This window comes from Denticeps clupeoides, chromosome 5, assembly GCF_900700375.1.
Source record: "Denticeps clupeoides chromosome 5, fDenClu1.1, whole genome shotgun sequence".
Taxonomy (NCBI): Eukaryota; Metazoa; Chordata; class Actinopteri; order Clupeiformes; family Denticipitidae; genus Denticeps; species Denticeps clupeoides.
The window spans coordinates 16,913,221-16,985,309 of NC_041711.1; the positions used below are offsets into that span (position 1 = coordinate 16,913,221).

General features: G+C 43.5%; 1 protein-coding gene across 1 annotated transcript; it reads right to left on the bottom strand.

Annotated features, from left to right (window-relative positions):
- Positions 1–9,948: 9,948 nt before the first annotated feature.
- Positions 9,949–54,668, bottom strand: LOC114790843 (contactin-associated protein-like 5). The gene is made up of 24 exons (XM_028981239.1): positions 54,317–54,668; positions 42,164–42,274; positions 41,219–41,412; positions 39,251–39,398; positions 36,130–36,333; positions 35,660–35,844; positions 35,061–35,204; positions 33,014–33,278; positions 30,066–30,209; positions 29,197–29,368; positions 26,037–26,143; positions 24,957–25,076; positions 23,972–24,172; positions 23,452–23,608; positions 23,194–23,321; positions 22,754–22,924; positions 21,726–21,944; positions 21,159–21,398; positions 18,724–18,948; positions 18,256–18,389; positions 17,183–17,270; positions 16,591–16,794; positions 14,678–14,752; positions 9,949–14,147 (listed from the first exon to the last, which is right to left on the bottom strand). Exons 1-24 carry the CDS (start codon positions 54,399–54,401, stop codon positions 13,930–13,932), a joined length of 3,939 nt encoding a protein of 1,312 aa, XP_028837072.1. The 5' UTR covers positions 54,402–54,668; the 3' UTR covers positions 9,949–13,929.
- Between the last annotated feature and the right edge of the window lie 17,421 nt (positions 54,669–72,089).

The following is a 72,089-nucleotide window of genomic DNA, read 5'->3' on the forward strand; positions in this document are numbered from 1 at the left end:
GCTTTACTGAATGTATGAAAACAACAGAAGCTTGCATAGTAATGAACTGGCCATGCCATGACAGTATTTTCAGTTGGAAAACACACTAACAGCATTACAAAACGTAATTCCCAAAATAGAATTAGACAAGCTTGATACATTATACTAGTGTATGAATGCTGTTATAAAGCATTCAGAAATTCATTATAAATTCTTAATGATGATGTCATGAACTCAGCCTTCAAATAAAGTGTCATCCATGGTCTTCCGCTTTTCATCTTCAGGATACTAGATAGAAGAAAACACTTGCTTCACATTTCTTGTGCATTCCTTTCGAAGGGATAATTTCATGGCTTGTTGGCAGGAAAATGCCGCTTTCTGTCACATGAGGCTGAAGTGTCTCTCCCCCCCCGCCTGCTTAAATTGGAGTTCTGAAGAGAGGAGGTGTCTCCAGCATCTCATATTGTTACTGATCACATAAACGAATTGCGGCCCGTTTTTTTAACTGCACACCGAGGCGTAAAAACATAGAGACAGATGTTTCTCCCTCATATCACTGACATCAGGTTATTGTCTTATTTTTATCAGCTTGGCTTACTTAGGCATTCTGGAAGGATGCAAAAGTCACCATATGCTCAGTTTTTTTTTTAAATGTGCTTGAACTGATGCCATTTAAGGAAAAACTTTTCTCACCCTTTCTGAAAAAGTCTGCAAGCCCTCAATTAAATAAGAATCGAATTAAACCTTATTAAACTAGAAGAAGCCTTGGAAATTTCATACCTCTGTCAAGGACAGAAGACGTTCTGTTCTGTGATATGTAAATGTGTGACAGGAACCAGTATATATGTATGGATATATTTAAAACCTTATTAGAGCTAGTTTGAGATGGGAAAAAAACAACATTTTTGTCTATATTGTCTATAACTTTTGCCAGAGAATGAAACACAAGCTGAAATGTTAAGTGTGGGTCTACATTGCTGACAAACACCTTTTCATTCCATATACATTTTGTTGCACAGTGTTTGACACATTTAATGAGCACTAGTTTCAAAATGGCACTAAGCATGGGACTTGTATTATTATAAATAATAATAATAACAATAATACTAATAATAATAACATAAAGAAAGAAAAGGGATAATATCCATTTTCAATTCCATTTTAAACTCTGTTGATGATGCTCTCTGCTGTCTTCACTATCCATTTGTGGGGCAGTGGTGGCCTAGCTGTTAAGGAAGGTTAATCAGAAGGTTGCCGGTTCGAATCCCAATCTGCCAAGGTGCCACTGAGGTGCCACTGAGCAAAGAGGACACATTTCACTGTGTGCACTGTGTGCTGTGCTGCTGTGTCAATCACTTTACTTCACTTCAATCCCTTGACAAACACTTCACTTTATCTTTAAAGTATGCTGATGTCATCATAATGCTGTACATCAGCAGAATCTGGACATCTCATGCATTCCACTGGACTGTTGTGTGTATTAATAGCATAATAGTATAATGTACTAGTGGAAGAACATTAATCACCTGAGCCAGATAGCCAGTAAAATCTCAGGATCAGCCAGTAAATATCTGAAGCATAATGGGCTGTAAAAGAAAATGTGGCCACATTTTCCTGCTGTCAGAGCTCAACATGTAGCTCAACAGTCCTTTATTTGTCTGCTGTGATGAGGGTTCTCTAGAAGTAGTGAGTCAGGGCATCTTTTTTTACCACTGAGGTGGAGAAGATAAGAAAAAAAGGTGTGTGTGTGTGTGTGTGTGTGTGTGTGTGTGTGTGTGATTATCCATCCAGCATAGCCATGACCAGATGGCCTGTTCACCACTTAACTGTACCAAGATAACAGAGAGACCTTTCTTCTGACCATTCTGTTCCACCTTTTCTGTTAACATGGCTGTCTGATGTCAAACAATTAATTTAGTGAATCTTTTAAAATGCAAACTAAAAAATGTACAAGCCTGCCTCACACCACCAAGATAGTGAGTTCAAATCCCAACTCAGGCATTGTATGCAGAGTTTGCATGCTCTCCCTGTGTTGCCATGGGTTTTCCCCATGTTCTCCAGTTGCAGACCAAAGGCATGATTGTCTCTAGGTTGAATAAGTGTTAATGGAAGTGAGTTAGTAAGTGGTTGAGTGAGTTAGTAGTAACAGGTGACATTTCTGTGATCCCTAATCCCCATGCCCATGCATCATGTGAATGTTTTTTTGAAGAAATGGAGTTTGATTATGGTTGATGTTACTGTTTGTATATGAAAGCTAACTCAACTCTAGGTCGATCTGATAAACAGCGCCACAGGTCATTTTAATTATTAAATCATAATGTCTTACCGGAAACATGGAATCACGTCATTCCTCCACTGTTCCCTGCAGTGTTACAGTCCCATCTCTGTGGGAATTCCACAACAATCATCTCAACTCCTGCTGTTTATTCTGTGGATAAAGCCTTCAGTTTAAGGTTTCCCAGTGTGACTATGATTTCATTTTACGTTGAATCACACTTCGCATGTTCACCTCACATTCTCCATAAATACCGGTACAATTACAGAACTACTGTAAAGGCAACAGCTTTTTTCTCTTCCTCCAGTCTCCTCTTTTATATTTTGCATTCAAGTGAGCCAGGAGTCAGCAACAGGAATTACAACAGTAGTTTTGGTGTTGCAGCCATTACAATATGTGGCAGGATGTATGACACAATAGTATTCAATCTCTAACAGTGGGTCCCAGGATGACCAGGCACACCTGACTATGGTTCCCGGAGCACTTATTGCAGGCCACACCGCCTGGACCTCACATTCACATTTTTGTCCAGAGCATCTGGTTCATAGACGAGTGTGTTACCCACTAGGCTACTATAACCCTACATCTTTCTTATTTAAGTGTACCTGCATTAGAGCTCTGGGTTCTGGTATTGCGCCCGTATCGCTGTGTGAAGGGAGACACTGTGTGCGTATGATTTGTTTTCATAGTTGGGGTCCTAGTGAACCAGAACTGATTACTTAATTTATGGTAACACGAATGTAATTCGCTCTGAATAAGAGCGTCTGCCAAATGCCATAAGTGTAAAATGTAAAGTAAATGTAATTGGAAGGTTGGGTTAAATGCAGAGGACACATTTTATTGTGTGCACCGTGTGCTTTCACAAACGTAACATATTTCACTCTGTGTCATTACAAAATTAAAGGTTTCGTGTATTATTATTTGTATATGTGTTATCCAGTGTTTTTATTTTTATGATTTCAAGACATTTTATAATGTCTTGGGTCAGAACTGAGTGTTTACCATGTTCAATAACAAACAATAATACAATAAGATGCCACCATATTCCATACATTAATGTTCTGAAATTCTGGCACTTATAGCTGTCATGCAACTGTCGAGTTTTAAGAGTACATCTAAAATAATTCAAGGTATTCTGATTATTAAATTGGGTAATAAAAAGCAAAAAATATTTTGCAAAGATAACGATTCATGCGGAGCAGTGCTATGTAGAACCATGCTGTGACTCTGACAGGGCTGCAGACCTCAATTACATCTTGATTCTTTTAGCCCAAACCATTAAACATGTCACGACTGTACTGAGCCCTTTGCCTCCAACATTCAAGAACTATATTCAAGCACTCAAAGCACTTTCTAGTGGGAAAAAAAAGCTATAATGAGGACCTGAAGAACCGCACGTCAACTTTTAATTCTAGCGGCAGCGGCCTACAGCAGGTAATTTCATTAATAACTCACCAGAGGTGCAGGCAGGGCTGGGGATCGGCGCACTCCATCGCTCAGGACTGCAAACAGGAAAGTGCCGGCCCGCTGATGTATGATCTCCCAATCATCTCCATCATCTGCCCCCCGCTGTCACTCACTCCCCCCCAAAACTCCACGCTGCCTCCCAGCCTCAATGAAAAGCTACAAATGGCTCTACGGGACCATTTTTCATAAATGTGCTCTTCTAGCATTTCTTTTTTATATTTTAAGCTGTATGTGGGACATATATAAATCACCGTGGCACCCTATGATGCCAAACAAGGAACAAGGATTTTTTTTTTTCATGTCTACGGCTGTACATGTGACAGAATAGAGTGAACACGGTAAATATGTAGGCTTGAGAATCAATCTGGAACGACTTGCCCTTGCGAGCTGAAGACGGTTCAGCACTGGGAGGTAAAACAACACTTCCTGATTGCGCTTTGTCATCTTTATCTGTTGCTCTGCTCATTCGCCCTCCCCTCCCTCCAATCACGTCCCCTTTTCCGCATAATGAGCAGACCTGCCCATTCTATGCCGTGCTTGTGTGCTGGCAGCCCGAATGACATCTTAATGTCGCTCTCATGTGCTAATCAGTCTGTGCAATTAGCATGGGACTGTACGCGGAAGAACACGGAAAGGGTTTGGCGAATATGATTCCGCGAACTGTACACTAATGGATTTCTCTGATGCCAGCTACCCTGTAACAGTATAACTTTACAGCACACACGTCATTCCCACCCACCCACCCCGCCCTTTAGTTATTCATTGTACATTACCATAGCAAACCTTTACATTTTTAATTGCTCTTGGTCTTGCTCTAGCTCTTAGGTGCACCGTGTGCCACCCAGTGGAGCTATAGGAAGACCTGAGGTGATATTTTATAGATTGGCCACATTATGAATGCATGTATGAATATTCATCCTAATAAAAGAATGCTTGGCTTGAGAACACACCAAACATTCTGTTTTCCATGGTGCTTTTATCAGAACAGGGTGCTTTTCCCTAAAATTGACAAAACCACACATAAATACATACATCATACATCCACAACAATATGACAATAAGTCAAAATCAGCCCTGACCCAAGGCCTGGACTACACCAGACCTGTAAATGAACCTTAGTCACCCATGACCTTATGCACCTTATAGGGTGGTAGTAGCCTAGTGGGTAACACACTCGCCTATGAACCAGAAGACCCAGGTTCAAATCCCACTTACTACCATTGTGTCCCTGAGCAAGACACTTAACCCTAAGTTGCTCCAGGGGGGGACTGTCCCTGTAATTACTGATTGTAAGTTGCTCTGGATAAAGGTGTCTGATAAATGCCATAAATGTAAATGTAAATGCTCTGGTTCTTTTTCCTTGGATCACATTGGTTAGGTTCCAACCACTACAGACTGGAAACAAGAACTGCAGATGCTATGATCCAGACATTTAGTCTTCACAATTCAGCCCTTGTTGCTCAATTTCCTATGTTTTCTATAATAATTTCCCATTATTTCTGCTTCCAACACATCATCTTCAAGGTCAAAATGTTCACCTGCTGCCTAGTCTTTCCCGCACGCTGCCAGATGCCACCGTAATGAGACATAATCAGTTATTCAGTCATGTCAGTGTTTGGTGATTTATGATCAGTGTTATGATAATGGTTATGATCAGCAATTTATGGTTCAGCATAATGTATATAGCTGGTCGATGTAGACAAAGCAAGCAATAATGAAAGATTATGGAAAATATTTGAAATCCGTGAAGATGAGTGCTCATATCACAGTTCGTTTTTTTTTTTTTATTTGTTTTATAAAGGTCTATATTTCAAAAGACTGTAAGCTTTATGTAATCTGTCGTGAGGGCTTGAAAAAGTAATAGAGCGAGAAAGGGATCTGTCACGACTACGGACTTACGGGGGAAGGAAGCGCAGAGGTTTGACATACTGGGAAGGGGGTTTTATTATACAACAAATAAACAAACTCAAAGAAATACAAATAAACAATGGCGCGATGGCCAAAAACAGTTTAACATAAATCAAGAACTGAAACAAACCCATAGGCGTGTGGCGATTGCCAGAACTCAAAACACATAAAACTAAACAAGGTCAAGTTCGTGCATAGAGTTCACGAAAATGCCAGCGACCCCGAACGGGCGGAAACTTCCAGCATTTATGGGGCGTCAGGATTGGGTTCCGGTGTGGAGCCCAGCTGCAGGCAATCCTGACAGAGCCCCCCCTCCAAGGGCTACGTCCTCGGAGCCCCAACAGTACCATCAGTGGAGGCGGCGGGGCGGGCGGCGGCAACCACAGGGCTCCTGCCCTGCTGTATCCTCCCCTTGGAGGACCCGGTCCCTCGGGCTGGCTCCCCGGCGTGGTCAGGCGTGGCGGCCCCGGTCCCTCGGGCTGGCTCCCCGGCGTGGTCAGGCGTGGCGGCCCCGGTCCCTCGGGCTGGCTCCCCGGCGTGGTCAGGCGTGGCGGCCCCGGTCCCTCGGGCTGGCTCCCCGGCGTGGTCAGGCGTGGCGGCCCCGGTCCCTCGGGCTGGCTCCCCGGCGTGGTCAGGCGTGGCGGCCCCGGTCCCTCGGGCTGGCTCTCCGGCGTGGTCCCGCTTGGCGGCCCCGGACCCTCGGCCTGGCTCCCCGGCGTGGTCCCGCTTGGCGGCCCCGGACCCTCGGCCTGGCTCCCCGGCGTGGTCCCGCTTGGCGGCCCCGGACCCTCGGCCTGGCTCCCCGGCGTGGTCCCGCATGGCGGCCCCGGACCCTCGGCCTGGCTCCCCGGCGTGGTCCCGCATGGCGGCCCCGGACCCTCGGCCTGGCTCCCCGGCGTGGTCCCGCATGGCGGCCCCGGACTCCCGTACCTGCACACAATAATCAGGGCCGATCCATCTGGGTACGTGTGGGCCCTGTCTCCACATGTCCCCTCTGACACGTCTTGTGTCACCCCCTGCACCGCGCAGGGAGATTGTCCCAGAGCCTCCGGCGACTGTTCCAGGCACCCCAGGCTGGTGCCTTCTGGGACTATGCAGCCCCTCTCGCTGCACGGCCCTGGTGCCAAGGGGGGGGCATTGCCAGACCATCCGGCTAGCCCCTTCTGCGTCCGTTGGGACAAGCAGGCCCTCTTCCTGTCTGTCCCAGCTGGGTCCTCATGCCTACCCGGGGGCTCTATGGCGCTCCACCCCTCTGGAGGCAGACGCAGGCCCATGCCTGGCCCGCCCTCCTCACTGGCTACCGGAGGACCCAGCTCCATCGCTTCCCCACCTCCCCTCCCCTCAGGAGGAGTCCCCAACCCGAACTGCACCCCCCCAAAAAATTCTTTGGGGGAGCACCCCCCCCGGCTGGACTTAGGGGTACCTTGGGGCTCGTCCACCTCGCCTTGGACCGGTGCAGTCAGGTTGGGAACTCCCTCCCTGGGGTTCGGCTCTGCTGCTGGGTCACCATCTGGTGGACACAAAGAGGGGAAGTGGGGGCGACATACGGACACATATGCCACGCACACACACACACAGACAGAGACAGACAGAAGAGAGGGTCGTCTAGTTCCCTCTCTGAGCACTCCGGGACCTCCTCAGGGGGCACAGCCAGGATCTCGGGAGGCGCGACTTTCTCGTCGCCCGCCAGTGCTTGGTCTTCTTGCCCCGGATCCTGACTGGCGCTGGATGTGGTGGAGGGGCAGAGTTCGATCCCTGGCTCAGGCTCTGGCCGATCAAACTCCGCCCTCAGTCTCTGCTGGAAGTCCCGAAAACTGCTGTCTGTCTCTCCCTGCTGCCAGAGGGCTGCGCTCCAGCCCCATGCTGACCCAAGCAGACACGATAGGATGGTGGTGGTCTTATCAGTGTCTGCTGCCCCACTGAAGGGTCCCGGGACAATTGGGCTGTCCCACACGGGGCTGGGCACGTCGCTGGAGATGGTGGTAGGTGTGTGGTGTGGAGGGGGGTGGACGTCTTCTCCAGCAGGTGTGGGCGCTGGTGCTGCGCTGCCATTTCGCTGGGGAACGTCCGGGCAGAGGGAAGGCGGGTCGGCGACTGGAGCAGGAATGGAGGATTCCCTGCGAGGCAGTCCCGGCAGCGCAGTTGCTGGCTGGCGACCTCCCGTCGCCCTCTTCCACCAGCTTTCCTCACACTGCTGGGAGGGACGTGGGTTTCCACGGACCTCGTGACGATCCTGGATGGGCGCGATGGGCGGAGCCATCCCGGCACCGACTGCCCAAACGGCGTCATCCTGGTCGTCGTCCGTGTCCACCTCGTACCCCCGGAAGTCACATGGGTCATCACGGACGCCGCGATGATCTCGGACGCGCACGCTGGGCGGAGCCATCCCGGCAACGACCGCCCACCGAAAATCCACGTCATCATCGCTTTCGTCATCCGTGTCCTCCCACCGGTGACTCCGAGGGTCGTCCACCCTGCGGACATCCTGGACCCATGGCGCGATAAGCTCCCATGGGCAGTACTCTGGCCATTCGGGCTGGAGGCTGCCCACCTCCTCGCTGGAGGAACGCCGCCGTTGTTGTTGCCGCTTCTCACCCCCCTGGAAGTGACGTGGGTCCCCACGGACCTTGCGACGATCGCAGACTGGCGCGATGGGCGGAGCCCAACTCTCGTCTCCCGTGCTCTCGTCGTCGTCCGTGTCGTCCCAGTCCACGGGGAGCCTTGCCAGCAGAGCGCAGAGTTCTTGGCTCGACATGCCGAAGATCGTGGGGGTCGCATCTACTGCGCTCGCTGCCCACGTCACTTCCTCGCTGCTGCCGACGCCAACGTCCTCGCTCCGCCCACTCACCCGCCGACGTTGTCGCTTCCGGGTTTCGCGGAGTTTCCCGGTGGTGACGTCATCACGCGGCGCCGCGTACCACGGCTTCTCGGGGAGAAAACGCTCCACCAGAACGGGCGGCGCGTCTCTCCCCTGGCGTCCGCGTTCGCCGCGCCGGGCTGCGTCCTTCGCGGCGTTTCTTCTCCTCTGCTTTTTACCTCTGCGCTTTTGGGGGGGTCGCTGGCATTCTGTCACGACTACGGACTTACGGGGGAAGGAAGCGCAGAGGTTTGACATACTGGGAAGGGGGTTTTATTATACAACAAATAAACAAACTCAAAGAAATACAAATAAACAATGGCGCGATGGCCAAAAACAGTTTAACATAAATCAAGAACTGAAACAAACCCGTAGGCGTGTGGCGATTGCCAGAACTCAAAACACATAAAACTAAACAAGGTCAAGTTCGTGCATAGAGTTCACGAAAATGACAGCACCCGAACGGGCGGAAACTTCCGGCATTTATGGGGCGTCAGGATTGGGTTCCGGTGTGGAGCCCAGCTGCAGGCAATCCTGACAGGATCAGAGAGAAATTATTTTGAGGTGGACTGCAGCTCTCATGCCCTCCCGCTGTGTGTCATCGGTTCTTGTGCAGAGCTTGCACTTTCGACTGCTCATACCCCCGCACCATCAAAGCGCAACACCTCTGTAATTCTCCACCCACCCACAACACCGCCCAGCAGATGAGAGAGACGGACTTTCTTTTTCTTCGTCCTCTTTTTTTTCTTCTTCTCGGCTTACTTATTTATTTGTCTGTTTGTTTTATTTAGACTGTGTGCAAATCAATGGCCAAAATCCATGCAGGGAACGCGGCTGCACCTGAGGATGCTGCCTTCTTCCCGTTTCCTGTCCTGTTGTGTATCCCTTTTTAATTTGGCAGCAAGTTTGTGATGCTGTGCAGCGGAAGCAGCCATTAGCTCAGCTAAAATCACTGCATGTCAGTGAACGTGGATCAAACGGCACAATTTAATGAGCCCGCAGTCCCAGTTCCGCCAGGGACACGGCCACCTGTGTGAATAAACTGTTGAAGTAAATACTCATTGTTTGAAGCTTAGTCCATGTTTGCATGACAGGTTCTCACTAATACAGAATGCTGTTGAGACGATGCACACTGAGCTTCCTGCTGTGGGCTGCTTGAGTTCATTTAAAAATCCACTATTTTTCCACCCTAATGATTACAGTGGCATGAAAGCAACAAATAGGTTTCTAAAGATACCCTACACCCCAATGGGCAGCTCTCCACTCAGTGGCCATGTTCTATCCCTGCTGGGCAAACCGTGTTATTGAGAGTTCAGGACGTTTCCTCCTCAAGGGCTCACATTACTGTATCAACTTGGTCACATCCTTTAATTAACTATTCATAAATGGTCATTTATTAGAAGGGTCTCTGTGTGATGTGTACGAGGACAAATGAGAGGCCACACAGGCACAGTACACACTGTAAAAATGTCATCTCTCTTTATTAAATATACATATATTTACAGTACAACTGTACAATTCTAGCCATATAAAAACAAACCCAAAATAAAAGATGTTTTTTTTTTTTAAATAACTGTTTAAATTGAATAAAGTCTGTGAGGTTCGATATCACATTAAAAGAGATAATGCACTTTGAAAAATACATCCAGATAAAGAATCAGTCTTCTTTTCATCTCAGGTTCAAACACCATAAGCTAGCCGGACATGATTGCCAAGAACCTAAAGCCAGACAGATTGTGGTATCATATATATATATATTTCCCTATTAATAAAGGAGCACTTGCTGTATGCAATTTACACTGGATGCTTGGTCATTTTGCTCATTGCTGTATGCTGCTGTGTGCACTGATTTACCTTTATTTTTCTTGGCAAATGCAATTTGCACCCGGGTATCGGTAACAACTGTAACATAAATATCATATTTGTATATATGATATGATTAATGCGTACACCCTGTGTGCTATTGTACTTTGATTTAGGTTCAAATGTATCGTAGTTGCACACCCACGTGGGTAGAAATGCATGCTTTTTTATACACAGCAATACATGTCATTTGCATCCTGGTCTATGAAGAGTTCTGTCAAAATGAATGTATACTTTATTTTCCAATGCTACTTTTGAATAATAAATGCATTCAAATAAAAGAACACAATTTTGCTAACTTCTTGTCAGACATATGACATGGATACAAAATACATCCTATCCAGAAAGAATGAGATGGACAGTGAAGGGGTTTTATCGCCGATTCAGATGACGCATCTTTCACAGTCGCAAATACAAGGCAACACATTTATGGTGTCTTTTTTTTTCTTTTTCACGTGTGTCTGGATGAAAATATTTTAAAACACACAGTACCATGTGACAGGTATTTCACAGCAGCACATCATCTGAATCAGCCCTTTGGCATTAATAATAAAGAAAACATGATTAATAATCTTATGTAACTTTGTGTTCATTGTTTCTCATTGGCTCTTGCGGAATTTCTGACATTGTGCATTTTATACCGCACACCTACACGTGTTTTTGTTTTCCGTTTTCTTTCTTTATTTAATGAGTGTGACCTAGTGCTACGTGTACCCGGGTGGAAACAGACATTTTTTATTTTTCTCTGCAGATTGGCAGAGCAGAGCACCGCACAGTACAGCAACAGAGACGGGGAGATGTGGAGACACACATCATGTTCTGGTCAAACTGAGACACCAGTGATACAACAACACTAAGCCACTAACAAGACAAGACCCTGCCTCAAATCAATCATGTCTACCCTAGAGTCCCTTACTTCATGAATATTTAATGTAGCACTTTAAATTGCCCTTACTTCATAGCATCACTAGAACGTTATATTAAAAAGAAAAATCATGATGCCCATTTCTTTTGTTATTTGCTCAAAACGTGACATCATCTATTTTATACCCGCCAGCTCTTTTTTTTTTTTTTTTTTGATTACGCAGGAAATTATCCCTGGTACCTTTAACGCTAACATCTGATAAGAAAATATTATTAGTGGGGAGCCCAGATTCATCAAAAAACGTGCTCTGCCTTGGAAATGAAGGAGGGAAATATCTCAGTTCCGGCGCTATGAGTGACGCTTATCCAGACGTGAGATGGATTCCTGGCTAAATTGGATTCAGCCCCGCGCCTCTGGCGACGAGGCTTCAGCTCCCCGCATTGCTCTGACATCACCACATGGCATTTACATAGATCATAAGCAGATTACCATCACACAGCAGCTGGTGTCTGCCATGATGGGCTGGAGACTGACAGTAACGGCTGGCGCGGTGAACTGGGCAAAGGTGCCACACTGCGCTTCAGACCTCCTCAACGGCCGCCGTTACAGAGGCTCAGACAGGCTGACAAGTCCGGGGTGATTCATCTGAGGTGCCATCACCCATGTACCCACCACAGCACCCGGCACGGGGAGGAGCTGTTTGATTCTGAAGGCAGAATGAGGCACTAACTTCTGATAATATGAAACCTTTAACTAAAAAAAAAGTTCAAACTACTATGTGCATTGCACACTACTGCAGATACCCCATTATCATACTATAATGTACTAAAATAAGAAATACTTCACCGAATCAAAATGACTTAGTGATATGATTGCACTTAGTGTAACTTTATGCTAATCAGCCTTTTAATGCTGGAAGTGCAGCACAGCAGTACTGGATAATTACACAGCAAGCGACGGTATATAACACAATTAGTGGATGTGAGCTGGCCTGACACTTCCTTGGCCCTGCCTTTTACCTCCTCGGATCTGCATTTTCGAGAGGAGAACATTCCCCACAGGGCTTAAGGGAAAAGTGGACTCTCATTAATATCTGAGCGGCGCTCTGAGAAAATCAGGCGCCGCAGTGCCCTCCTGGAGAGTGAGCGACGGTCTCGCCGCGGTGCGTGGCATCTGTGAAAATCGCACCGCATCCCAGTCAGCCCGCCACCCCGGTATTCACGTTCCAGCACTTCTTACCTCGCTGCAGTGATTTGCTGTGTGTATATACACACACACACACACATACACATGAATATGTTGTGTGTGTGTGTGTGTGTCCTGTGCATTTAAGCTCATCACCTGTCTTGTGGCATCTACAGAGCACCGCAGGTTCCTGACCCTCTGAGCTACAGATGCACACACATGTGAGAAGAAATAAAAATTCCCCGCTTAGTATGCATCTATCACCTCGTGGGTTTGTTACGTGCGCTAAACGGTAAGCTGCTTTTGGGAGAGTGGCTTACAGCGGCTGTGTGATCCCCCCTATTGTTCCGTGTCACTGCAGACAAGCGCGCGCCAGATGCGGAATGCATGAGCGAAACAATCGACTGCAAAGCCAAAGCAAACTGAAAAGTGGAACGGAAAAAAAAAAAAACCCAACCTGCACGGAACCGCGAGACGGGGCCTTTCTGAGAGGTGCGCGGCGTCCTTGGCAGCGCTCCACTTGAGTAGGATTTGAAAGGTTGTATTGCCAGGGGAAGGGAACAGATGCGCTTTAGATGTTTAGGCCTGGCATTGGCAGATGCTTTGGAGTCATTAATCTGCGGTTATCTCTTCCAGAATCCACAGGTGAGCGCAGGTAATGCTATTGTCTCGCTTCGACCCCCCCGCCCCCCCCAACCCCTGGTTCTGCGGCCAAAAAAACTAAGGCAGGTTGGTGCAAGCGTGTATAATCCACCCTTCTGAGCTCGCACACACAGCCAGACAAATGTGCAGCGTGGTTAGGGGTGCACAGGTCGACTTTTGTTTGGAAGCCACTTTACCCTGCGTTGGGCAAATGCTGCTCAGTAAAAAAAACAAAATATTCTGCTTAGTGAATTCTGCACAAGAGGTCGAATTAACATGAGAGCCGTGCGGAGCTTTCTGACGACGGCCCCTTCGGTTCTAGACGTGGGATTATTTGCATCTTTCCAGCCCATGATGCAATCGCGGAAACTGTCTGACATCACACAGAGGCTACAGGGGAATGTTAATTCTGCCTATCTGCCGGCCATTATGAACGCATCCCAGTGGAACCGTGACAGGTTCATGAGGTCATCGCAGGTCCGTCTGATATGCAAAATGATGTAAATCCAGCACTTTTCCATTCTGTCTCGGTCCTGGCCAACGCAGATGCTGCCTCTTTGATTACACTATACACTAGTTCTTTCTTTCACATTGTTGATGTATTTGCTTCGGCATTGAGGAAGCTTGCATCTGAAGAGCAGCGCGTCCTCCCCACAGTTCTGGTCCTAGCTGCTGTCCTGCAGGGGAACATGAGCCAGGGAGAAGTGGCCAGCATTTCTCCACGTCCAGTGACGGGAGAGCAGTGGAGGGAAAACAAGGGCACCACCCAGGTTCCCTCCCCTCTTATCTCCCTCCCCTGATAGGGCCTGGATCTCTGTATATTAAATATATCTTTTTTTTTTTTTTTTTTTAAGGAGAACAGGTGGTTGAGGGTCACTCAGCTGGCTGTCATATGAAATATTCCTTCCTACTGTCCCGGGCGGCGACCGCCGTGCGCAAGTCCAGCTCGGCGTGGAAGCCGTGCTCCAGACGCGATGGCAGCGGCGGCTGATCCTTCTCTTTGACAGGGGCCATCTGCTGGGAACGCTCATGCCGGTGCCGGTACAGGAAACGAGTCATCACTGCCACCATGCAGAGGGTGACCAGGACAACAGCTGCAACGAGGCCTTCAGAGGAGAAGAGAGAGAGAGGGAGAGAAAAGGAGCGAATGATGAAAGGTCCAGGGACAGAGACAGGTTTGACCAAAATAAATATTTGCCGTAGGAGGACAAGAGAGAGCGGTACAAAAATACAACAGAGGGCAAAAGGCGTGAGCACTACTCAGTCGTGTGATGTGGCTTCTGGATGAACCATCCATGCTGCTCTGTACCAGTATGTAGAAAACTTCCTTCGCTTTTCATTCTAGCATCATGACATTAAAAAACAGGGCAAATTCAGGACAGAAATGTACTGATAGTAAACAAAACTATTCTGATGAAACTGAGCCTAATGTAACGACAATCCGTCCTTTCCGCCGTGACTAACACCACCTCGGGGCAATTCACCCGGCAAGGTTACCGCCGGTGAAGAACATTTCCGGAAACATATTTGGGGAAAACGGAGACCTTTGGGTCCTAATTCACAGTTTACTTATTTTCACTGTTCTTTGGGGCCGCGGCCAGTGAAGGAGGGTGGGTGGGTGGGTGGTTGTGTGTACCTCCTATTACTGCTGAGTCAGTCTGTGCTGCATTTTTCAGCCGCTCTTTTCCTCTGTCGTCCGTCTCGGAGTGATCTGTTGAATGGTCAATTTAAAAAACATATTTGGAAAGGAGTTTGGTTCTGTTATTTGCATTTCACATGAAAATATCTTAAATGAAACATTTTTAACATTACAAACACTTATCTTATGTTCTCATCCAAAGTTGCAAATTACACATCCGTTTTTTTTTGCTTAGGGTCATGTCAGATCATCATAAATAGACATGTATTATAAGGCATTTTTGGCTTATTTAGAGCAACTGATACTGGTTCACGTGCAGTTTATAAATACTATGAGTAAAAAGTATAAGATTAAAATGTTGTAAGCAATGGCCACAGACATTAATCAATATTTCTATACATACATCATATGCTGAAACTGATGACATCCTTAAAATAACGGTAATGGACACAACTGTGGTTATATTTCCTCCATTGCTACTGTAATCAGTCATCCATGGCACATACAGGAAACCAGAGGTAGACAGTAATAAAGTAAATGTAATTCAAGTAGATATTTCACGGATGTGTACGTTTTAAAGTATGTCCCTTTGGAGAGACTTTTTACTTTAACAGCATGTTCATGTTCAGTGCTGCAGTTTGTAAAAATGCATACAATCAAAATACGGTATCACCCATACATATAATATAAGCCATATTAACAGTGCATTGTATGTCAGGGAGTTGTTTTTAATGGCATCTAATGTGCACACTTGAAATATTTTTGAAGATTTATACAAATGGACAGAGCAACATTGTGACACTCAGATGTGGCCAATAATCTTCTGGTATGCACACGTGTTTTCACCATGTTGAAGATCTATATTTGTATATTTAGCCCAGTTCTTGTCACATGACTCCGGTCATGTGGCGGTAGGAATCCGGAACCGGCGGCGCCAGCTCTTCAGCGCTCAGTCATTGAATGCCATGCACTCTGCGACTCGGCTCCACTTCAAAGCCCAATCCTTGTTGTTGTCTTGCTTCCTCATCCCTGTTACCTGAACTGCACCTTCTTCTTTTCTGTTTGTTTTACGAGCGTCCACATCCATGGGTGTGGCAGCATTTGCAATATCATGCTCGTAGAGTGATTACGGAGGTGATTCACCCTTCCCCATTTGCAATTGAGTTAGTCGTCTCCTCCAACATCTGCTCTTTCCTCCTGTCCAGTGTCATCCCGTGACAGTCCTCTCTCGTGTCCCTGTTGGTCTTTGAAAGTTACCACACTGCTTTTTGGTATTCCTGCGTGTCCTGGTTTGTTTGTTCATTAAAATGCCACATTTTCACTGATGCTGCGCTGTGGTTCCTGCTCCTTCCTCCGTGGTGTGACAAACAAAGTAGGGCTTCAGGATGTAACCCTCCTCATGTGTAGCAGGTTAACATGACACCTACAGCCACTGCAAACCCCGATATTTGTATTTCTTCTGTTTTTATACAAATACCAGCTCATAAAATAGTAAAACCCACATGGCCAGGTTTCTAAATAAACTGACTCTTCTCAAACCCTTTATTCAATAGTTAAATGATTGTCTTTTTAATTAGTCAATTAAGCAATATCTGTGTTACAAAACTACTAATAGAATGTTGGAAGTGAAATAATACACTGTACGTCTGCTTTTGGTACTTAAGTGGTATTTTAAAGGGAGGACTTTTACTTACAATGGAGCAGAATTCTACCTACCTAATCACAGCAAAACCCAGAAATTGTCCTTTATGCTCTTATTGCTTTTGTTATTGAAGAATGCAACATGAGGTTCCATTCAATTAGTTTTATAGGGTTGCCTGGAAGAACAATTAACGCCCTAAATTAACCTCTGTGACCTGTCCTAAACAATGTGTGCAGTTGTCCGTGAACAGACGTGTGATGCGGCTCACCTGCCAGCGAGTGTGAAGAGCTCTTATCAGCCAGGGCACCACAGTTAGACTCAACCAGATTGCCTAAGACACTGATCAATGAACTGCCACGGTTCAGTATAGCGGCTTTCAGAGGAGCCAAGTGATTGAACTGGACGGACGACAGGCAGCCAACGAATCCCCTAGATCCAGCTTGCAACACCTCCTCGTCCACCCCAGCCCGGCCTATGAAGGCAGAAGATTTCATTATCACCACTCTGTTGCAGGAACCAATAAAGCAGCTCTTAGCTAATGAAGTCCTAATGACCTCCAGCACATGATGCTTAATTGTTTATGAGATGAATTCTGTGGAGGGCGAGACTGAATGAGTTAACAGGCAGCAGTCCTGTTACTGTTCCGAATGTGCATCTGATTTCATGTTCCCAGAGAAATATGGCCATGAGGCCATTGTGAAATTCAGATGCAAGACGTTCTGATTGTCTACAACAAAGCCCTGTGTAGACGTCCCAAACAATATGCAACAGGGATGGATATTGAAATGAGATTCATGTAAAAGATGGAATTTTTATGTGACTTGAAAACAACGTTTAGTTCCTATACAGCATCAACCTACCCGTGACTTTACCCATTGTCAGGGATCGTATTGTGTTCAGTTCTTTGTCGGACGATAGGCTGTATTTCTGGTTGATGTCCTTATCAATCTGTTTGGGGAAAAAATGGTGCATACCGTGTTTAGATTTCAATTTCTGCACAGGGATCTGGATGCAATCGGAACGAGATCTTCTCTGGTAAACTATGTTAATCATGCTGACACCATATTGAGCTTTTCAGCTTAGTTTGGAAAGCTGCTTCTGTAGGCACTGCTTAAAAAGGACCTATCACACAAGTAACACATATTTTACATTGGTTTGGAAAGTGAGAAAACGTTTTTTAATTAAATCCCATTATATCAGCATTACGGCTGTGAATTAAGACATTCACTGCAATTTTAAACCAATGCCTGGAATTATTTCATCTATACGATGAGCCATACATCTTCACTTTGTGAAAATAAAAGAAGAAAAGAACAAGGATTGGTTTATTTCAACCAAGGCCTTTATAACATTATTCTGAAAGTATGTTTTTTTTTACAGACTAGGTGGATTGTCAGGATTGCCTGCAGCTGGGCTCCACACCGGAACCCAATCCTGACGCCCCATAAATGCCGGAAGTTTCCGCCCGTTCGGGGTCGCTGGCATTTTCGTGGACTCTGCACGAACTTGACCTGGTTTTGTTATGAGTGTTTTGAGTTCTGGCAATCGCCACACGCCTACGGGTTAGTTTCAGTTCGTTATTTAAGTTAAATCGTTTTCGGCCACCGCGCCGCTGTTTATTTGTATTTCTTTATTGTTTGTATTAATAAAACCCCGTTCCCAGCATGTCAAACCTCTGCGCTTCCTTCCCCCGTAAGTCCGTAGTCGTGACATGGATAGGTGGATTTGTCCATACCTGTTTTTGTCTGTCTATTTATGTATCCAGCATCCATCCATCTATTTATCTATTGAATTGTATATAAATCCAGCAAGGTCTCTGTAGATCCACCCATCCTTCATGGAGTTCAGTTAGGTCACCAAGGTCCCCTGTCTTCCCTCAATATGTTGTTTCTCTTATTTCTAATTTTTTTTTTCTGTTAATGGACACCATTACCTTCACATACATGTCCTTCCCTTCCCTGTGGATCTGAACCCGATGGAGTTGGCCATTGGCTAAACCGTACGGGTGGGGAATGAACACATCTGGTCTCTTCTCCCTGTTGAGCTGATACCAGATCTGCAAGCTCCCTTGAAGACAGAGAGGAGCAGGAGGATGAAGTGGGGAGCCGCACCAGAGCTCCATCATTTCAGCATGTGAGTGACATTTATTATCTTTTCCACACACTCCTTTTAATGAAAATAATTGCTCCCTTGACCATGTTGATATCTGACAGCTAAACAGGTCTCTCCTGATGGCCTCGTGCTCCTCTAATCACCATTACCCAGGGATCCCAGTTTTAATCAAGACAAAAGTTACGTTGATGACAAGCCACTGTGATTTTCTCTAAATTAAACTGCTATGCAAATAGCAAACAGATAATGAAAGTAATAAATAATAAAGAGAGAGGCAGGCAGTCAGTACCATTGAGGGACAGGATGACAGCCATGTACTGCTGGTGGTAGGTGCTGACGGTGAGCAGCATGGCCGGCGCCTGGTTGGTCAGGAAGCTGAAGGCAATGCTCTCCCTGGACTTGCTGCTCTGTGCGAAGATTGCAGAGGACTGTCGGCTCTTGTTGCGCATGACTGAAAAGGGCTCCTGGAAGGTGTAGGTCACAGACGACCCACTTTCGAACGAAACAGAGACCTCTGTAGATAAGGAGAATAATAATAACTTAGTGCTTTATATTGGCTGGAGTCTCCTAACAACCAATAGCCTGCATGATGTGAAACACAATATTTTTGCACCAGTACATTCACCACACACCAGATATGAGGTGGAGAGGGGACGAAAGATATTGGCAACTTGATGAAAGACATTATTAAGAACTGAAAGGGCCATAGTGGGATCGTTCTGGTCTCCGCAGAGCCCTCCTACTCCTTTCTGCAACCTCAGTAAGTAAGGACCTTTAACGTCGGCACCTTTTCACAGTCCAGTGCCAGCATCACTATACTGAGGAATTGGTTTGTTCAGTCTCAACTAGTCCCACATATCTCAATAATGTTAATGTTAAGCAGCTACACAAGTTCACTCAAGGAAAAAAAATGTGACAGGTGAAGATAGATGAATAAATAGATTGATCAAGAAATGGAAGGAACTGTTTAGTCGAGAAGAGGAGCTACTCAAAATCTGTCCTCCCTGACATGGACAAACTGGTCACCCTAACCAGGACAAATTTCAAGGGTGCCATCTCATTAGATTCAGGGTCTAGGTCTTTCAAATACTACCAAGAAACATTCCCTTCATTCAGAGAAATTTTCAAGGATGGATCTGTTCATCTTTGCTAAATCCACACAATGCTAAGAGTCATATAAGTGCAGGACATTTTAAGACATTTCATTTTGTGTTTTATGAATGTGACTATATGTGTGTCTTGTCTTATCTATAGAGGATCCAATTTGAAAATACTTGACCTACCTCAGAAGGGTCCTTAACCTTGAGAAATAACCAAAGTAAAAGAATTCTCAGAACCTGAATCTCATTAGCTTCAGTAGGTTGTTATAGTCTCTAGTGTTGGTGGTATGGATTATGGAAGCTCGTTAAAGATAAAAAAGGCTGAACATATGCAATGTTGTGACCAGTTAAGTTACAAGAATTTAATTCCACCATGGAACAGCTACTATAATTGGACTTTTCAGGAGATCAAAGCATGTGCAAAATTATGTTTAGGCCGATAGTGACCTCACTGAGATCATTCGCACATTATATTATAATAGACTCCCCCCACACACACCACGTCTCTCTAGCGGCCAATACAGAAAATGTAGACAGGCCTGCTATCTTATTCAGGGAGCTGTAAATGGGTCTGAAGTCTGTCATATCAAGGGATCTTGGTCTGCTGTGATGAAACCAGCATTGACAGCGTCTGGCTTCTACCTTAAAACGAAGACTGGAGACACAACAGGGAGGATCAGTGGGTCGCAGCCTTTTGATGGAAATTCCAGCGAGCAGACGAGACTGCAGCGGTTCGGCATAATGGACCTCCAGATGCATGGAAATGAAGAAGACATGTTGCTGACCGCGGAGACGAAGAGATGAATGGACGGAGACCGTCTTGTCTAGTTTGCTTTGATCAGAGCCCTAAACGGAGCACCCTGGGCTCCCCTCAATCATTTTGTAACAATGCATCTATGTCCACCTGTCCAGCTTTGAGCTATAATGTTTTGTGCATGAGTCCTTGTAAATTAGGGTGAAGGCAAAATAGTTGTTAAAGATGAAAGCTTGTAAACAAGTCGTGATTGCCTCTAGTACTGTTGGACCGGGCCAAGGTCTGACTAATTAAAAAACTGTAAATTAGTAACAAGGTAGTGTCCAGAATATGTAGTCTTTTCATTTCTCTCAATGGAAAGTTCCTATTTAATTAAAGAAATCTTTGGCATGTATGACTCTTAACCTCCCTCATTAAAGTCGGCTATAGTTTATGCCTGTATTGCAGGCAGTGGACTCTATGCTAGCTGCAGCCATAAGGCAGGAATATTCCTCTGATGTGGGCTATTATACTTTATTTTAAATACATGCACATAATTAGTATATTTTGCTTTTGTTCAGTACAACGTATATCTGTGCTTTGTTGTCCATATCTAATCTTCATAGCTTCATGGCTAGACTTAAATCAACAACTACTGATCTCTATTATATACTATGAAGCCCTATTTAAGTGCAAAGAACAAAAAATACAGGAAAAATAAATACTGCAGAAAACACTGTGTATATTTTATACATTTTTGTAATGGAGGAATTAGGTTCAGTCACAGCTTCTTAATGGAAGTGAACTCTGCTCTTCTGATGACATTCTGACCACATGCAACTGAAGAATAAAAGAAGAGAGAAACCAGATCAAGTGTCCAATTGTGTTTACCTGTCTTGCAGTGTGGCCCACCGTAGGCCGAGTGGGTGCAGTCACACTCATAGCCGCTGCTCTTCTCAATGCACTTGCCCCAGTTGTGGCAGAGTCTGTTGTGGCTGCTGCAGTGGCCAGGGCAGCCGGAGCTCACACCGGGGGTCATTTTAGCACGCTCCTCCAGGTCCAGGGTTAGCCCGTTCATGCTCAGCGCTCTAATGCATCCCAGAAAACTCCTCTGTCTGGACGCTGTACCCCCTGTGGATCGGAACCACAGTGGAAGCACTCACCTCATTTAAACAGGCAACCCACCGCTGTGATTATTCAAGCAGAATGTTGGCTGTATTTACAGATCATTTATTTGTAAGAAAGGAAAGAAATGTAAATAGAAAATGATTTGTAAATGTGGTTATTTTAAATCCATTATCTTGGCAAAAAAACAAGTCAAATTAGACGCTGCAGGGCTATTTTGCACAGCCCGATAAGCACATTACTGACAGCTGATGACTATAATTCCCTACACATCCTGACAAGATGAACGGCACAGCGCAGCTCGGAGACACGCCTCCGTGGGACGGCTCTTACCTATGAACAGCTGACCGCTGAGTTGAAGGCGGTAGTGTCCCTCAGAGGGCGCCTCCATAAAGCGCAGCGGCAGTCGGTCCACCTGCAGGGAAGCCTCCTTTAGGGTGCGTTCTGCCCGAACGAAGTGCCACTGCTTGTCGTTGAGCGGCAGCGGTGACTTTACTGTCAGGACCACTGGGCCATTTCCCACGTCAAAGATGAACGTCACAGCCGAGGGGGCTGAATTGAGAGAGAGGTGGTGTTGGCAATGAAGGGCTGTCTTTCCTTGGCACTAGTTAAGAGTTATATCTTTTATGTCCTCTAGGTTTACAGACATAAACAACAGAGCCCTGCTTACTAGTTGCCTGTCTCTTGAAGAGGAGGAACTAACGATTCAGCCCTCTTTGTTTCTGATACAGTCTTCATGAATAAAGTTTAAAAAGGTTTACGTCCATTGAGACGATTGATAGCTCTCACACGCTGTACTTCCAATTCCTAGACAATTTAAATCCCAACCTGTTAATGGTCCACACACCCAGTCATAACACCACCTTCTCCATTTTTCCTCTGATTCCCACGGTTCTTTATGCCTTTATCACAAACATGATCTCTGCTCGAGCTATCTGGGGACCCTCACTACTACAAAAGCAGATTATGAAATTTGAAGGGTGAACAAGTCAGTGTGACGCACCCCACATGCTGATTCCCTGCTGAGAAAATGCTGCTCAGAGGTTCATTTCACTACCAGTGATGCTGTGAAGATGGCAAACGATATTTGCAAAAGTGATGAAGGGCGCTCCTGCTGGGCTCCTAAAATTTCACAGCAAGTTTCATCAGCTGCATCTACCAATTATAACGGCAAGCAGCCAATACCGCAGGGACCGTTCCCATTGATGCTGCCGTGTATGAAATCCAGACTGATGTTAATCACCAGGAGGTTTCGCCATGCCTGTCAGAGTAATGAAAACGAGCGCGCCGAGCGCTTTGTCCCCGCCACGTCAGGGAGAACGTGGCCGCGCATCTTCAACACGCCTGCAGGGCTGACTCACTGCTCAGCTCCACGCGGATGAAGTCCTTGGCTCCCAGGTTCTCCAGGAAGACCCCAGATGTGGCCGTGGTCTTGAAATAGAAGGAGATGTCCGCACTCAGCTCTGCCTGGAAGGTCGGGAAGTGCAGGTAGGACGACTCCTGGTAGAAAGACGCGGAGTTCCAGAGAAACCCTGGTGGCATTGGAGGGCAGGCTTAATCACTACTTTTTTCTTAATTGAATGAATTACATAAATACATTTCAATCAGCAGTGCAACATGGACAAAATTAACAAATTACATTAAAAAGATGGAGAACCCCTAGACTACAGAAGTTGATCTGGATACTTGTGTACTGCAGAGTTTCAACGGTGCATATTCTAAAGCCAGCGATGATCAGCTAAAGCAAAAATATAAAATGCCATGAAAGGGGAAGAGGGGTGGAAACAGCACACAAACTCACTGTCACCGTAGCACTGCAGAGAACTGACGGTGTAGACAGCCTCAGAACCGGTCCTGTTCGTATCACCAATCACGATTTCTGTCAGCGGCAAGTGGTCTTTGTAGGACAACAATCCTGTGTCATTTTCCCTGTACGCAGAGGCAGTGCGAGTGAGATTTTTTTCTTCTTCTTTCTTATCTTTTATTTATACTTTAAAATGCATGTAAAAAAAAAAAAAGTAAAAAAAGGTCCACAATCGAAGGAGATGTGTTGTCTCACCATGAGTGTCTGTCAGCATCACAGTTGCAGAAGTAGTTCATGTCGATACAGTTCTCTTCCAGACTGCAAGAGCATTGCTGGACCCCAGGAAGGAAGCCCCCCCAGTAGGTGCGTTTCTCTCCGCTCCGGTCCAGCCACCAGGCCAAAGGGTTCCCATCTGCAAGAAAAGGGACTCCTTAGACTCATTAGATGTGAGCCGTGACTCTTGATATTAATTCCTTTAGTCCTGTAGCGACCTCAGTGCTTATCTGATCCGATGGAGAAGTTCGATGCAAATCCAGTTTATAAGCACCATCAGGACTCACTGATTGTCATTACACGTGTATTTAACTCCATTATTTCCACCCTGCATTCACTCCATATTAGTCTGAGAGCATTATTAAGCAATTCAGCATGGACTGACATCAACTGATAATCAACACCAATCATTTCCTCCAAAGAGAGGCAGTTGAAAAATGATGGGGCATGATTAGCGGCCACACTCAGAAATAAATCACACCATTCCCACAGGAACACTTGCCCCAGGTATTGAAGAGGCGGGACTTCCTGCATCTATAGGCAACTTCCTGTTGGCAGTGCTCAGACCTGCCGACCAAGATGCGCAGCTGCTCCGGCGAGGCGCTGTAGTTGAACCGGGCGACGTGGGGCTGCTGCAGAGTGGAACCTTGGACACTCATGGCACCACTGCTGCTGTGCTTCACCACCGTCCACACCTTGTCCTCTGGAGATGCAACACAAATGGGACTTTTAGCACTCACAGAATGCTGGATCATCTGGATAATCATGTGAGCCCATTGCAGAGTGAGCGAGGGAGGTTTTGATTAGCCCTGAGAATAGCGTCTCATAGTTAAATCCTGAGGAATACGTCTGGAAGCCCCGGAGCCGCTTTTCATTTGTCCTGTAAATACATCACCAGGGGATGTGGGCGTTAACGCCTCGGTGTTTACCGTGGCTGCAGGCAAATTAAATAGTGATGTGTGAATACTTAATCCTCTGTTTGCTAAAGCCAGCTGTAATTTACATTCCTAATGGCCGCTTTAATTGAGGTCAGTAAAAGTCAACTACACAGGAGTACATCAGAATTCAACCTGGAATAGCCCTGAGAGTGACAGCCTTGAGACATACGCTATCCCACCAGCCCCATATTTCACATGCAACCACCCAAACTTGCAAGGTCTAACAAGGCAAGTTCATTTATTTTCCTACCCCGCCCGACAGAGTCTCATTAGACGCCGTTTTGGAGTGAGGGAAGAGCTGCTGAGATACAAGCTTATCAATCTCCAGGCGAACAAGACCAATCACACTAATGAGCAGCTCTCCACATTCATGCTCTCCCGGCCCTCCTGCCAAAACATCTCACCAGCACATACAAATTTACCCTTCTGTCAGCACTTACTGTGTGCAAAATTTGTGTTCTGAACAGGAAACATGGCAACGGGAGTGCATGCTGGACACTGTCAATGGCACATGCCACTGGGAGTAAACACAGTAGAGGAGCGGCTCACCCGTCATGTTGCAGTACACCAGTGTGGACTTGAGTGGACCGCTGCCATCTGGATCAATGGAGAAGTAGCCTGAAGCACTTCCTGTTTGCCTGTGTGCTTCACACGAAGGCTCAAAGATTGCTGCAATTATAGAAATAACAAGGAGTTAAAGGTTCTAGAATGAAAACCACATTCCTCCACATTTCACCAACGGGATAATAATCTATATGTAATATCTATGGATTTTATGTACGGAATAATCTATACAGAATATCTGTTGCATATCACAACTTTTTTACAGTCTGGGGGCTGTTCTTTTATTCTCCACCTCTCTCTTCATGTAATTCTGTTTGTCTCTGTTCTTCTGATGCCTTTCACTGCGTGTTGTACTGGAATAACTACGCATATGACGTATAAATCTTGAATCTCGATATCTATATGTAATAAGAATTTGATCGGAATTAAGTACAAATGCATTGTGTATGAATTGACAATGACAAAATAAAATATACAAAGCATGAAAGTTTTTTTTTTCATGCAGATTAGTCAGGATTCTTCACATGCTGCTCTATTTTTGTCCCAGAACCACAGGAATCCAAAACAGGGAAGGCACAAGTGCAAATAAGGAAATGATTTATTAATAAAAGCAAAACTAAAGTGCAGAACATCAGCCCAATGGGACGCAGAATGAAAAAGAAACTTTAGCATATAATTCACAGTCACTAAGAGTAGGGTAGTGTAGTTGCAGAGTAGATGATAACGCAAGCAGGAAGCTAGGACACACATACAAGGTGTATTTCCATGAAAGATTCTTTTACCTCTGTTTTCATATAAAACACACATATACACCACTCACCCACAGCATTTGTTACATTATTTTCTGGCCATTTTCTACAATGGTACCAGCTAAGGGTTGTTATACATATTATGCTTTAAGTTTAAAGAACATTGTATTCTTTTATGAATTGGGTAATCTTAATTATTTAATTAAAACAGAAGACATAATCAATTCTTCGTGCACAGATCAAGCTAATTTCTGTAGTATTTTAACAGCACAGAGCAGATGGGGGTGGAGCCTGAATGCTAACTGCGGAGACTCACAGTTGTGACAGGTCGCTCCCGTGTACCCTGTCCCAGAGCAGTCGCAGTAGAAGGTGCTCCAGGACTGTGAGCACTGACTGTCATGCTCACAGAAATTAGGAAGACATCTACAGGGAAAAAAAGTCCAGAGTAAAACGTATAAAGAGGAGCATTGCCACCATATCCTCATCTGCATCCAAGGTTGATAACTTGCTTAAAATGGGCACTGTATAATTTACATGATCTCTGAATTATTAACCATTGGGGAAACTAAGATTATTCAATAATTAATAATGTTGAGCTCAGAGTCAGCTTGTAATTTTGACAGTTATTTAAAAGTACAACCAATGTCTAAATTGAACAAAAAGGAGGAACCTTTTTAATTTGTGAAGACAATCTCTTTTAAACTCAGCTCATGATATCTCTCAAACACTGTATGATTTATTCCTGCTTCACATCATTTTGATATCAACTGTACAACGTGTATTCAATATTTTGGCCATCATGACATTTTCACTGGAGAGAGGAAATCACATGATAGTGGAACCGTGACACAGTGGAACTGTAAAAATCCTTTCACCTCATTACATCGTTCATGGTCGCAAAAAGTTAAGGTCATGGCTGCCTGAATGACAGCATGATATCAAATCAGATTTGGAACTATTTCATTGTTGCATATCTCACAATAAAGCCCTCCCACTTGAGTATGATTGTGTAACTGTGTTGTACATTTTCAAATGAATACTCAATTCAAATAGTGTCAGCAATCTGTCTATCAGCAATTGTCACTTAATTCACTGCAGTTGTAAAATTCCTGGATAGTATAACAGATTGTCATTTATTTTAAAAAAATATTTTACAAATTTGCTAATATTATTATTATTCTGTACGTGTGACAATCCTTCAGAGAAAATTGGGTAGCATGCACTTTTGTTTTAAAAAATCTTTTTAGGTCAATCACAATCTGTTTCATTAATCCCTGATACCTCAGGTGTATTGTGTTGATTAGCCTCTCACAGGCTGGGTTTGATTATATGTGGGCATAAAAGCTAATCTTTTCTAAGTGGGTCATCTTACTGTACACCATCCCACAGCGTTCAGATGAAAAAGCCTTTAATTTAGTAATGGAAGGCTTTATCATTAGACTAAGCACAATGAAACCTCAGGAGAGACTGTTATTCCAATCCAAACCTGCCCACGCAGCAGATGCAGGAAAAAATACTGTCACAGACTGTGTCATGACTAAAACATTTCATGTCATTGGGTGCAATGATAAGAGAAAATAGGTAGGAAAACCAGGACAGTTGTACCCAGTTCTTTCAAAAATGTTCTTTGTGGAGCTCTGGAGAAATCTTTTGTCGTCTTTTATTTTTTTAATACTTTAGATTGCTCAGATGGGCTTTAATGGATTCCCACAGTGGAATAGAGGAAGATACACTTTAAACACTTAAATACTTAAAACACAGAAAATTGCTAGAAACAAAACTTACAAACACATCCTATATTTAAGGCTCTCTTTTTTATTTTTTCTTTGCAAAATTGTACATCATTTCTGCAGGATTTCTCACAGCTATAAATACAACTTTTTATAAACAGAAAAAAATCCATTAAGCTGTGAAAGAAACAGAAAATTATCAAAGCAAAATCCTTTCCAAAGGAACACATACATGTGTGTGTTTTTGTGGATGTGAATGTATGTGTGTGTTTATATTTTTTAGTAGGTTGCAGTGGAACACTTTTTAACACTTTAAAAATATCAATGATCAATAAAATTATAATTTTTAAAGACATATTTGAAATATTTGGACACCTTGTTTAATATTAATTTATCTTGGACAATATTTTGGACAACAGCTTATTGCTGTGACTTTCTTAGACTGTTGTAGTGATGAAAAATGTATAGATCGATATCTTAGTCATGTCTAATTAATAACATAATTATTAAATTCTCTTTATTGTTTTGGTAAACACATTTTTTGGGGGCAGAATTATTATTCCTGGAATCAAATGCTCCATGTCGCACCATCCTCACAATCTCACCGCATAATGCATTTTAAAACTGTACCCCATTATTTCACGTAACAAACTGACGTGTAAAATGCACGGCACATTTTGGCATGACGTTAGCCCTGCATGGAAAGTCTCTTTTGCTTCCAATGGCCTGCAGAACTGATCTCTGTAAGCCAGGCGGTGCTCAGAAGGTGTGTGTGGTTGATTAAAAAGTCAGAAAATCCAGCGATGATGAGAGGTCGGCCATGATCAAAAAAAGGGTCGTGCTGTAGATGAGTCTGTACCGTGGCGTGGCATTTTTCTCAGGGCTGTCAGGCGACAGCGTGAAAGTCACAAAGACTTTCCTGCTGAAAGTGTCCCATCGGTCATGCCACATCTGTCAGAACCTCATCTCTCTTAATCACTCCTGAGTCTCCTTGGCATAAGAGGACGTCACAAATATTTTTTTACAAGGACATGTCTGACCCAGGGAGCATGGAACGGTTCCTAAAACAACTCGTCTGCTTTTTTTTGTTCGGCTTGGACCGCCGCACACTGGCACTGCCAAGATCACAATCCGTGGAATAATTCATTCCCATTCGGGGGCTGCCAGTACTGATTTGCCCCTGTGCCAAGTTTGAGTATTACACTCGGTGAAGAATGTGTTGCAGCCATGCCAGCGCGTGCAGACGCGTTCTAGAATTCACGGTCCGTTTCACCCATAAGCCCAGACCATGGAGGGCATGGCTGGAGAACCATGATGGAGGGATTGTCTCATCTGCTTTCACCGACTGTCTTTTAAGATGCACTGTTTTGTTCACGCTCTGACTGAGGGAACATTGCACCAAGGAGCTGAGCGACCTTCTGGACTATTCTGTGGGCAGCACCTACAATTTCGACCTTTCAGAAACACAGTGCGGAACCTTATTCTGTTCCTAAGGACACATCATGTGATCCTTGGCCACACTTCCTTTAATGAGTGAAGTCACAAACGCCCTTAAAGAAAATAAGAATTTCAATAAGGTCCACGTCACAAAAAGAATTTGCGGGTGACAGCCTCAGGACAACAGTTTTTGTTCTCCCAGGTGAACCTCTTCCTCAAAAAGTTTGTTATTTTGTTTCTCACTCTTCAACCCAAGATTACACATTCTCCTACTAGCATGAAAACCAGTGAGGGAATGTGGTACTGTACCTGTCACGAATCCCACAGATGTCGAACTGAAGCTTGCTGTAATTACCCAGCAGCCCTTGCTGTACGTGGAGCAGATTCATCGGCTGGTTGTTGATGGTGATTGATCGCATGCATCCCTGAAAGGCCATGGTTGGGTTCCTGCAGCTTTGACTGCTCAGAGTCGATGGACAGCCTAATAAAGTTGTGAGTGCACATTTTAGCTTTTTGCACAAGAAGAAAACACAGACATCCAAAGCTAATCAATTCCGAACCATTTAAGCAACGCATTCAATTCAAAATGAGTTTATTGAAGTAAAGGATAATCAACAAATGAACACGGAATTGTAAATCCAGCCCGTTGGATCAGTGCAGGAATAATTGGAACTATCGACTCGACCCTTATTAATTCAGTTTATTTTATTCTTTTTTTTTTCAGGCAGTCTAATCATGCCTGTTTTACTCATCGAGCACAACATGCACGGGCGTTTCAGAAACAAGCACATTTCAGCCTGCAGCCCACATTGAGATGGCGTGTGAAGGCCTCTGGCAGCCTCTGGAATTCTGCAATTCACGCTATTCACTGCCATCAACACTTTGAGCTGTATGAATATGAATGATTTTCAGTCGCATGGACTTGATCTGAGAATCAGACACCAGTGATACAGTGGAAGAAAAATTAAACAAAATGATTTAGTTTGCTCTGGAATCATTGATTGAAGTGTTGAGTTAAAAATGTAGCAGTGCCAAGATGTCCATGTCCAGCCAGTGTTCTGGTCGTTATCTTTTTCTTCTTTTTATTGACTCAAACCACATCTGTAGCAATTCTGTAGCAAACTAAACCTGAATGCTATGTAAATGTAATATTTTAAGAGCCTCAAATGATGTCTCACCACCAAAAAATATGCTGCTGCCAGGGTCCACGGAGTCCCTGAGTTCGAGGGTGGAAGTGGGTTCACTGTCCAAAGTCAGGGACACCTGCAGTCCTCTGAGGCTGATGGTGATGGAGTGCCACTGCCCGTCACTCAGACTTTGACCTGGAAGGACAGAGGATGATAATTACACCTGCAACCTGCATCCACTGCACTGCAACCACATCAGGCTAATAAATCAACTGAGGGCAGAAATTGCAAGAATTGCTCATAGTTACGAAAGTCCAGTGAGGACATGGATTTTTGCTTTCCTTTGCTTGTTTTATCTTGAGATAACCATATCAGTGTAAAGAGACTGTGATTGTGAAAGTGGTTGGTTTTGTCATTGTGATACACAGCAAGCACAGCACAGCACACAATGAAATGTGTCCTCTGCATTGAACCCATCCCCTTTAGTGAACAGTTGGCAGTGTGATTTAAACCTGCACCCCTTCGATTACAAGTTCGCCAAACCACCACTGACCCAGTGTCCACCACTTGAAGAGAAGACTTAAGGAGCAGGGTTTCTGCAAGTTTAGATAAGCCAAAAACCTTTTTAAAGGTCACTTTTACCTTCATCAGGGTCGTTAACTACATGTTTTCTCAACAGACACCTTGAGATCCATATTGTAGCTTAAGAAATAAATTATTATTTGATATATTAATTTTACTTCCAAGACTCAGCAAGCCACTAGAGGGCCACAGCGGTAGTTTCGGTTTCTTATTTTAGGGCTGCACGATTCAGGATAAAAAAAAGTTACTGAGATCAATATTGCGGTATGTGATATGATAAATGGCACAAAAATTATAAATATACATAAAATTATATACATATATATAAAATTACATATATGTGTGTGTGTGTAATTAATAATTTCGATACTGTAGCTTCATAAAAATAAATAACAAATAAATCAATAAGATATTTTTCACAGCTACCACAGCAGCATTGTACTCCGCAGCTTAATTACCAATTTACGTTTTTTTTAGCGCTGTCTGTCTTCTTTGTTGTCTACATGGTTTATTTGTTGTTACTATTGTTATTCTTGCAAGGCCTGTGTTTCATGTTTGTCTGTCGCACATGTGCACTTTACGTCAGTATGTAATCTGATCACACATACAACTTTAAAACATGCAGGGTGCTTTAAGAGAGCATTGCTGTTGTACAGGGTGGGTGTGGCATTTATGGGGGCAGTGGTGGTCTAGCAGTTAAGGAAGCGGCCCCATAATCAGGTGCCACTGAGGTGCCACTGAGTAAAGTACCGTCCCCACACACTGCTCCCCTGGTGCCTGTCATGGCTGGCCACTGCTCACCAAGGGTGATGGTTAAAAGCAGAGCACACAGTTGTGTCACTGTGTGCTGTGCTGTGTATCACAATGACAATCACTTCACTTTCACTTTAATTTGTGCCATATTCAAGCAAATGTAACATGCACAGAAAATGTCATCTGAGCGCACAAAAATTAATTCTGTGCCTTTTCACAGACCTGAAGAAGTTAAATGTGATTGGCTGTGTTCTGTTGTTCTGGTCTGTGATTGGTTGGTTTTGTGACACATTTGTAAAGAGCGAGCGTGCATGTGAATTTGAATGAGCACAGAAGTGAGACACTGAGTGAGCATGAGAATGAGAGCGGAAAACGCAGCATTTTGCAAAACCCTGTGAAACTAATAACCCCCCCGCAATAATAAATACTTATTTATTTGGCTCATCACCTGCCACAAAAGAACACGAGTTAGTTTTTATTTGTTTTATATGAGTTGTATATGCGGTCACCATCACCTGACAACAGTGGCTGAGATTTGCAAATCAAATTAAAATTTTACCAAAATTCATTTAATAGATTTATTTAATTGTTTAATATAAGGAGAACACATCGCCCAGCGAGTGCAGAATTTTTGGCGTCTAGCTTCTTAGGCGGTTATGCTAATTCTGATCTCATACACAAAAACAAAACACATTTTAGAAATTTGGCAAATTATTTAGAGGTTACCAGAAATTAAATTAATTTGGTCTGCAGTTTTAAGACATTTAACTCTGGATTCAATGTTATACCAGCAGAGCTTTTAATAGTTTATTTTAAAATTACATTTCATTGAAAACCAATACACACAATGAAAAACATCCTAATTTTCCAAATATTAAAATACAAGTGCATTAAATTTTTCTTTGATGTCTGGTAATCAATGTATGTACACTAGGAAGCTACAGGTCACATCCTGGCCTGCAGCCACGAGTGGCAGTCATCAATACTCTGAACTTCCTGCTTTTGAGTACAGTTCTTATTTCACTTACATTTTTGGTTTTAGTTCAGGTTTATGTTGCATTCGATATGCCTCAGACATATCTGCGTTTGATGAATAAAGTAGGAAAACAGCCTGGCTACCTCCAGACTTCCTTGCTGATTGAAATTCATAGTTTATTGTTGCTCTTGTTTGAAACATCAGAGTAAATTCAAAGCTGTGTACTGTGTACTGCATACTGTGTAATGTGACATGAAATTTCCAAAGCTAAAGTAGAAAATACAACTTTAGTTTATCAACTATAAATAATATTTCATAATTATCATTGACTTTCATAATGATCATAACAATGATCATTCAGATCCCCTGACTTCATTTTCATGATTGACTCATTATCTACTCTGTACATGACACATCTATTCTGTGAAGGTAATGGAGCTTTTGGCAAGGAACAGACACAAAAAATATATTTATAATAATAGAGTACGAAATTAACAAGTATTTAGGATCATCTTCACTGTCTAACTTAAATTGGTTGATAAAAGCTAAGATAGTGAAATGCTCTCATAACCGCAAGCATTTGCTGCTTTGAAGTGCCCAAAATGTTTTGCTTTAACATATGTTTCTGTCAACTTAAGTTCATCTTAAAAACCAAAAACAAAGTGATGATGCCTTAGAGTCTCCTTACCAATGGCGATATCAGACCTCTGGAGTGGCGAGCGATGGTGAGTGAGGCGGAGCTGGCCATTGATGAGCAGAAGAACCAGCCTCTCCGGCTCCTGGGCCAGGGTGGCTGAGAAGAGCAAGGCTTCGTGGTTCCATGTTCGGAACTGGAAGTATACCGACAGCCCTTCCATCAGAGGTTCCACCGGGACCTTCAGGAAACTGCTGCTGGAGCTCAAGAAGGTGGTGGACACCAGCTGGGGCTCTGAGCAAGCGAAGGTCACATTGCCCTGTAGTGGGGGGAGGGACAGAGCAGCAGGGTGAGTGAGTGGGTTAGTGCAGAAACAGCGTTTCGCCCTGCGGGCCCTGCAGAGCAATCACAGGAGTTGGTAGGTAGCATTTTAAAATGCCCATTCAGCATTACGCTTCTCCTTGGAGCCGGCCAACAGTGGGATGAGCTACGGCGCAATTTGAGACCTCAATTAATTTAAATGAAAAATCTATTTAGCCCTGGTGCTACACCCGTATAACCTTCCTCGGAATAAATTACATAATTAGTACAAAATATTTCATTGATAAATTAGATGTTTTACTAAATTTCTAATGGAACAAAATAGAAACAGCTTTACTGTGCACATAGGTGAAGGAGGTAGTTAGAGAGGTCACCGAGATGTCAGCTTCAGGAGCAAAGGACATGAAACCAGGAGAAAAAATCAGAAACACAGACTTCCGACTTGTCCTACACGGAGCTTCACTCTAGTGGCCTGTTCTGCCGAACGTCCATCAATCCCGCGGCTCGGGAGATCAGGCATCGCCGCGGCTGACTCTAGGCGAATGTGTGCCGTGTCATTTTCCCCACCTCCCGCTCCTCCTATCCTTCCACCCTCTCGATCCGCATAGCCACTTTCTCTGATCGTTACCATCTCTTTCACCGATGTCATCGTCCCTCATTAAGGAGAGAATAATGCCCAGCCTGAAAGCAGTTCAATTTTTTATTGCTCCGCTGGTTTATTAATGAAGATCTGTATTGTTCTTGCCAGTGCTTTGATACTGACTGGACGTGGGATTGATTCTTTTTTTTTTTTGTGGAACAGGACTAACTCGAACAAGTCGAGGGACTTGCATTACAAAGGAAATAGCATATTTGTCCAATGTTGTTGAGCATACAATTGGCCAATTTCTATATCTTAATCCACTCCATGTTTGGCATGGGCTCTTCAAATTGCCATTAAGAACTGAAAGTTATAAAAGTGTTTCATTCCTGAAGAATAGCAAGCTGTCTCTGTTTTTAAGCTTGATTAAACTTTAAATGGCATAAGGAGATCCCACTGTTATCGGCGTAGTTTTTCGCGTCTCCGTCCGGCGTCTGACTCCAGCCTTCACTCCGCCGCCCTGCCTGGTATTTACAGCGAGCGCACAGACTCAATTTGAGATGACATGCCTCACTGCCTGTCACTAATTGGGCACTGGAAGGTTCCAGAGAGACAATCCATTACCCCTCAGAGAGGTGCAGCGTAATTGAGTGAAAAAGCAGGTGGCGACGGGGTAGAAAAGGGATGTCACATTTCGGAAAACTCTTTGATTCATGGTGAACTATTATACAGATGGATACAGGCAAGCCCATCACAGCAAAAAAAATAAAAATTTGGAGCCACCTTTATTTTCATTAGTTCTTAACAATCCTGCAAATCCACAGACAAAATTATTTATAGCCTGGCCTGGATCCATGAGCTTGGATTCCCGCTAGAGGGGCATTTTCTCCACCGAGAAAGCGACGGTACGAGATGGAAGGAGGCTGGATGTGTGTTCAGTAAAGCATTTATCATAATTGTACTTGTGTGCTCACCTCATAAGCATGTGAATCCCCTTCTTGTGTAAGCTGTGATGGCTGTGGCACATTTCCACACTAGACTAAGACCCATTTAGGAAAATAGCTAAATACTCATGTCACTAAAGCAATCTATTATGCAAAAGATGAGACAGCCTCGCTAATTCACTTCTGCTCAAGGTAATATTTCTTCTTTTCATCTCCGTAACTGCTTCACTAAACCATGGTGATGAGAAAGACATACCACGCTGTAGATTTGCGGCTTGCGCCGTTTGGCCAGGTCGATGACGTTAACGCCGTTGTAATAAAGGTTCTCTATGCAGCCATGGAAATTCTTCCGCAGGAAGGTTCCAGGCTTGCCGGGCAGCGGGATTCCTCCAAAGCTGAGCTTTGTGAAACAAGAAGAAGTGGAATGGAATAAAGACACCTGAAGGAACGTACGCCAGTTACTGCCTGATATGTATTACAGACGGGTGACAACAGAAGGTCTGAGGTCTCAGTAATCATTACTCTACTAGGTATTCCCTCTGATGAAAGACATAGTTGGGGTCAACAGATCCCACCTGGTACTCAACTTTGTCATGCTGTGTCCTGGCTATAGCTGGCTATAGCTTATTGCTGACTTAACCAGATATTTAGCATACTAGTCAAAGTATCATTGACCATGCTACCAGCTCAGATCAACCACTGATTTTCTTCTGAACAAGGTTTCATGGACAAAATGGACCCAAACCATGTCACCTCCACACATCTCCATACATTTAATCACATTTACCTTTCATTTGTCACATAAAAAAAAACATGGGTTTCCATTGAGCACCAAGTGAAAAAATGTTGACACACCTCATAGTCCACCTCCAGCGAGTCGTCAGCACCCTTCGTTCGGACATGGTGGGTCAGCCTGTCCACCGTGAGATTGATCTGCTTGTTGAAACGCTCGATCAGGACCGAATGCCAATGCTGGTCATCCAGTAGACTTCCCAGCATCACAGATGTATGCCCACTGCTGGGATGAAGCTTGGCATCATCTGGAGGAAGAGGGAGTTAATTAGAAAGTGGAAGGCAGCTTCTACTGTTAAAGGGAGAAAGATGACAGTCGGAGAGAAAAGAATGGCAAAAAGTGCTAATGAACCAGAGTCTGGAAGAACCAGGAAGCGTCAGGCTTGCGCACATCGCTAGCAGAGGGACTCCACAGGGGGCTAATAGAACATCTGATTAAAAACGTGTGCTCTTATTAAGGCAGCAATGGTTTTCATTTCTCCACAGTGTCGTGTCTGGACTGGCCTGCTGTCGGCGGTGGGAGCCCAACTCACCCAGATTGAGATGCAGAGCCAGGGTGCCTCTGTGCAGCTCCAGGGTGATATAATCGCCTCTCTGGCCCTCTCCATGGACCAGGACTCCATCCGGCTTCTGGCTCTTAAATTTCAGCGAGATCACATCCTTCACCGTGCTCATCGACTTCTGGTTGAACCGGTACAGCAGAGAGCTCCTGCCATCAAAGTCGGCCACGTCGGACTCTGCGAACCGAGTTAAAAGGAACGTCTGCGGTTGAAGGCTGACCCGAAATGAAGGTCGGAGAGTACATTTCCACCCGCTTCCCTCCCTCCCCCGCCCACTGCATTTTCTCCCTCCTACATGTACCTGACTCTAACCGGCCATGACAAGCCGGAGAGAGGAAGTGTTGCACAGTCCGCTGACTTTAGCACTTATGCGTGGAATCCAAACCGATTTCTGGATTGAAATAAGGCCAGGGACAGCATTCATGTGTGGGGAGAAGATTAATGCTGTTCACACAAATCCAATTATCTCATGATTTCACAGTTATTCTTTACAGCTGCAGGGAATGCACAGTTCCTATAAAAAGTAGCAGTTTCCCTCCCTCCCATTTTTTATTGTGCCACAACATGGATTCCAAATGCATTTAATTGTGATTTCTTGCCACTGTTCAACAAAAAAGTAGGCTATTTTGTGAAAAAAAAAGCTGAAAAGCCCAAACGTTTACTGCATTAATTATTCAGTATAAATTAAATGTTCACATGCAGCAATGCTTCCACAAATACTGAGGGGAAAATGATTGGTTATGGCTGCAGCACAAGTAGTTCTGCACATTTCAACCTACTTTTCACCACAAAGCGACTATTTGCCAACAGCAGCTTACTGTGCCCGATGGCGTGCCTGGACGTCATGTTCAACCAAAACAAAGAAAAGAGAGAAGAGAAACAAAATCACAAATCAGATGGTCTCCTTCCACCCGATTTCAGCTTTCCGTGTGTGATGGGGAAGCACAAGGTGTGATTATGGAAGATACGCACAACGTCACAAGACAGGGGTTTATGTCAATGATGGCGAACAGACACGAACAGGGCAGCTTAATACAATTATACACAGGTGACAACAATCAGGAAACATTACACAAGACGAACATGAAACTCCGAACTCCGGACCCGGAATTGCCACCGCCGGACCGGATCATGACATTACCCTCCCTTCTCCCCCAAGCGAGACAGACTCTCGGTGGCCTACAAAGCTACTGTGGGGTCGAGAAGATCTGTCATGCTGTCCATGTTTCCCCTGGCGGTTCCAGACTTGGGGAGTACCGACAAATTCATGCGGCCGGACCTCGATGGCCTACGAAAGCTACCGTGGGGTCGAGGAGACCCGTCGCACAGTTCAGGTGCTCCCGGCCATAACTGAGATGAGGAGAGTGGGGGTCTTCCCAGTGGGGCGTGTGCTGTGGACAGCGGACAGGATGCCTGTCCCCCACGGTGCTTTGGCCCGGGCCTGAAGCCGTCAGTGCAGGACAGCCGCCACTCGTCCTTATGGACTTCCTCCCCCCCTTTCATGGACCGTTTTGGGTGGCACGCCGGGAGTCGTGCCTAGGACAGAGGGTGATGTCACGATCCGGGCCGGCAGGGGTTACTCCGGGTCCGGAGTTTGGAGTTATGTTTCCTGATTGTTATCACCTGTGTATGATTGTATACAGCTACCCTGTTAGTGTCTGTTCGACGTCGGATAATTTGTTGGTGATGTTCCTTTCTACTATGTATTAAACCTCTGTCTCGTGACGTCGTGCATATGCGTCCTTCTTCCTCGCCATGTCCAGCCATCATGACAAAGATGTACGATTTCATTTTTTTCTTATTTTTTTATTTCACCACTGAATATGTCTGAGGCCTTGATTATTATTTCCTCATGCATTCTGCATCTGAGCTATAGAAGGCTGGAGCTGTCTACAGGTTGTGATATTCAGTATTCAGTGTTTAAATGGACATGTGTCCATCAGCGCAATAGAGAGTCCATCTGGGTGGCTGAAGCTACTCAGCATTTCAAGATGAAAGTGTCAAAATTGGCAGCGCTAAGCCGGCACTCAACCAGATCTGTGATTTGACAGGGCAGTAGAAAATATAATTTAATTACATGCATACACACACATACAGTGTGCTGTGTCATTACTCAGAAGGGGCCAAAATTCACTGGGTCTTTATTACTGGAAATTATAGAGTTGTTCAGTGTCATGACTAAATGAATACTGCCTGAGGGGGACAGATACACAAATTCACACACACAAAGTGCTTTGCTCTCTTTTTTCCCCCCTGTGGAAATCATCCCTTGATTTTCACTTGATTTATCATGCTAGCCATTTAATGTGCCTAAAAAAAATCACCAGTGGCTTGTCAGAAGACATGAAGTAAGACAACAATGAGATTTGAATAATCTTGTGTCTCTGGGATGTTTGTATACTGCATTAGTTCCAAAGAAGTGGGGCAAAGCACACCTTGCACAGCACCTATTAGAAATGTACAAATACATTCAGCATTAATATGGTACGCTCACGCTGGGAAACCATTATGCATAATGAATGTTCTCACTGAGGGATAATTATAAATGTAATTACAGAGCACTAATTCACATGCTGATTCATTTAGCTCGACTGTGGAACACTGGCCGTCTGTGCGGCACTCGTCTGTTCACTTGTTCGCCAGGTTGACTTTCAGGCGGTGGCGCCTTTATTATCTCAGGCTATTAGGGAAATCGCGTGTGGTCAGCAGCCATTTATCGTGTTTGATCGGTGTGGGTAAACCAAGACACCCCATGTGGAGTCATATTCCTGATTCCATCGCAGCCAATGACTGTCTGCCAGAAGACAAACACGGCGGAATGAAGCTGCGAGCGACGCAGCCTTGACAGCGAAGTCTGTGTTCTGACTGCTAAGACTGCTCACCTGGCTGGCAAAGAGCACATAAATAAATAAATGCAGAAAGGAATTAGGAAAAAGCACCTCTGCGTCCATGAATTTTTCAGCAGACTTCCCTTTCCTTTGTGTACGCCTCAAGTAGCCTAATCAATTTTCTCTTTTGTCCTGCAACTAATGAAGTTCGCCGGGGAATGTAACAAATTGAGTGACATTCTAAACAAGGCCAAAGGAGAACTTACTGTATGCACAGCCATAGACTTCGACTCTAAGCCCCACCCATCCCGTGGGGCTCCAGTCCAGCGGAACAAAGCGCAGGAAGCGGGTTCTGATCGGGTGAGACAGCTTGTGGTGGACCACGCTGTCAGCGTCCGTGTTCCCGTAGAACGTCTACAGAACGAAACACATTCAGATGTCAAGCAAAATGCATATGGGAACTTTTGCCCAACATATGCATGGATATGTGCAATTTGTAATAGACACTTATAAAGGTAAAATGTGCATTAAATTCACCAATGTTTTACCAGCTGTTCCTACTGGAGAAAATATAGTTTGCATAAAGAATATTTATCTCACCATTAAGAATAAAACAACACAACCTCCAACATAAGCATCTCACATTATTTATAGATTAAAAACACTCCCATTCAACACAGATCTGGAGAAAAGGTTTTCCCTCGCCCAAGCTTGTCACCTTGTCATCAAGAGGGAGCGCCTCACAGTTCAATTTCGACTCTGGTGAGTGCAGGTTGATGAACGCCTTGAGGGTATTATTACTATTACGCCACAGTTTAGCCACTAATAGGGAGCTATACAGAAAGATGTAATTCCCTCTCATTCCAATCTGAGGTCACAAAGACTCGGTGTCACAAAAACACTGTCATTTCAGACTTGCAAACTGTTTTCACCCCAATTTTATAATCATTGTTCTGTCGTAAAAAGACTACTGAAAACAAAAACTTACCATTTATGTAATATTTGTGTGTATAATAATGATCAAAGTCCGAATATGATTACCCTCTTCCGCATTACCCTTTAAACTAGATCATCTTCCACCCGTTACCAGCTGTATTTAGCTGTATTGAAATCTGTGAATCTGCTATTGTCTGTATCTTTTCAATGAAAACCTTTCAATGTTTAAACATGTTTGGAGATAGTTCTATTGACATAAGTTTTATATTATTTCTATAATTTCTAGTTATTGTTTCTAATAAAGGTAAATTATGCTTGTTACTTTGTGCAGCAGTCAATGATATCCACACTCCTGCAAATCCTTTGAGCCAATAATATGCTTTAGTTGTTATACCACAGACTTAAAGCCCAGAATAAATTTTGCTGGGTAATTTAATATTCCAGATGCAGATGCAGTGGTTGGCCGTCGTGATCAGCATTGATTTGATTCAATGCTTAACTCTTGCCAGAACCACTGAAGGCGGCAGGAGACCTCCCGCTGCCACTCTGTGGCTTCAGGAGATAACGCTGCCTAGAAAGAAAGGCTTCCCTTGCTCTCTGAGCAAGGCCTGACTATTTTTAAACATCATCTCGGAGGGTTATCACAGAGCACACGCGTCCTTAAAGCACATTAGAAGTCACATCCTGAATTCTCCAGGAAACTCACACATGTAAAATGTCACTGGGATTAAAGTTGATTTTCTCCTTTCTTTTTCTCCTTCGGAAAAAGAAAATGATCAGGCTGCTGTGAGATTTGCTAATCTAACACCCTGGTGCCTCACTCTGTTCTTTGCTTTTAGTGGAAAGCTCAGATGTTCCTCAAGCAACATTTTATCACATAGCTCTCTCTCTCTGTCTCTCTCTCTCTGAGCACAGCACTGAGGATGATGGGACAACACCATCACTGCAATTGACTCAAGGGAGGTGAGCAGAGTCCATTAGTTTGCCTTTAAGTATGGAGAGGAAATACAATCAGTTGTCAAAGCAAGGCAAGCACAGGAGAAAGAAGTTATCCTGTCAGAGCCGAAACCCTGCAGAACTGGCCTTGACCCCGGAGCTCGGGGCGTTAAATATGCTGCGAAGTGCACCAGCTCCGTGAGGACAGACACAATTATAGCATTTAACTGCAGATCAGGTAATGGCTGTGGACTAAATGCAAAAGAGGCTTTCAGCAGAGGCTGCATCCTGATGAGAACCTCTAAACACCGTCACCACTTTAAACCAGAGAACGCTATCCTGAATAAAGGAACAGGTCTTACCCCAATGTTGTCCTCCTGCCTGTACTGTTTCCAGGTGCGGCCGGCGTCACTGAACAGCAGCATGTAGCTGGTGACCCAGTCGGAGCTGCTGTACCGGCCCTGCGTGGCCACCGATGTCACTTCCACCCGTTCCCTCAGATCCACCTGCAGCCAGTGCTGCGTGTCTGTGTGACCTGGAGTCCAGCCCCCTCCACCTGACACACAAACACACACATATACACTCAATCAGTAAGTCAAGAAACATTCACCGTCCTAATAAGAAACCGCATATACAAAGAATCTGTAGTGCTACAAATTCATTTTCTGAAAGCCGAATAAAAGTATTTTTCATGAATCAGATTCAGAATCAGAGTCGCCTCTATTTACACTTATGGCTGCTTGGCACACTGTTGGCATCATCATAGGCAGACAGTCATCAATGAACAAACGGCCTTTGATTTATAACTGGTTTGAGTTTTGGGCACTATTTTCAAACTCATGCAAGGTGCAGCACTACCCGCTAAGTATGGAGCTTGTTTTGTACTGTAAGGTCAAAGGCATCCTCACAATCAGTGATTATGTTTGTGCAAGTGATGTATTGACGGAAATAATTACACATCAACATAAATGGTAGTTCGTTTGTCTTCTTTAAGATACACCAGTTCTTTCATTGACCTTACTATAGCAAACAAGCCCAACACTTGGTGCCTGAAATAGTTTTAATAAATGACCCGATATTTTTACTTGTTTTGACGTGATCCCATTATGTTTGAAATTTCAGACGAGTGATTAAACAAATGTCCCACACCCCGGTAAACATATGACACACAAGCACGATTCAGCACCATCAGGCCAGCGGCCGAAGACACCATGTACCCAAATCAGTGTCCGGTTAGATAGCATATAACAGTCTGACATGCCACAATGCACTCATATGAAGCTGAGGTGCATCTTTAACACACTCACCGTCTCTTCTGTTGAGTTTGGCGTAATGAGACGACTGGCTGCTTGATGAGGTTGAGGAGCCCTCGAACGAGGTTGGAGGTAAGACAGAAACCAACGGCCCATTGCAGTAATCTAGAGGAAGAGGGTGTTATTTACTGAGTGTTTTCAAACTGCAGAAACCATCCACCAGATGAACTTGCGTGGCCATCTGTGGTGTCGACGTAAAACAGAGAGGATGAAAGCGTTTTTTGAAGCACCCGGAGACTCCCGTTTTAGCACGATTCACACTGAGCTGATTACGCAGCCAATTAACCTTTCAAAAGCCTTGTGAATGAAACAGACATCAAATGGCATCGCTTTCACTTTTCTAAATTGATTCTGAAACTTGAAGAGGCAGCAGGAGAAAGGGGGGATTGGGATGGATTCAGAGGAGAAAGGAGGAATGGAAATGAGGAATAAAGGATCCAGTAAGGTCAGGAGGGGGGAGAAGAGCCTGGAGCCAGCTCTGCACTCTGCCTCCCTTTCATGGGAGACTTCACTAGGACATCAGAGCAGAATCCGCGGAGCAACGCAAAGTTAGCCAATCCCCTAAAACCTTTGCCATTTGGTGGAGAGGAGAAAGCTGTAATTAGGACTCCACAGAAACTCGGATGGGGATGGCAGACCCCCACAGCAACCCCTTTTCTTTGGGCTTTTCCAAAACGGGCCTAAACGTGGTCAACTAAAAGAGCTTTTCCTGGGAGGCCGGCGGAGGGAGTCAATTGAGCGCAAGATGCCTCAGAGAGTCATAAATATGAATGTAGAGACTGACAAGAATATTCAGCCAGATAGCTCCCCCTCCTCCTGAATAAAATGCCTGAGCTGTTTGACCACTGAGGTGAATGCAGACGAGCATGACTGGGTTTCACACATCTCAGGCAGGAAGAATCAAGTAAAAAAATTATATAATATAATAATCACACACACACACACACACACACACACACACACACACACACACACACACACACAGTACAGGCCAAAAATAACTCCACATATGTTTATTCATAGTTTTGATGCCTTCAGTGAGAATGTAAATGAAAATAAAGAAAGCATATTGAACGAGAAGGTGTGTCCAAGCTTTTGGCCTGTATGTGTCAAAACTTTGAACATTTCTGTGACTCCCTGATTTGCCTTGATTGTTGTCATCTGTGATTATAAGTGTAAATGTATCCCTGCTGTGTTTTGTCCTTATTCCGTCATTGTCTTTTACCTTTGTTTCATGTGTCCATGTCTTCTGTCAGTGTTTATTATTTTATTATTCATTCATCATCACAGGAAGTCAGGACAGGAGCACACCCATACATGCATTAGCAGTAGGCAAACAGAGATGAAATATCTAAATTAAATTATAGACAACAAAAAGCAAATGCTCGCTTTGTAGGCATTCATTAGAAGTCAAAAACGTGAAATTATGATATTAATATTATCTGTAAAAAGTTTTCAACTAGAAATAATAGCTGTATAGTAGACAAACCTTAAGTTGCAAATACTTATCATTATTCATTGCCATATATAAAAGCACCATTAGATGTTCCCTGTTCCATTGACAGTTCTAATTTAAACCATTGATTAATTAAGATTATGTGATTTTTCTCTTCGTTTTTTTTTTCTTCTGGCTGGTCCCATATCCCATGTTTGTTTTAAATAAAGTAATCGTTTCTCTTAAAATAGAACTGTTGCAGAATATATATTATATCACCAGCCCATCAGAAGAATAATCAGTCTGAGCATCAGTAATTCATAAGAAGAAAACTGCAAAAAAAAAGATGATGTGATTATTGCACATTGTAACCTGTTGAAAAGCACAGATTATTATGTGAGAAACCTGAAAATGGCAAGGTGATGAAGCACCACTGCCAGAGGACATTTACATAGTTCAGTATTCACTGAACTGTTAAAATCCATTCTCACATATTTGATAAGGCACTACAAATAATTACACGGTGAGAACCATCACTGTTTTATCGCTTGAAAAGGCAGTGGGGATTTAAAGGAACATACTGTAGTAATTTCAATTTATCACACAATCACGACATGTTCTTCAAAAGGGATGAAAGGGATCAAAATTTAATTGACCAAATTCAGTGTTACAAAGAAAGGGCCAGAGACCATATTTTTTTTGTTCATTATCTCTGTAACAAAGTCAGTTGTTCTTAAAGTTTTAATGCCACTTTAAAGTATTCATCTGAAATTATTTTACTTATGCATGTGGTCTGCTGCAATTGCAAGAACTGATATACTGCAGAAGACCACAGTGTCAGTTTCCATTTTCCCTTCCGCTTTTTCTCTGTTTATTTATTTAGTTACGTTCAGATGCTGCACATTTTATGGTGATGATTTTGCATCCCATCTCGGCATTGGAGCTGAAGTCTCTAAGAGGCTTTTCCCACCTCTGATTCAGCACACTGCTGTGGACAAGCTTGCAGAAAGAGACGCATATGCTTCTCAGTCTGTTCTGGCCATCAAAGTGCTGCTGTAGGTTCTGCTGCACGGAAACAAGCATACATCTTTCAACATGTTGCAGACAGCACAGCAAAGGCAGCATCCGCATTGTTGCCGAATATGTGCAGGAAGGGAAAACTATGGATGAGAGGAAAGTAACCATAGACAGCTACCTAGCAACTGCTCTGTGAATATATACAGTCCCCAACCTTTGAAAAAAATGGAGGGATTCATTACAAATAGAGATATAAGATTCATCAAATTTTAACTCAAGTTGCAATGTAAATGAATGCAATTTGAAAATCGTAACAACAACTGCGATTGGTTTTGAAACACCAGACTTGGCTCCATTGGTTAATGTAAGGGTTGCTAGAGACAGTCAGTAAGCATGGTGGAGAAACGAGACACAGCGTGGCTCACTGCGGAGGTCATCATGTCAAATATGCAGCCGAATGGGCAGAGCATGGCTGGACGCCGCCGTTGTTTTTTATTCTGTCCTCTGTGCAGTTCTTCAGGGGGAGGGTGGGGGGCGTATGTACTTAAATGTGAGCATGGACCCTCAACTCATATTATACTACTTATAATGTAGGGCTGGCTGATATGGCAAAAAAAAAAAAGATTACAATATACTTTCCCATATTGAACGATTCTTTTCACATTTTTTTCTGATATTGCCAGACTGAAACTGAAGACATCAGAGATAATTAACAGTTTATTAACATATGAAACCATGACTTTCGCTGCCCTCCTTGGCTCCCTATTCAGCTATTTTGCTCTTTGCTTTACACTAGTGGTAGTGATGTAGTCAAGACTACCTAAACCAAGACCAAGACACCGCCGAGACTTGAGGGTACCGAGACCAAGACACACTAAGGTGAGACCAAGCCTGAGACCAAAAACAGACTAGGGATAGAATAAACATAACATTACTCAAAACTACTGTAGATAAAATAGGCAACACTAGATTGAGTGGTTCTCAAACTTTTTACGCAGCCTTTTATCAGCCTTTGATTTTCAAACACTGTTTCAATACCAAAACAAAATGTTTCTGAATATTTTGCCTTTACAATGATGTAAAACATTTTAAGTGAATTGATAGTCATTGTGAAACACTGCAGCACCCATCAGCGTGAGCGCCCAGGGAGCAGTGTGTAAGGACAGGATACGAACCGGCAACCTTCTGATTACGGGGCCGCTTCCTTAACCCCTAGTCCACTGACCAACTTAATAAACCTAAGTAACATTCAACCAAACAACTTCAATTAGTCCAGTATATAAATGCTTTTTGCAGTTGTCATCATAAATTATGTCACAACTAAGCGTATAATTTCCAATGCCGATAAATTCACACACAAAAAAATTTAAAAACTAAATTTTAACTAATATTATTCAGCTTGCTCAATTTCAGATTGCTCCACTCTATGATTATCGGTTTTCAAATGTATCATAATCTCCTCAAGAAGTTAAATAAAAGCCTGCCCACATTGAAATCTGATTGGCCCTCTCTGAGTGATTGTATAACTCATTAAAAGATGCATCACACCAGATAAGAGTTCATATTCTTGGCATGATTACTTGTTGTGAGTATTATGAATAGAGACGGCTGTTTGGTTAAATGTTATTTAGGTTTATTAAGTTGATCTTAAATTCAAGTTAATAGTACTGACTTCTTTAAGTGTTAGAAGTGTAATATTTAAAAGCCAACAAGTTTGCATACATACCTGATTTGCATACCTTATTACCTGATTAAGCAACTTAAAATTGCAAGCACTAAAATTAAGTTGATTGAAATAGTATGTATATTGCATAGTATATTGAAGTATGACTAATTATTTTATTGAGATCAACAATAGTGAAGTTGTAAATGCAAACTGATACATTAATTTTAAGTTCAACCAGTATAGTGTTTTTATAGTGTAGGCTTCAACTGCCACTGTTTTTATACTGTTCTATGTCATGCACATAGGGTTGTAGGGATTAACCAGTTTGACGATTAACTGCGATGTGAAGCATTGCAGTGAAGAATATTGCAAAAAAAAACAGATTTGTTGTAACCAAAGATTGAATAGCACAAACCACACAGACAGAGTCAAACACAAAACACCTCAGATGGATAATGTGAGACAACCAACAATGGGACTACTCTATATCCACCTAGGAATCACTTGAAGTCTCCTGTGTGGGAATATTTTGGGTACCCAAAAGATGCTAAAGGAGAAATCCAGGACCACGGCTTCAAAACCAATTTAGAGAGCTTGCAGAAAAATATTTTGTGGCTAAAGGATCCAACACCCCCAACTTATTGCAGCATCCCCAGATCATCGCGTGGGCATATATACACTACTTAAAATAGACGATTTCATAACAAACCTGGCATGCATTGCGCTTTGCTCTGAAACACATTATTTTCTGTGAATAAGAGTGGAATCGAAGCAATCTAGTGGAATGGGTTATTAAGCGCTGACAAAATTCAACACTTAGTAGGTGCCTTTTTTAAAACAGTGTCATAAAATATGTATTTTATGTAGATACATTTCACATAATTTTCTTGTTTATTTTTTGTCACTGGATTTAATTTAACACATTTTAATTTTCTAACTGTCTGAAATGAATTCACATAAAAATCGTGAAACCGGGATTATTTCTCTGACTATTATTATGCTACCAAAATTGGTAATCGTTGCAACCCTACCTGCAATGTTTGTAATGGGGTGGTAGTAGCCTAGGGGTAACATACTCGCCTATGAACCAGAACACCCGGGTTCAAGTCCCGCTTACTACCATTGTGTCCCTGAGCAAGACACTTAACCCTAAGTTGCTCCAGGGGGGACTGTCCCTGTAACTACTGATTGTAAGTCGCTCTGGATAAGGGCGTCTGATAAATGCTGTAAATGTAAATGTAAATGTAATGTTTCAACTTCACATTGTAGCATTTTTTTACTTGCATTCATATTTTTGTGTTGCATGTATAAAATGTAGCATTCAAAATAACAGATGTTGAATGCTGAAAAATCCATGGTCAAAGGATGACTCTTCATAATCATTACTACTATTCCATTTCATTTTATGTCTGCGTGGGTCATTTAGGGTGAGCATCCTGGTGACATGTTCTGATCTGCCATGTGACATGCCCCTTGACGACATACCCAAGATTTAATTACTTTAAGGATGGAGAAACTGGACTGAAAGATTGTGAGAGCTGTTTAATCATGTACTTTGTGGTAATACCACATCCAACATGTGCAAAGATTAAAGGATCAGGGATCTGTCCGTGTTGATGCTATCTTTAACAGTGCTTGCCGAGGGCTTTTCAGGATGAAATTACCGAGGGCTGCCTACCACCAGCTTTCCATATTGATCACGAAACCCTATAACATTTTCCGCTGTCCGATCCACGCTGCGGCAGCAAAATCTGTCAAGGTCTAAAATACAATGCCATTACTCATTAGGGTCTGTTAATTAAAACAGTTAATTTATGCTCAAGCCAATGCCCAGCAAATCATATCTGGCCTCCATCATCGTAGCCATGCATAGGAGCACATACAGATGTTTTTACTTGTTTCTCATTTGGAGCATTTGAGATTTGTGTTTTCCTACTTCTCATTAAAACTATGTGCTTCCCAATAGCAATTGGGCCTGAAAGAATATCACCATTTACGTCATGCACCAACCATTTAGCTCTTTCAGCAACACAAGGCCTACAGTGCTAATACCCTGGCAGAGGGAACAGATCTTCGCAATATTCAATTTGCGGCCTCTAAAGATGTGAGGGTAAATGGGGTCTCCTGGGCTTATGTAAATGTCTGTGTTTCTCACCTTTAATAATTCCATTATGCTTGTTAGAAATCTTCATCAAGTAAACAAAACTTTAATTTGCTCTCTGTGAATGTATGTTGTCATCACTGAGAAAAAAAAAAAAAACTGTAATTATATGCAAAGCTGCAAAGTTTTACATTTGTTATAAATTTGGGCTAGGTGATGATATCGCAATACAGTTACTAAGTTGATATGAATAATTATGAACATAAAAGTCAAATTTAAAGGCTAATCACAAATATTATAATACTGCCACGGTGACCCGTCCACCCGGCCAACAGGGGGTATGCAGACAGCCGAGGCAGTATAAGAAGAGGGCAGCCATCTTGAACACCGCTTGCTCCTTGTTGTTTTTCTTCACATTGATGCTGGCTTACTCACGAAACCTATGGCTCTTGCCTTTTTTGATCATTGACCCTTGCCTGAATCAGCCTCTGATACTCCCGACGCCCCTGGATCTGACCCACGCCCACAAACGCTTCTCAAGCCTGCTGCCTTTGTGTTTTCTCCTGCCCCAGTAATCCCAAGCTATACGTTCCTTTCCATTGTCCCCGTTACCCCTGCTGCACCGGGCTCTCCATCTCCCACAGCTCCCATTGCCCCTTACCTCCAGCCTCTCTCCTCTGTGCTCACTCCATGTCCCCTTGTCTCCAGTTCCACTGCTTCTGTCCCCTCTCCAGCGGTCACTATGTTGGCTAGTGTGGCCCCGGACTCTGGCTCTGACAAATTTTCAGTACCATTGTGACAAAGCCACCATACCCCTCATAATGTGTACTTGTAATTTATTTTATTGTTCATACGTCAAACTTGCATGAGATCCTCCAGAGACAGTCTGGCTCATGTTGTGATTGTATCTCGGACAAGTGTGAACATTATGGAACGCTGTGTTCACACATGCAACTGATGTGATGGCAAAATCATCCAATTAAATGAGGTCCAAATGAAACCCAATCACAATGAGAATGCATAATAATGCCAGGATTAAATCTAAAAACACAGTTTGCTCTTCGTGTTTAGTCTCATGCAGAGCCCTCATGACAACTCCTCGTTAAATACATTGATTAACAAGGCCACGGTCCCACAAATGAGCCCTGAAAAAAAGCAGTTTGGGCTGAAGGTGAGACAGAAAACTTGGCAGACATGTCCAGCGCTGCTTTAGCCAATATATTCTGAGCACAGCCTGAGTAAAGTCCTGAGAAGGTGCGGGGGAGGGAGATGTATCACACACTCAGACGCAGGCTGTGGTTCTTCCTTCTAACCTGTGCTGACAGTTCTGCTCTTGAACCCTCCCAGACAGGACGAGGGTCAAAACAGATCTCTGCACCACATAGAGGTAGCACGGCCCTCTTATACATTCATATACAGCGAGAGGGAGGCCTGGCTGAGTCAGTCCATTAAAATACTCCCACTGCAATAGAGAGTAAGAGAACCGCTGCTCTTACTGTGAGTCACAGGCGATATAAGCGCAATACATTTTCTATTTACGCCTGAGGTCCAGGAGGTAACTAAAAGATATGCAAGATTTGGGCTTGACTTAGAAGGAATGCCAAATACTGAGATAAGATGAGCTAATAATTTGAAGAACTTTTCACAGCACTACATAAGAGCTAGAACTAGAGTTTTTCAAATGATCAAGTGCAGCAATGTATAACATGTACTGAGGTTCAACACCTTAACAGTATAGACTACTGCACATGTGCAGTGCCGACGCATCGGTCATGCATGGTCAGGTAAACTACCGTAACTGTTTAAAAATGGACTAATCTGACGACAGCACACTGCAAACTGTGTCAGAATCCGGTTGCCATTATTAAATATCAAATGGTGACCATATCAACACACGTGGGGTTTCCCTTCTTATCCTGCAAATGTAGCCAATGGTAGCCATTTTCAGAGCTAATGCACAAATCGTTTTGCCCAAATGCAGCCACTGTCATTAAAGAATCAGAAAACATTGAGCTATTTAGTATTTAGTTATGTGGGTCATGTTCACTATAGACAAATTCAGTCAGAATTCTTGCTATAAAGCCACTGGCAACATGCTCCTATCAGCCATTGTCCTGGCACAACTGTGGATAAGGAGTATTATCAGAAAAAGAGAAAAAAGATTTTTCAAATAATTCTAAACAAGCAAGACGAGAAGATACTAGCTGAAACCAATGAAACCGTAAATGTCCCAGTGCTGATCACACAGAGCAAGTTAGAAACTCGCAATCCACTTAACACGCACCCGAACATCGAACATGTGACGGCAGCAATTTGGAAATACGACCTGTACAAGAGAATTGTGTCTTGTGCTTTAATGTTTAAGAAAGTAAAAAACTATTTCTACATATGAGGATAAATATAGTGACAGCCATTTTTCTCTTTCTGTGGGAGGCATTAGGGAGCCACTGCACACATTTTATTTTTTTTATTTATCCCCGATGCCTTTAATGTGCGCCGTCTCCCCGAATAAGCAACAAATATAGCATGACCCCAGCCTGCACCATCTGAAGCAAAGAGATTTGTTTACAAGATGTTGTGTTTAAAATAGGGACTAATGATCAGAGTCGAGGAAGGAAGAAAGAAAGAAACAGCTTCATCCTGTCCGCAAGCATTGGTGACAACAGGGTGAATCTTGGGAATGAATAAAACACAGCACAACGCTCCTCGGCTCGGTTTTTGTAGTCTGAGATGTATGGAGCTGGGGGAGGCTGAGTCACATACTCCTATTTCAGTATGAAAAGAGCCTAATGCACCTTCATCAAAGGAAGCCGATACCATGCCTTCAGGAGTTTTATGACCCTGACTACTGTACATCTTAGGCTGCTTTTAAACCATTAGAGTGACAATAAAAGAATAAAGTGACTGTGCTGCTGTGAATGCGAGGTTACAGTGTTAGCATGCATCTGCTTTGAGTTAGAGAATGGCCCTCGATGTGGTTTTCAGGACAGCTTAGAGTGTTCCTGGCATCCGCAGCTGTAATGGCTGGAGAACTGTGAGGTTGTACATTGGGGCCCATGATACAATATTGTCATGATACGCTGCCTTCAATAAGGACAATATTTGAAATGCTCTTATCCAGTGATCCAGTCTGTCAGAGTTGAGCACAATACAGTCATGACATCTGCATATGACATGCGGACATATTCCATAACTAAATCACTGTAAACTACACCAATGCAATACTGTGCAAATCCGACAAATGATGCATCAATAGTGAATACTGCAAATGACCAGTTCATATACATGCAGGTATACCACTATATTGCTGTTTTTTGGCATATAAAGTATACATATTTATTCATCTTAATTTAAATACGTTTATTCAATATGCACTGTTTTTTATTGACTGTTGAATGTTGTGATACAGACACAAATGTTGCTATGATTTTAATCTCAGCCCGTACTGCTCCACCAAATGTCTTAACAACACGTCCACAAAGTTTGTCATGGAATTCCTGCACTGCGGCTAATTCTGTAGTGTACAGCAATGCTTCAGTGGAGTGATCTGAACAAGGTAGAATCAGGAGTTTCTAATCTCTGTCACTTCAGACTATCGCTCAGTGCTTATCTCCATCTCCATCCATCATTTGGCATCCTGCATGGTGTACCTGTAACAGCACATGTTTCTCTTTCTTGTACTCATCTTTTGAATGTGGTTGTTGATGCTCTCTCATCAGTTCGCTGAACTCACCATTCTGGCATTCATATTCCAGTATGGAAATAGTTGATGCAGTAGATCTAAGGTGATGATTATGAAAAATTAAGTGCATGTTGCCTCTTCCCCAACACCTTATTGTATTTTAATTTTTATATTTTGAGCAAGTGTTATATACACGGATTGGTGCCACTTTTCCAGCGACTGCATAAGCAATGTGTGATGGGCTCTACTTTCAGATCAACATCTTTAATTGGCTCTAACTATTATCCAATCAGACTGACTGATCTGAAGCATATTAAAGGTGTTCTCAATCAGGCAGAAAGATTAAAAAAAAAAAATAATCTAGGCCACTGACTAAACAAATTTTTTTTGTATAGGGAGATCTGATTCTCATTATGTTAAGTGTACTTTACATTCGAGATCTCACCCTCGCTTTCAATTTCACTGGCATACGTAAAAACAAAAACAATAACTGCCTTCCTCGCCAGCCTGTCCGTCCATCAGATTCCTGCTTGTCTGGCGATGGTTAAAGGGAGAGCTTTCAAAAGCCCAGCACATGAAAGGATAATCATTTTTACTCAGGGCCTAGTGTTTTATATATATATATATATATACACACACACACACACACACACACACACACACGCACACACATATATGTGTGTATTTTCTTACATACACAATTATGCTCTTCAATCACTGGAAGAGGCAATCATGACAATCTTTACTGTCAATGCATAATGTGCAGAGGGACAGAGAAGAGCTGCGAACTGAACTGGATTAATAGCATCTGATTATGTTTTAAAGCCCTTCACGCAGGAAATTCATAGCGCAGTTATGAGACAGTAATTCATGGTGCTTACCACGTGTATGGAGTGTAATATTAACTGGATAAAATGGAACAATTAAAGGGTACAAGCTCTGGTGAAGTCATTCATGTGCAAACTTGAGCGAAACGAGGAAAGGGAAGATGCATAATTAAACATTCAAAGAAGTCTTTGATCTTTTGCTACATTTCTCAAGACACACTGTCACGAATTAAGCCAGCGCGTGTCTGACGTCTGGGCCCAGAACTAAATGCACAGAAAAAAAGAAAGAAAGAAACAAAGAAAGAACACAGATCCACTTTTCGGCCCTCAAAGCACGCATTGCAGGATGAATGGATGAGCACAATGGCTGCAGATTGGGATTTTGGTCTGTCTTCACTGTTTTTTGCTATCTTGCAAGTGAATATATATATTTGTATGTATGCATGTGTGCGTGTGTGTGTGTGTGTGTGTGTGTGATATATATATAAAACAGTGATATCCCCCCAAGCCCATTGAGACATACTGTATGTGATTTTGGGCTATATAAGAAATAAATGTTGTTGTTGTTGATATCATCTTCTATCTAGTCGTATGGTGAATGTGCTGTTTAGCTCTATGGAGACCCGTTTTTCACAGCCAGCCAGAAATCAGCAGGAAGGCTGCTGAAGTGAAGACCTGGCCGCCCCGTCCACGTCGGGGGAAATGCGTGGACGTGGGCGCGGGAAAACACTGTACCCTAGCGACTGTGTGGGGGTAATGCTGCCCCGTCCGACCTGTGACAGCTCGCTCCCTTCATCCCTGCAGCCTTCAAACGTTACAAACGTAACCTTTCCACAACGTTACTTAATATTGTTATTATTTCCTATTCAAGGGACGCCAATTTATTAATTAATAGCATTTAAAATGACATTAATTTATAAAAAGGAAACGGGCCTTATTCACGCCGTTCCCGCGGCTAATTAAACTTTGTGTGATTGATGGTGTTTACTGCGTGGATCCTGCACTCATTCCGTGCGTGTTAAGGTCACTCCGAGTCCAGGATTCCTGTCTGGACCTGCGCGTATTTTAGCCACCATGAGCCCGCACGCACTTATTATGAGATGATGTCTTATTATGAGGTGAATGAATGATGAACATTACATTCGCACAACTCGTTGATTTCCGCTGCATATGCAAATTAATTCAACTTAAATGGAATTGCTCGAGTAAAGGTCGGACACATTTTTCTTTTTATGGATTTAAATGCATCAGATATAGATTTCACACGTCGACGCGCGTTATAAAGTATAGTAGAGTGTACTGTACACCGTACTGTACACCGTGTTGGGGCGGGAGGTCAGATGATGTGCAGTGGAACCGACACCACTGACCTGATGCGTATTCAGGGAGGCGAGAAAAGGCGAAAGTTTCACTACTCACTGCTGTTGGCCGCCAGCGCGGAGCCCGACGCGGACAGCACGGTCACGACGAACGCAGGGAGCCAGGGGACGCCGCGCGATTCCATCTTGCGCTCCCACGAACGCACACGCGCACACACGCGCGAACACAGCGTTATCCAAGCGCGCTCCGTATCCTCAGCCTGCGGAAAATAACTCCAGCTGCGCGGATCCCGGCCGCTCTCAGTCCCACGCAGGTTCCGTGGTCGGTTATAAGCAGCGTGTACTCATTTCGGAACAGTCAGTGGGAGCTGCGGGTCCCCGGAACGTGACGCGCGCTCGCGTCCCAAGTTGGGAATGCTGCACATGTGGGCTGGCGGGCGCAGGCGGTGACAGCGGTGCATGCACACAGAGAGAGAGAGAGAGAGAGAGAGAGAGAGAGAGAGAGAGAGAGAGAGAGAGAGAGAGAGAGAGAGAGAGAGAGGCTGGATGTCCAACAGCGCCTTTTCAGCACCCCCACTCCCCCCCACCCCACAGTTTTAAAGGAACAGTGCGGACGATTCCAACATTCACCTGTTAAACATGTTGAGATTATCCTTAAAGGAAACGGTCGTGGGTGCTACGAAGGCGCAGATATGAGGTAGAGAAACGCAGAATGTCGGATTACGAGGAGCGTAATGGTCACCCTGCGCCACGGACAAATGGAGACCCCGTTGCGCACGGCGTGAAGTGACCATTACCCGTTTGCTCCTGCAAAATCTATTATTTTCTACATTTCCCGGTTTCTTTATATGTAAAAAAGGAAAAAAAAAAAACACATATTGTTGTTTTACCGCCTTTACCTGACGCCGATTTACGGTCTCTTGTCTCCTTGAGCTCCGCGTTTTAATTTCAATCAGACTGATGCAATCAGACTGTAAACGTTTGACGTGACGGTCTGGTCGGCCTTACTGAAGATGAATTTCCGAGGCCAGACCACGCCCTTACAGTCACCTGCTCCAACGTGGGCAGTCGTGACACTGAGCCGCTTTCTTTCGTTAAAAAGTTGACATTTACTAACGATCTACCGCGAGCATCTGGGCTACTTTCAGTTATAAATATTCCGGCCTGGTTGACGCACTAATGGCTGTGAGATTTGGGAGCAGTGTGCTGGGGACACGAGTTGGACCTGGATGGGTTCCGATGGGCTCAACTGAGTTGTCCACTGGGCGGCGACAACGCGGTACAGAGGTCATCCGAACAAGGCTCTTCAGATGTGGATCTCTCATTTTAGCGCTGCATTGGCATTGAGAGCCAGTATTTGCAGAGTCTTCATCCAATTCTCCCATCAGAAGAGGACAAAAGCATTATTAGTAGTGAATGTATTATTACTGATATAGGTATTAACCACACAGTACATAATGTCAAAATGCTAACATAAAAAAATACTGGACATTTTAGCCTTGAAGCCTGCCGCTCATAAAATGAAAATTTTCATTAGATGAAAACAGTCAAATGCATTTAACTAAATGCAGCTTTAAACTGCATAGCCATTTAATCTGTGTTCTTGGAGAGGTCAAAAATGCTACAATGGCATGTGTTGGGAGAGCGGATTATAATAATCCAGATCCCAGGTTTAAGGCCTTAATCCAAAAGGTCGTTGGGATAGAGTGATATGATCTATCACTCAAACTATATGGAATCAAATCACAGCGGCAGGCATATTCTCCTTAACCTCAGCAAGTCAGAGTACCACGAGAAATAATACATGGTTGTAGTTATTCCACATTCCACAAGTGTGGGTACCATGAGGACCAAGAATCCCATCCAACTACAACAAAGACAATTTGCACTACTTCCAAAAGATTATTTATTTTGCATTTTTATATGGCTGTGGCTTCTTATTTTCAGTGCATTATAGCCTTCTTTGTACAGATCAATTTCCCCAGTAATCCTTTTTTAGCAGCCCACCACGCCGCGCTCCAATTGAGCAGCCTGGCTTTTAAATCAAACCCTATTAATTTGGCGCCCACATTCCTCAAACTCATGTGTCACTCTTCATATCTCCTAATGACAAACCGCCCATTCAGGAACATTGATAATGTATTTTAGGCTCCCAATTCATTACACCGCCTTGGTGCCGCTTGAATTTCACTTCATTTCACACGTTTTAAATATGATAAGGTGAGCGGTGATTCAATTGTTGTTTCAGATTTTTTTTAAACTAGGTGTATTGAAGCTTAGCATGTGTTCCTTTATAAAAGAGTGTAGTTAGCCTTTCATCTATTCAGCACATTGCTTCAAAAAGAGCAAAAGGACCTCACATTCCAGCAACGGTGAAGCTGCACACAAAGAAAAAGGAGGAAAGCTCATGAATAAATGATGACACGTTACTTATTAATTGCTTACTCTGTATTAAATTTCTTCTTTTTTTGTTTGTTTTTTTTATATTCTTGGTTTCTAGGCTCATGAAAGATTAAAGCACTTGATACTTTGATGACCAGGTCGCTGTATACTTGGCTCTTTCTCAGGTGAGCTTGGTGCCACTGGATCTTGTATCTGTTAAGTGACGGTTTTAAAGACCAGTAACCAATGGACATTGCTAACAACTTGCCGTGATAATGAACACTGGACTATTGTCAGAGAGAGTGACTAACACACACACACATGACATAACACTTTCTCTGGATTCAGGAATAGTATGTAGCTGTGAGTAATTTATGGATAATCTAGAAACTAAACTTGATATGTATGTGAATTATGAACATAAATGCAGTATAAACACAATGTGCTGTGAAGATTTACCATTTCACAGCCTTCATCTTAGAAAAGCACAGGAATCCATAGCATTGACTGCACCACCATATATTAGGTTAATTGTGTCTGGTGTGGGAGCAATGTGTGTCAGGAGCAGGGTTGTACAGTGTAGGGCTGGGCAAAATACTGATGCGCAAAATGAGCTGCGGAGGTTCAATATACTGATATAAAAATATTCAGTTATGTATTCTGTTCCAGTACCTAAAAATAGCATTAAAATAGAACATAATTAAATACATTTAGAATACATATACAACACAACTTTGAAATTCATATGTGAAACAGCCATATACATAATTTTGGTCTTTTGGAATATTTGTAGGTGGTGAATCTGTCAAGTAGTTTTGTCACATCTGAAATAAATATCAACATGAATATTATTTATTAGTGACTGGCAGCCACATCCACATGTGGGTGCACAAAGCAGATTGTGTTTTTATATCACAGCAGATTTATTCTAAAAGAATTGTCATGGATTTAAAAAAGATAATGCATCCCAAATGCTGCATTGTAAAATGGAATGTGAACAGACTGTAGATTCTGAATATGTTTTGCTATTACAGGAACAAAACCATCTGCTAAATGCCATAAATGTAAATGTTTATGTGCCCTGGTCATAATACACAGGTAATCCCAAACTTGTGAATATTTAATTGTATGGTAAAATGTAACATTAACATGAAATTCGCAATAAAATATTAATGAAAACATTATTTCCTCTTTAAATCTCAGACTAACCAAGTTCTTTGAAATGTAATGTGTGAAAGGGGAAATATGTAGTTTTGCCAGTAGTTTTGCTCAAGGGGACCTCAGTAGCACCTTGGCGGTTCAGGATTTTAACCCACAACCTTTTGATTATTACCCACTAGGCCATGACTGCCAACATTCCATTCCTCTAATCATATCAGTTTGCTGAAAAGAAGAAATAATAGACTTTAGAACAATGGTCACGTGGTTTGATTGCTTCTTAATTATTGCATTTAGGTGTATCAGTTATACCCATTTTCACCGGCATATGAAACTGAACACCGTACTACCTCACATTTATGAAAGGAAATGCTCCTACGAGCTCAGTGACTTCCAGTACATTATTGTGGTAAGATTTGAGCATTTAGGAACAATGTTCACTCTCACATGAAGCAAAAGAACACTTAAAGTCACAGAGGAGGGTGAATGGCTGGTCCATGGTGTGTAAAAGTCACCAACGCTCTGCTGATTCCATAGATGAGTGTTTCCAAACTTCCACTGGCAATAATGAGGTGGGAGTTTCATGGAATGGGTCTCCATGGCTGAGCAGCTGCACTAAAGTCTCACATCCTCACAAGTTCAGTGGCAGACATTGCATGAAGTGGCGTGCAGAACACTGCCACTGGAATGTGGATCAGAGGAAACGCGATCGATGGAGTGATTAATCACGCTTCTGTGTGGCAGTCAGGAAGGTGAGTTAGATTTTGGTGGATGCTGGGAAAATGTTACTGTACTCTGACCTTACTGTACTGCGCCACTGATGTTAAGCGGAGGAGGGTTAATGAAGTTGGGCTGGTTTTCAATGTTTGGGTGACGCTTACAAAAAGTGAAGGGCAATACTACCAAAATATTGTAGACAACGGCAACACCTTGGAGAAGCGTATTGGGGTTGTTGTTTCAAATCCCGTACCGCAAAGATGTCACTGAGGTCCCCTCGAGCAAGGTACTATCCCCGCACACTGCTCCCCATGTGCCTTTCATGGCTGCCCACTGCTCACCAGGGGTGATGAGTTAAATAGGTCTAATTTGGTTGGGTGCACCATGTGATATGTTTGTGTTTACAGGAGTATTTTGGGACCTTTTTTGTTGGGCTGAGAGTATTGTGAAGATTGCACATGTGCAGATTGGGGGGAGGCTGATGCGACACATGTTAATCCCCCAGACAAGTCTAAAAACCCTGCTGGACATGTTCAGGGCATGCGTGCTAACTCTACACAACTTACTTAACTTATGCACATCTGACTTATGCAAAATGGGAATTAATTCACAACATATAACAATCAGGGACAGGTGCACACAATCAGGAATCAGGGGAAGACAGGTCATGATAAAATCGTGGATCTGGAATACCCAACCATGACAAAATCATTAAACACTAAATATTGCAAGCAACTGTTTACTCACACCAAGAGGCATCATATATTGAAATGGTATTCTAATTAAAAAAAATCTTATTGGTGGGGTCAGATGGGGTGGCCAATCAGATTTCAAAGGACATGCCCCTGTGGACACTAGCTTTGTATCACAATAACAAATGACACTTTCACTTCATAATTTCCATGATTGAAATATGTAAATACAGATCTGTAAATACCATTAGTTTAAAAATATCACTTTAATGACTTCAATATTTAGGAGCAGTTTTTAATTCTAGTGTTTCCCAAAATGGAACGTTTTAGACTGCCTTTAAGGATCTTTGAAGCAGCTGTTCAAACATCTAGTCGAAGTTCATTCCATCACTTATGAGCCAAGACAGAGAAGGGGCTAGATGAATGCTTTCCTATAGTATCTTGAGAGATGGAGGTACCAGTCAAGCAGTTCTCAGAGGATCGAAGAGCAAAGCAAGGAGTGATGAGAGAGCTGAGGTAGGATGGTGTTGACCCTTCCTTGGCTTTTTAGGGAAACATCAGTATTTTGAACATGATGCGGGCAATGGAGGGAAAAACTTGACTGGCCTGCCCTAACCTCAACCCCATTTGGGATGAACTGGCACAGAAATTGTGAGCCTGGCCTTCAGTAAGTTGATATATCTGTATATTTAGTTACTCCACCTTCTGTTATACCTTCTACCAACCATTGCAAAGAGCTCTGTATTTACACAACTGTTCAGATCTTTTTTTTTCATGCTCCAAAATCCCAAACAAAATTTTTCACTGGACTTTAGCAGACCCCTTTTAGTTGATATTTCTCAACCATGAAAAAAAGAAAACCACCCCAAAAACCAGACAGAATGAATGGAACATTTCAGGAGATGGTACTGAAGTGAGTTTGGCTGCCAGACACTGATCACAGTTTTGTGTGAAGTACAGTGTGGGTATTTATAGTACTTTTGAGCATGGACTCTCCAGGCTGAAGTCTGATGATGTGGGATGAGTCTGTGGTCAACTGTGAAGATCCCTTTTGATTTCTGCACACAGGGCTGTTTGACGGGTCCCAGGACAGCCTGAGAAAAGACAGAAAATTAGGATGCTTCCAGTTGACATGGTGTGTTAAAAATGTCACAATGCCGCATTGGGCCAAGTAGCATAACCAGGACAACCTGGCTGAAGTGTTAATCACAATGTGTGTGCACTTATCGACAGGAAGAACTTAAATGCCTTACCGAGGTAGTTTTACTCTGAAACCTGATAGACTCCCCTCAGTCCCATGCACAGACAGATATTGACAATTGGCTGACATTCTGTCATAGATATTGTCAGAGTGCCTGTAAGAGTGTGCGTACATGCGGGTGTGTTCTATATGTGCCACGTGCGTGTGGGAGTCCTTGTGTGTGCTTTACTCGCAGTGTGTGTGTGTGTGTGTGTGTGTGTGTGTGTGTGCATGGCAGCATTACTCAGGGATTACTGGTGGGATTAAAAAAGTGAGGGAGGCAGAAAGATCAATGGCATCAACGGCGAGAAACTGGGGCTAAGGGCGCAATAAATCAGTCATGGATCATTGGCCACTCTCTTTGGAGAACGCTGTCTGAAAGGTTGGCACCGGCCCTCTCACATGTTCACATGACAGCTCTAAATTAGGGCATCTGCTCAGGCACTGGGAAGCACCTCTGATGAGTTTCCATTAGCCCTCAAATAGTGCACATTGGGATTACTTCAGATGGAATCTCCCATATTTTATAAAAAGCGATGTCTGAGGCAATTAAAAAAGCATACTTAGTTTGCACATACAATAGTACTGATAATGAATCTATTTGAATTTAACAAGTCATTTTTATATTTGAAAGGTAGTCTATTCTTCCTGTTGCACTCCTGGCAGCTCTCATGTTGGTTTGTCACAAACCATATGGGCGACATGGGCAGTTGTCCTGAGCGGTATCACAGACCGCTTTTTTTTTTGCAAGCACACCCATGCTGCCTCAACATCATGCCAGCACATTTTTGAAATTGCATGGGCACTGATCAGTCATCTATTCCCCATTTCTGTGTGTGTGCATGTTGGAGGGGCAGAAGGGGTGTTCACCCAGGGCACCAAACAGGCTAGGATGTGCTGCACCACGGTCTTAGAGGATCGTTGTCTCAGTTCACTAAGAGGGCCTACTGTATACAGTACAGGCCAAATGCTGTAAATATACAGTACAGGCCAAAAGTTTGGACACATCTTCTCATTCAATGTGTTTTCTTTATTTTCATGACCATTTACATTGGTAGATTCTCACTGATGGCATCAAAACTATGAATGAACACATGTGGAGTTATGTACTTAACAAAAAGTGGAGACCTGACCTCCACAGTCACCGGACCTGAACCCAATCGAGATGGTTTGGGGTGAGCTGGACCGCAGAGTGAAGGCAAAGGCTCATCGAGAGAATGCCAAGAGTGTGCAAGCAGTAATCAGAGCAAAGGGCGGCTATTTTGAAGAAACTAGAATATAAAACATGTTTTCAGTTGTTTCACCTTTTTTTGTTAAGTACATAACTCCACATGTGTTCTTTCATAGTTCTGATGCCTTCAGTCAGAATCTACCCATGTAAATGGTCATGAAAATAAAGAAAACACATTGAATGAGAAGGTGTGTCCAAACTTTTGGCCTGTAATGTATATTTACAGCATTTGCCAGACACCATTATCCAGAGCGAGGCTATAATTGAAGCTTAGGTTTACCAAGAATACCATCTGTCTAACACTCTGTCTGCAATTACTACAGTGCAACAGCTTCAAGAGTTTTTTAATGTATACAGCAAAAAATCAAATGAAATAAACATCCTATGAAATATTTACTTTTCTTGCAGAAATTCCTTATTTTTATTATTCAATCTAAAAGATGATGGTGAATGTATATGATGTATATTAAGAGCAGAAATACAATATTGTTTTCCATCTGTAGACCTTTGTTGTTAGGAAATCATTTATTGTTTGCAGAGTTGGGAGAGACAAACCCACAGATTGCAAAATACATTTCTAGATATCAGAAGTTTCTCTAAAATCATATTCATTTATTGCCACTTTTTAGTAATGAAATAATATTTTGATGTATTTCAAAGTGTGACACACTTTAAGTCTCTTTAAAGAGTAACTTTTGGGAAGTACTACTTACTTAAACTTTTGCACAGTACTGTATATAAATTAAGGACTGAAACGGCTAATCTAAGAACTTTAAAAGAGGCAGGTCTTCAGTCTTTGTTTGAAGACACCCAGTGAATGTCAATGGCGGATCAGAGTGGGCTAGGTGCAGTTTGAAGTACGAGGGTGCTAGACTCTTTCTATGCAAGTGTCAGCACTTTTAATCTGTTGAGAACAGCTAGAGGAAACCAGTGGAGGGAATTTAGGATTGGAATGGTGTTGGAGAACTTGGTATTTTGCATCTTTATGTACACTGTTTTCACCTGATCCTAATTTATACATTGTGCACTTTCTATAAATTTTGACTGATTGTAAAAATTTGTATTTCATTGTACTGATAGTTTTAATGCATCTGTGCTTGGTTGGTGCCCTGCCCAAAGTGAGTTCTCTTGTACCCAATAACCTGGTATGGCGTCGGGCACCTTTGAACCAAGTGTGGAATGTATGGTTTCCTGACAGTGAGTGTGTTAGTGAGAGTTAGTGTGTGTGTGTGTGTGTGTGTGCGTGCGTGCGTGCGTGTGTGTGTGTCTGTCTGTGTGTGTGTGTGTGTGTGTGTGTGTGTGTGTGTGTGCGTGTGTGTGTGTTAACATATTTGGTCAAAAGAGATGATTCTGGAACTGAAATGCAGCTTCTGTCTGTGAAATTATTCATGAGTTGCCACCATTGATGTGCAGACGTCTTCCAGCACCATGGCTGCCTGCATTAATTTTATTTTTTTCCCCCAGTAACCTAATCTAAACTCTGTGTGTGTATGTATCAGAGTGTGTGTGAGGTTATACTCTGCCAGTTTCCTTCTTAACACACTGTGGTTCACAGTAGGGTGGCTGGTTGGCTCTTGGAAACAACATCTGCTTTGAGAGAACGCCGAGCCGCCACACACAGCCTCTGAACATCTCCTAAAAAAAACTCCGGTTGAGAAGCAACAATGAGCAGGGTGACTAATTACTTTAAGTATCACCGATGGCAAAGCGTAATAGCAGTTTCAGCTGACAAGGGTACAGAGACACAGCACGCACGTTTTACATGTATTTTTTTTTTTGGAAACATAAGCATCAAGGTAAATTTGCAACCTCTTTTTTTCTTCCTTCAACTCCGGTTAAAAATGACCATGACAGACACATTTCACTGCGATGTGCTATATTTATAATCCTATACATGAATCATGCATCCATCACATCAAACTTTTTGGATTTTTTTATACTGCTTGGAAAAAAATCCCATCTTGTATTCCTGGAGAAATATATACATATATGCAAAAACTATATACAAATACTATATACAAAAACGCATTTCTATAGCCCAAGTCACTGTGTTGAGACTCACTAAGGAACACTTTTTTTGGATGTATGTGTGTATGTGTATATATATATATATATATATACACACACACACACACACACACACACATATGTGTGTGTGTGTGTGTGTCTGATATATATACACTTGGGCTATAGGAATGCGTTTTTGTGGGGGACTTCACAAACGGCCGAGTGGTACGGCAAGCGACTGCTCATTAGCAGCTTTCATTAGTGATCTCAGCATTATATGTACTCATTTATTATTTCCCCTTACATTTGGCCATTATAAATCCATTACCACGGGATATGTTAAGAGCCCACGAGCCACGCAAAGCTGTGGAAACGGATGCGAAATGCATACAGTGTGCTGGTGCGCCGTGGTGCTTAATTAGGATCCCGCACACGCTTAATGGCACCTCTAAATGAATAGCGTAGCATCTTCAGCCTCAATTTTTTTTTTTTTGTCGGACAGAAGGTGAAACAGTCAGGGATCAGGGCCTCGCCCTGCGCATAATTTAGCCCATTTAATGAAGTTATATGCTCTGTTTCTCAACGCTGGCCATGTGCCGCTGTTTAGCCAGTGCATATTTATGTGCCTCCTCTCAGGAGGATTTCCGCTTCTGAGGTCCGACGCTCTTCTAACAGCTTCCATACAATATTGATGAATTTCGCCAAGGTGACAAGCTACATGGCGAACGAACACGTCATTCTCTAGTGTAGCCCTTGAGGTGTGTGTCAGTCATTGTACATTGTGTGTGTGTGTGTGTGTGTGTGTGTGGGTGTTCAGGCCACCCAGTGTGCATTTTATGGTTGCGCCTTTTTATTAAGACCAGCATCATAACATCCAGCTTTTGATTAAAGGGCCTTTTGTCAAAATCTCTCCCTCTGCTCCCCAACAAAAGCAGGTCATCTTACTTCATTAAACATGTTTACAGAACAGGGCTGCTCTGACAGCCAGCGCCACGCCGGCGGACTTTGTTAGAGGGAAGCCCAGAAGGTTTGTCAATAGCGCTATTATGTGACCTGTCGGTGAGATGACAGTAGCTCATAGCTATCCTGTATTACCATGCAGCCCACACAGGAAATGCCACAGGCAGATGCTGCCATTAAAATGTCTTTCCCCTTGCTGGCTCTTTTGCTTTAGTCCCATCATTTCTTAGAAAGGTTAGGAATGGACTGATATATTGACCATAGTGGCCAATATAGGGCAGTGGTGGCCTAGCGGATAAGGAAACGGACCCGTTATCGGAATGTTGTCGGTTCGGATCCTGAACTGCCAAGGTTCCACTGAGGTGCCACTAAAGCGAAGCACCGTCTCCACACACTGCTCCCCGGGCGCCTGTCATGCCTGCCCACTACTCACTAAGGGTGATGTTTAAAAGCAGAGGACACATTTCATTTTCACCATGTGCTGTGCTGCAGCGTTTCACAATGACCATCACTTCACTTTCACTTTTACATACCGGCCTCTGATAGGTGCCTTTTTCACTGTTATTGTATCAGGCATACATTGGTCACTCTCTCACTATCCACTGCTTACTCCTAAGCCAACCCTGGGACATTGGGCACTGAGCAGAGACTCACACCAATGGACAATATAAGATGCTTATCTGTCTAGAGTGCATGCCTTTGGATGGTGGGTGGAAACCGGAGAACCCAACCGGAACTCACAACTATTAACCACACCATTAACCGGTGTGGCCATGTGTTGGTATAAACTTGTATTTGTGGCCCTGATATGGACAACTGAGGTTTAACCAGCCACAGCAGATAGTCCAACAGGTGATGCTAAAGGGCAAAATATTAAAATGCTGAAGGATTTTTGTTTCTGCCACAAAGGATCTGAATAAATAAGAGCAAGCTGAAATTTCCCAATCTCAGCTAATGTAGAATTATTTAACTCTAGTCACAGCCTATGGGGAAGGGGCAGAAAAGTAACAATTTGTGCTTTTCATTGGCCACGTTGTACTGCTCCCTTCATTAAGCAACAGAATCTTCCCACTGCTACATGCATTATACAAATCAACCATGTTTCCAGGCCCATGCTTACCCCCGCTGAGAAGCCCACCGCTGTCGGGGGCAGTAATTGCTGTAGTTGGTGGCTGGCACTGCTCCTGGTGATTGTGGTAATTTCGTGCTTAAGCATGGCTGTAATTTTTAGGTAAACAGATTTTGTATTGCATGTTAGGCGCCTGTTAGAAGGGACACTTGGTTAAAAATGTGAACCTAATTTCAGAGCAAATTGTGTTGAGGCGGCTGCATAGTTTTTTCTGGTACTGGTGCATCAGAAGCCTTTATTGAATGTTACAGCAGCCACACGGCTGTGAATGGGACCCTTTAATGTCTTATTTGAAGTTCAAGCAGGTTTGCCGAGATGAATGGACAATTAATTCTCCCTTTATCACCCAGCCTTTCCATTATACCAGTATCACTTTGAAGCAGGATCCCATTGATGGGTCCATCTGATATTTGTTATCATGTCTCCATGAATACTTCAGTAGGAAGTGGAAGGAAGGTAGAGGGATCATTTTGGAAGCCTCACAAAAGCAACTTGCTTATAACATTTGAGCACCAATGACAGATTTCCTGCAAGAATGTGGGAGGATTTCCCAAAAGTGCAACTGCACATCCTTATCAGGGATTCACATTGCCCCAGACCTGCCCAGTCCAGGCAGAGAGGGATGCAGCTGATTCCAGAGACCCTGCTGTCATTCGGTGTGACTTCCTGCTTTGCCATAGAGCCACATGTGCAGCGTGATTTAGCTTAGGCCACGTTTCATGCTTGTCTGTGCATAACTGAACAAAGTAGATGAATGGCAAACTGATTTATTGCATAGGAAGACTAACTGCATCATAAATTAACTGTTCTTAATTCTGACTTAATGTAATTGCAATGTGCTCATGAAATTACATTAATCATATCATGGACTGTTCCATTTTTTTTTTTTTTTGATGATTTATACAGGAGCGGTTGGTAAAAGATTTAATTTCTGAGCCCAACCTCAGACCTCAGGTGATTCATTGCAGCACAGTGAAATTAAATGCTGGTTTAGTAAAATAAAAACATTTCAACTTTAAACACACACAAAAATATTACTGACCGCATTCTTTGATCCTCTGTGCAGCAACATGATATTTATTTGCATTTTTATTGATTTTCATGCTGCTAGCTTACACAAACACTAATCCTTCTTGTTCAGTGTTTGTCGAAAAACAAATGTGTTTGTCACCCTAGCAAACGTTGCAGCAGAATTCTCTTCTTTTTTTTTTTTTGTGCAGAACAGCTGCTATCAGACACAGCCTTGTTGAATGCAACCAGGACAAACAAGACGGCGGGGCCCTCGGGGTATAGTTAACTACACGCGCTTTAGTGGTAAATACCCACACCTGTGAATAAAATAAAATAAAATAAATAAATAAATGTCCAGCTTTCGTCATTTTTGGGAGGGAAAATGAAGAGGGATGTGAGTCACCTTGGCTCCTAAAACATTCTCTTTATAGATATGGCAGGTTTTGTCCCCAGGCCATTGTGTTTAATGGAAATGGAGAGGATCCTTGGGCGTCCCGCGGTGCCCAGAGCAGGTGCCATTACCCGGCCCCATCACTCACCCAGCCGCCACCCTGCACCCACTGCAATGCCAACCTCATCCCACTCCATTACCCAGAGACTCCCTCCCTACACTGTCCATTACAGACGTCAGCCGGGTGGCGGTGAAAGATCGCGGTGTGCCACTCTCAGCACGGTGCATGTTTAATTTGCTCATTAGCCAAGCATTGTCCAAATTTGTTGGTAAGGGTGGACAAATCAGCGTCCTGACTGCTTGCAGCACAGCAGCTAGGTGGTCCCCCAGAAAGAGCATCGAACAAAAATCCTGACATGACAATTTGATAAGAGCAGCTGATACCATGTCAGCATGTAATTCCTCGCCGCAAGGAAGCACAGAGATGGATGACGGCTATCGCAAGTGGCCTGATTCCAGCTGAAAACCAGTTATTACAGGAGACGGAACGTCAGAAACGGAAATGTCATGCAAATCCTGCTATTACAAAGCTCGGGCGCTATTGGTTTTATCTCCCGATGAGCTCCGTATGACGCAATTATTAAAACAGAAGCCGTAAAGCCTTGTTCAGACTACACAACTTAAACCTGATCTGAGGCAAATTGGCATACTGATCAGAAGTTGCTACGTGTGAATTTGGTCAAAGATGCTGACTTGTTGCAGACCACGACTAGAAATCTGTGTCACAGATGGGCTACAGCCAATAAGAGCACGGGACCTTATTGCGGAGTCAGGGCGAGGGAGCCTGACAGATCAGTTTCCAGTAGTGACTTTTTGGCTGGTTTGTCAGATCAGGTTAGAGCGAAAACGTCTTGTAGCTTCTTGTAGTTTTTGTTGGTCAACAGCTTTTGAAAGTTCTGCAAGAGGGTTGAGACATTTCTCTTCTGGAGACCAGTGGACCAGTCGGCGATGGAGGATCTCGCCCCGCCCAGCACCCTCTCACCGCTGTTTGCCGCTTTACTTTCTAAGACAAACAGAAAAGGAACATTGAATTCCCCAGAGTCGTGTCGGCATGCTCTGAGATTAGTTCCCCTTTCCTGCGTGCGGTCAGGAGCAGCTAATAGAATTACACGCTCATTTTTAAGTGTCGCGCGGGGTCTTTGACAGTCATCTGGATTGGAAGAGCCGCGTGAATATAAAGCAGCCGCCGCACGCCGGCCCGGCGGGCAGGCAGGGGAGAGCGCCGCGCTTGACCTTCACACAGCGTGAGGCAGCCCGCGATGCAGTTCCTCGAGCTTCTCAAAGGGTCTCGCCCTCCCTCCCCGACGCTGATGATGGCGGCTCCTCCGTGTCCGTTCTGCCAGTCAGGGGGATTGCTGCCCTGTTCCGTCTCCCCGCCGCAGCCTGCAGTCGGGGGTTCAGGTCTGCTGAGCCGTGACGGGCCTCACCCGTCTCACAGTTCAGCGTCTCTTGGTCCCCCCAGCCCGCCCACCCGCCCGAACAACCCGCGAGCCGCAGCCAAAGACCCTCTCCTGCTCTGGAGTGATCAGAAGGATATTGCGGCTAGATTGCTTCCATCAGTTTAAACTGTAAATGATGCCCCGGTGAGGGTTCTCGCCGACGCGGCGCTGCACACCACCCACCGCGTCCCCAGCCAGTCCCTGTGACCTCACTCCTCCATTTCACTTCACCTCTCGCCTGGACTCCATCTCCCTGTCCAACAAGTGCAGGAGTTGATTGGGTGCATTGGCCGTGCTTCGGCATGTCATTTCTGATGAGCTGGACTGGCAGTGTTTTTGCAGCAACGAGGTCTGAATAAAAGTGTGAATTTCACATTGACCGGTCAGCAAACGTAAAAAAATAATTAGTTTTCTAACCGATTCAGTGAGAATTAATCATGTGAGTGCTTACCCAGTGAGCTAGACCATCAGCATCAGTCATTAACAATCAGAGTTTTTTTTCCACTTTTCTACACTGTTTAACTTTGTTCTTTTCACGTGTAGCTGCATATACCCTCTGACTGTTACCTGCTGTTTTATAAATGGCCCCACAGCTTTCTGAGAAAGATTTAAAGGGAATATTAAATGTGTAATTAGCATCACAATATAGGCTGGGGAAACTTGTATTCATAGGGGGGATTCAATTATCATTCCTTCTATCTTCAGGCTAACTATAGATACAAAAGAAAAATTCTAGCTGTAGCTAAATAGATGTCCCGTCATTTGCAGCTTTAGATGAAGCACAGATCACGTCTGAAGGTACCATGACATTTCCATGACACTGCCATAAAACGAAGCCTCCATTTGCACTGCAGTTGTCTTTGCTGAGTTCACGGGGAGAAAAAGCGAGAGACATGTTCGATGGGATGCAGCGGAACAGAATTAAAATGAAAAGGTCATACGTTTTGGGTTTCCATGTTGGGAAACTTTAATATGTCACTTTAGAAAAACAAGGAATTCCACTTAGAGAAAATGGTATAGCCACATTTGCACTACAGTCTTTAAAGGCCTATGCTGGTTAGCCGTAACCTGGTCAAAATGAAATTGAATTGAAATAAACTGATTGTGTCAAATGCAATTAGTCTACATAACATGTAACAAATGATACAAAGACAACCCTGGTTGCTTCTCTGACGCCGCTTGATTAAATGGGCTTACTGAAGACTCGGTTCTGTTTTTCCTAATTGGAAACATTTTTTGACATTTTCCTCCAAATTAATTTCCACTTACTGAGAAGCATTTGCTACCCTTCTGGTGGAAAATCCTCATCGGCAGGAGTTGAGTTTTCGAACAATTCAAATAGCATAGCCTCATTTAAGGCCGTCTGCACTCAAGGAGACCGAGACATTAAATGAGAAGTCTTTGTCACCCCACCCCCTGCCACCCTTCCACACTGAAATAATAGAAATGAAAAATTCTAGTTGGAAAAGGACCTTATCCATTTTGAGAGCGTGCTGCGTGATTTTCCCCAGTGCTGCTGTGTGGTAATGAGTCTCAGGCAGAACTATTCAGAAGTGGGTTGTGGGTACCGCTGGGAGGACACGAGGTCAAGAAAACCTGACCGCAGAGACAGATCAGATGCATGCTTATGGAGATAGAAGGCCCCGGGGTGATCCGTTGGCGAATGGGTTGCATCAGCAAAGCCCCTCCTTATTTTCTCACTGCTGCTGACCGACCGGCCCAAAATGGGCGCCCTATTAGGGGCTCGGCAAAGGCGCGCCGTAAAAATGCACTGTAAAATGTGGACAAGGTCGCCATAAGCCGCAGTAAATTAAATGTCACAAAGCGAGCGTGTTTGTCAAGGTTGTTTTATTTGGAGCGAGGAGCAATTACATTACGGGAAGACAGCGTCCTACATTACGTGTAGGAAGAAGTGCGACGCCGCTCAAAGAGACGCTTGTTTACCGAGCGAGAGAGGGGAGGATGCGATGACATACTTTTTATAATGACATCATCATTCAGCCCCGCCAGCCTACAGCAGGTTCTTGAACAAGAGAAGTCCTCTGAGCTTCCAATGAATAATAACACCTGCGACCGGGCGGTTTTGAAAGGGCCGCCCTGTCACACCGCCTCGGACACTCCAGAAGGGGAAGTCGGTTGAAACGCCGGTGCAACGTTCACTGACGTATTGCGCTGCGATGCTGTGACCTTGATTGCAACTGAGTGCAGCCTCAGCCGTGGTTTGCCTCTGACGTTTGTGTTTGTGAGATACTAAAAATGAAAAGTCTTTTATTTATTTTAAGGAGGGACATTCAGTTCATTCCTTTTTGTGGCAGGAACTACATTTCCTCAATGGACTGTTAAATGAAAGCCATTTTCCATGGGAACAAACGATGTTTCCCCAGGCCATTGTATATGGCGTAATTACCAGTGGTAGATGTAATTTTACACACATTTTTAATATTTTAATTCATCACAAACAAATTCAGAAAAAAAAAAATTCCCTGCAGTTTAGCTTTGAGGGTCTCAGATGGGCTCCTTTCTAAAAATGCCCCATGTACCATAAATCATCCACCACATTTTTTCCCTAAAGTAACAGTCAATTAGAAGCCTTTCAATAAATTAACAAATTTCAGGCACTCGGCAAAATAGAGAGAAAACAAGAATCACTGTATTGGCTCGAGGGAAATAGGATTCTTCTGTAACAATTATTCAACCACTGGCAGCATACCCAGAAGTCATGCAGACAACTCTGGTGCATGCTGGGTATCGCTTGTTGAAGATGGGAGTCACCTGCTGCCAACTAATTTTGCCCCATTTTACATTTTAAGAGTGTTGTCAGTGGCTAATTGTAAAATGTAGATTTAGCAGGAAAACCGTATAATAATTAACCATTTAAAATGAAGCTGAGGCTGTTTTTGTCCTACTTCATGCAGACTGGGATCGTTTAAAGGAAGGTTATCTGAAGGCATCTCTGGTAGTATGGAATCACTCCACTGTCTGATTCATCAAATATATGATAAGATCGCATGCCATGAGCTGAAAAGATTATACTGGTCATTGATTTCTGGTCTCAATGTGTCTGAAACTTTATTATTTCTCTCTCTTCATGGTGGAAAATAACATTACAAATTTCACACAAGTTTCGTCCACCCAGTGATTTTGGTGAAAACAGCTGCTGAGTGTTAAGAGCAGGAGGAGGGATGAGCTGAGGTAATAGAAGCCAGGTTACATTTCGCGTGCCTTTGGAGATTGATCTGGTCAAGCGGAGAAGGCGATGGAAAGGGCCATGTGGGGAGACACAACTGATACCCATCTCAGTGAGAATGAAACTGGCAGCCAGAGAATGTTTGCCAACAGCACGTCACTGGAAATAAACAGTGATGCCACTGATGGCCTGACCTCCAGACATATGGAACCTTCCTCGTCCACTTCAATTCTGAAATTTTCATCATTTCTGAAGATTTCCTGTACAGA

What these genes read in the sequence shown, in the direction of transcription:
- LOC114790843 (XM_028981239.1), bottom strand. Translation starts at nt 54,401, where the DNA reads ATGGAATCGCGCGGCGTCCCCTGGCTCCCTGCGTTCGTCGTGACCGTG. An exon ending in GGGAGCGACCTGTCACAACT is followed by an intron (nt 25,077 to 26,036) that starts GTGAGTCTCCGC and finishes CTATAATTGCAG; the next exon opens with CAATCTTTGAGCCTTCGTGT. An exon ending in TGACTCAGCAGTAATAGGAG is followed by an intron (nt 14,148 to 14,677) that starts GTACACACAACC and finishes TCTCCTCTGAAG; the next exon opens with GCCTCGTTGCAGCTGTTGTC.